General features: G+C 39.4%; 1 long non-coding RNA gene across 1 annotated transcript; it reads right to left on the reverse strand.

Moving 5' to 3' along the window:
- Positions 1-24397: 24397 nt before the first annotated feature.
- On the reverse strand, positions 24398-34872 carry LOC122439438. The gene is made up of 3 exons (XR_006268861.1): positions 34843-34872; positions 30115-30118; positions 24398-24495 (listed from the first exon to the last, which is right to left on the reverse strand). It is a non-coding gene; the product is annotated as an uncharacterized LOC122439438 (long non-coding RNA).
- Between the last annotated feature and the right edge of the window lie 37217 nt (positions 34873-72089).

Consider the following 72089-nt stretch of genomic DNA (forward strand, 5'->3'; position numbering starts at 1 on the left):
CTTTTAAGCATTATTTTGCTAGCGTGTGAGGTAAGTGCAATTGTACAGTAGTTTGAACATTCTTTGGCATTGACCTTCTTTGGGATTGAAATGAAACAGATCTTTTCCAGTCCTGTGGTCACTCAAAAAAATTTTTGAGATTTCCAAATTTGCTGGCATATTGAGTGCAACACTCTACTAGCATCATCTTTTAGGATTTAAAATAGCTCAACAGGATTTCTATCACCTCCACTAGCTTTGTTTGTAGTGATGCCTCCTAAGACCAACTTGACTTCTATTCCAAGATGTCTGGCTCTAGGTGAGTGATCATACCATCGTGGTTATCTGGGTCATGAAGATCTTTTTTGTATAGTTTTTCTATGTATTCTTCCCACCTCTTCTTAGTATCTTCTGCTTCTGTTAGTTCCATACCATTTCTGTTCTTTATTGTGCCCATCTTTGCATGAAATGTTTCCTTGCTATCTCCAATTTTCTTGAAGAGATCTCTAGTCTTTCCCATCCTATTGTTTTCCCCAATTTCTTTGTATTGATCACTGAGGAAGCCTTTCTTATCTCTCCCTGCTATTCTTTGGAACTCTGCATTCAAATGGGTATTTCTTTCCTTTTCCACTTTTGTCTTTGGCTTCTCTTCTTTTCTCAGCTATTTGTAAGGCCTCCTCAGGCAACCATTTTGCCTTTTTGCATTACTTTTTCTTCAGGATGGTCTTGATTAGTCTCCTGTACAATGTCATGAACCTCCATCCATAGTTTTTCAGGCACTCTATCAGATCAAATCCCTTGAATCTGTTTGTCACCTCCACTGTGTAATCATAAGGGATTTGATTTAGGTCATACCTGAATGGTCTAGTGGTTTTCCATACTTTCTTCAATTTAAGTCTGAATTTGGCAATAAGGAGTTCATGATCTGAGCCACAGTCGGTTCCCAGTCTTATTTTTGCTGACTCTATAGAGCTTCTCCATCTTTGGCTGCAAAGAATATAATCAGTCTGATTTTGGTATTGGCCATCTGGTGAGGTCCATATGCAGTCTTTTCTTGTGTTGTTGGAAGAGGGTGTTTACGATGACTAGTGTATTATCTTGGCAAAACCCAGTTAGCCTTTGCACTGCTTCATTTTGTACTCCAAGGCCAAATTTGCCTGTTGTTCCAGGTATCTCTTGACTTTCTACTTTTGCATTCCAGTCCCCTATGATAAAAAGGACATCTTTTATGGGTGTTAGTTCTAGAAGGTCTTGTAGGTCTACATCAGTTCAGTTCAGTCGCTCAGTCATGTCCGACTCTTTGCGACCCCATGAATTGCAGCATGCCAGGCCTCCCTGTCCATCACCAACTCCCAGAGTTTACTCAAACTCATGTCCATCGAGTCGGTGATGCCATCCAGACATCTCATCCTCTGTCGTCCCCTTCTCCTCCTGACCCCAATCCCTCCCAGCATCAGGGTCTTCTCCAATGAGTCAACTCTTCGCATGAGGTGGCCAAAGTATTGGAGTTTCAGCTTCAGCATCAGTCCTTCTAATGAACACCCAGGACTGATCTCCTTTAGGATAGACTGGTTGGATCTCCTTGCAGTCCAAGGGACTCTCAAGAGTCTTCTCCAACACCACAGTTTAAAAGTATCAATTTTTTGGCCCTCAGCTTTCTTCACAGTCCAACTCTCACATCCATACATGACCACTGGAAAAACCATAGCCTTGACTACACGGACCTTTGTTGGCAAAGTAATGTCTCTGCTTTTTAATATGCTATCTAGGTTGGTCATAACTTTCCTTTCAAGGAGTAAGCGTCTTTTAATTTCATGGCTGCAATCACCATCTGCAGTGTTTTTGGAGCCCCCCAAAAATAAAGTCTGACACTGTTTCCACTGTTTACCTGTCTATTTCCCATGAAGTGATGGGACCAGATGCCATGATCTTAGTTTTCTGAATGTTGAGCTTTAAGCCAACTTTTTCACTCTCCTCTTTCACTTTCATCAAGAGGCTTTTTAGTTCCTCTTCACTTTTTGCCATAAGGGTGGTGTTATCTGCATATCTGAGGTTATTGATATTTCTCCTAGCAATCTTGATTCCAGCTTGTGCTTCTTCCAGCCCAGTGTTTCTCATGATGTATTCTGCATATAAGTTAAACAAGCAGGGTGACAATATACAGCCTTGACGTACTCCTTTTCCTATTTGGAACCAGTCTGTTGCTCCATGTCCAGTTCTAACTGTTGCTTCCTGACCTGCATATAAGTTTCTCAAGAGGCAGGTCAGGTGATCTGGTATTCCCATCTCTTTCAGAATTTTCCACAGTTTATTGTGATCCACATAGTCAAAGGCTTTGGCATAGTCAGTAAAGTATAGAACCATTCAATTTCAGCTTCTTCAGCCTTACTGGTTGAGGCACAGACTTGGATTACTATGATATTGAATGGTTTGCCTTGGAAACAAACAGAGATCATTCTGTCATTTTTTGAGATTGCACCCAAGTACTGCATTTTGTATTGTTTTGTTGACTAAGAAGGCTACTCCATTTCTTCTAAGGGATTTTTGCCCACAGTAGTAGACATAATGGTCATCTTAATTAAATTTGCCCATTCCAGTCCATTTTAATTCACTGATTCTTAAAATTTCATTGTTCACTCTTGCCATCTCCAGTGTGACCATTTCTAATTTACCTTGATTATTGGACCTAACATTCCAGGTTCCTATGCATTATTGCTTTTTATAGCATCAGACTTTCTTCCATCAATAGTCACACCCACAACTGGGCATTGTTTTTGCTTTAGCTCCATCTCTTCATTCTTTATGGAGTTATTTCTCCGCTCTTCTCCAGTAGCATATTGGACACCTACTGACCTGTGGAGTCCATCTTTCAGTGTCATGTCTTTTTGCCTTTTCATACTGAGCACAGGCTAACTTGTGGATTTCTGACTTGGGTGTCTTATGTTGAAGTTAACTCAAAGACTAAAGATACAAGTGGAAGAGGAAATAAAATTTAGGATTGATGTTTGCCATGATTATAGAGAATCCTGAAGGAAATAGCAAGAAGGGATAGTAAATGAATAATTTTCTTCCCTTTCTACATTTAGGAAATAAATGATACAGTTAGGCATTTCTAATTGTATATATTATATATATATAATGTATAGCCAGAAATATATGTATAATACATAAACAAACACAAATATATGTATACCTAACATATGTATGTATATATATCCACAAATACACACAAAATAACATGAATATTAAATCATATGATACAAAATGGATATGTAGGTGATAACAAATAGAAATGATGGTTTAGAGTGTAATGTCCCTAATCAAGAGAGATTTTGTAAAAGATGTTTCAGTTTTGAACATATTTGTCTACTTTGTTGAAAGTCTCTCTTTCATTATCACTTTCCTCTTCAATTTAGAGACAAGAATTTTATTGTTTTGTTTTAAAAAGCCAATTTTTTTTGTTTGTCTAGAAGAATAACGTGCATGCATGCTAAGCTGCTTCAATCACTTCTGACTCTGTGCTACCCTATGGACTTTAGCCCGCCAGGCTTCTCTGTCCTTGGAATTCTCCATCCATGGAGTTCTCCAGGCAAGAATACTGGAGTGGGTTGCCATGCCCTCCTCCAGGGGTACTTCTTGACCCAGAAATTGAACCTGCGTCTTCTGTGTCTCACTGCATTGGCAGGTGGATTCTTTACCCACTGAGCCACTTGGGAAGCCTCCAGAAGAATAAAACCTACTCATAGTAGAGAATCTGCAAAATATAGAAGAGAATGAAGGTGCTGTTTCTCATTATATAGACATTTTATTGTGTCTGTTTGAATGAAAACCTCACTTTGTGTCCAGGTTATAAGATTGAAAACAGGTTGAAAGGAGTGAGAGAAACTGTTGACTTTTGTAGAACATTCCAAGTATAGAATAGATGAAATTGTGAGTCTGCAATATGCATGTCCATGTGTTGGAGGTGGTGTTGGTGGCAGTTATATCAAGTTAACAATGACAGATTTTGTGCTGTTAATATGAAAATAGAAAGTGTGAGTGTGTCCCAGATACATGACAGCATATTATTTTTGTTCAATGGAAATAGATGTTACAAAGAAATTGAATCAGAAGTAAACCTGATGGAAACAGTTTCACTATGTTATATACTGTGTAAAGATGCAAATTCTTTTTCTCTTTTTAGCTGTAACTCAACTTCTCTGGGAAAATATAAATGTAATATATGTATATATTTTAAGCAGTAAATAACATATATCAAAGAAAGTAAATTTTAAAGATAAAAATCTGGTGCCCTAGATGCTTCTAGAACAAGTGATCTTATCTAGCCAAATTGTCTCCCTTTCCTTTTATTCAATGCTTGGAATGTAAAAACGAAGGTGGAATCAGAAGTTAAGAGTTAACTAAAGTGACAGTAGAATCTGAAATTATGAAACTGACTGTGTCTTTCCTTCTCTCTGATATCCTTGGTAAAATTTCCAGGGGAGTTGCCATTTTCATTGTTCTCATTTGGAGATATGCAGACTAATGTGAGATCTATCTATACTATTTTCTCACTCATCTTAAAGACACTAATTTTTCAAGTTTTCAAGTCTTAAGCCCCCATGCTTAGGATTTCAATATAGTTCAAATCAATTCAATAACATATCAGTCATGACTCAATCAGAGAAGCAGAACCACTAAGATGAATGTATATATGTATATGGATTTCCTTGATTCCTTCCTGCTTTCCTTCTTCCTTTCTTTTTCCCCTCTCTTTTCCTTCATCCCTTTCTTCCTTTTTCTTTCTCTTCCTTTCTTCCCTTCCTTCTCATGTATTTATCCATCTATATATCTATCATCCTCTACTTTATGTTTGCGGTTTTATTGTTGTTTTCAGATATTCAATTCACTTGCATTGTGTTTTGGTATTATAAGTGGTTGGGGAGAGCGGATCCAGATTTAAAATACCATGTTTTAAAACATTAGGATTCCCATTTCCTCTTTACCCTATTACTAGAGTCAATAGTTTAGAGGGTATCCTGCCCACTGTTTTCTAAATAAGAACTTTTTGGCTCTATCATAGGGGCAGTTCCATCTTTTACTTTTTTATATGAAAAGACTCATGTTGTTTATCTTCTCTTAATGTCTTTTCCTTTTCGCCTTTCTTGGATTAGGTTCCTGGACACAGAGTCTGAGGCAGAGACTTGCCTGCAGAAGGTTCACTGGAGAGAGCCTTCAGGGGCAGTGAGTCAGGAAACATGGGCTGCTTCTGGACGAGACCAGCAGACTCAGTGTAGACTGCCCTTCCCAGCGTGTGTGGCTGTCATCCAGTCCTTTGAGGATCTCAACAGGATAGGAAGACTGAAGGGTTAGCAAATCTCCCCTTTTGCTTCCTGCTTGCCTGCTTGAGCTAGGATCTGTTCTTTTCCTGTCTTTGGACTGGGATTTACATCTTCAGCTCTCATTCTCAGAGCTTTGGATTCAGACTGGAATTACATCACTGGCTTTCCTGTGCTTCCAGTTTGCAGACTGCAGATCTTGGGACTTCTCAACATCATATAATGAGTGAATTCCTCACAATAAATCTCTCCATATACCTATCTATCTATCTATCTATATATATATCTATATGCATTCTATTGGTTCTGTTTCTCTGGAGAACCCCTGACTAGTACATTTAGGCAAAAAAGGATATTTATTGGCTAATGTAACTTGAAAGTCTGTGGATGGCTGGAGTGAGGGATTCAGATGACATCACTCGGTTCTTGTCTCTCTACATCTTTCTGCTTGGCTTTTATCTGAGTCAGCTCTGACTTCAGACAAGCCCTCATGATGACTGGGGGTTCTGCCAACAAACACAGACTTACTTCCTTTTCATGAAAAACCCAAGATATAGGGTTTCTTTTCGCTAACAGCTTTGAGAACACATCTGGGCCTGAATCTCATTGGCTAAAGGATAGGATACAGTGATTAACTGGCTCAGGACCTGTGTTCACCCTTGAAGCATGTGATGTACCTACATAACCCAAGAGTCAGAAAAGCAGGCTTTATCGAGGTAATTTGGGGTATAAGAGGCAAAAAAGAGGAAAAGTATGCTAGGGACATCCAATAAAAAGAAAAAAAGACTTCTAAAAAGAGCCAGGCTATATATTTCTATTTTCAGTTAATTAAAAAAAATTTTTAATTTCCTGCTACATCCTGGGGACCTGTATTAAATGCTGGAATACAGAGGAGAACAAGATAGAGTCCCTGGTTTCAAAGAGCTTGTATTCCAGTGGGGGAGGAAATGAAAAATAAACAGATAAATATGCAACCTGTTGTCCCAATTATCAACTTATTGTCTCTCCAAATCCTCCCTTCTTTGCCTAGGTTTGGAAAGCTAAAGCTGGACACTGTGAGCATTTCTTGTTTTCCAACTTCAAAATGTTAAACTTCACTAATACATGTCACAGGGCAATATGATAAGGCAGGATGCTATTTCCTTTCAGAGTTCCTGTCATCCATTATTATTATTCGATGAGAAAGCCCAGCAGTTCCTACAGATGAGTTCTAGCTGCATCCTTAGGTCAAGCTCTCCCTACCATGGCCACTTCTCACGGGTTCCGGTCTGGCCAATCTCCAGCAATGGAAGGCAGCACAGGCCTGGCCATACCCTCTGACAAGAGCAGACTTCTAAAGACCAGTAGTAGCTCATACCCACTGGTAAATTTTCCTGGCTACAGATAGGCTACGTGTTCCTCTGGTAGCCATGCCCTTTCTGAAAAGGTCTGAATCCCAGCCCTAGGAAGGGGAAAGCCCTCTTAGCCTTTACCTCTGATAGTGTTTCAGCCTAGAGGTAGTCGCTACCTTTTTGTATAGGTTGTATCTAGAATCCTCAGGATCCTCGTCTACCCCTTTTATTAATTAACTGCCTCTTACTAGTTTAAAAATTCTTTATACTAAAATTCTCTTCTTTAAATATATGGTGTTGTTTCTGTCTCTTGACTGGGCAGTGACTAACATACAGGTCACGTAATGATCAACACTAGAAAGAAATGAGTTCTAAAGGAAGAAAAGAATTGTTCTGGATAGGGTCATCAGGGAAGGATTTTGAGGCCTGAATAGAGCAAGGATATGAAAACTGTAGAGCAGAGTGTTTTAGAGAACAACCAGCACATGCAAAGACCCCAAGGTAGAAATGAGCCTGGCATGTTCAAAGAAGAGCAGAATTTTGGTGAACAGCTGGTGAGGGTGTGAGCGGGAGTGGTGGGAAATGAGGTCAGAAAAGCAGTCAGGAGCCAGACTATGGAGGGCTTGTAGCGTCATGGTGAAGAGTTTGGATTCTGTTCTACAAGCAATATGAAGCCACTGGAGGATTTTGAGGAGAGAAGTAACTTGACCTGACTTATGTTCTTAAGAATCCTCTCTGGCTTCTGTGCAAAAGAATCAACTGTGGTAGGTAATGGGCCTATTAAAATAATTCATGTAAAATGATGGAAGTTTAGACTAAGTGAAGACATAAAGGTAGTGGGAAGTGCTTATTTTTTGGACATATTTGAAGGTAAACATAATTCTCCTGGTAGACTGAGAAATGAAGTTGCCCGTAACTGAGATGGGGAATGTGAGAAGGAGCATGTTTTGGATTTTTCTGGGTCAATTATTTAGTTTGGGAGAGTTTTAACATACATTAAGTTTGAGAAGTCTACTAGAATTCTAAATGGAGCTACTGAGTGGGAAATTTGGTATACAGTTGGGAATTCAAAGGAACGTTAGAGACCAGAGAGGTACATTTGGTTATCATTAGCATATAGACAGTAATTTTATATGATGGAATTCCTAATGCAGTGAGGATAAGTAGGTAAGAAAAGTCTGAGAATAGAGCCCTGGATCAATGAATATTAGAAGCTTGGCAATAAGAAGAAAAACCAGCAAAGAAATGGATGGAAGTGCCTGATGAGCAAGGAGGTGAATCAGAAGAAAACATTGTTCTGAATGTGAGGAGAGTATTTCAAGAAGGAAAAAAAGGTAAAAAGACCATATATGCAGGGTTTCTCGACAGAGTAAGATAGAACTTGCGGTTTGATCAGAGGACCTAGCAATATGAGGTCAATGGTGACCTTGACAAAAGCTGTTTTGGTGGACAGGTAGGGACAAAAGTCTGATTGAACTGGGTTCAAGAGGAAAGTAGGAAAGCGAAGTCATTCAGTTGTGTCCAACTCTTTGTGACTCCATGGACTGTAGCCTACAAGGCTCCTCTGTCCAAGGGATTTTCCAGGCAAGAGCACTGGAGTGGATTGCCATTTCCTTCTCCAGGGGATCTTTCCCACCCAGGGATTGAACCCAGGACTCCTGCATTGCAGGCAGATGGTTTACATCTGAGCCACCAGCGAAGCTCAAGAGAGAGGCTTCGAGAGAGGTGAGGAAAGGAAGCGCAGCTATTTCACAGGCACACTGCTGTAGAGGGAAGGAGAAAAGTGAAACAGTTGATGGATAGGTGTGTTTGATCGAGAGAGATTGTGCAAGTATGCATTCACAGCAAAGGTCTACTCAGAGGGAAAACTGAAGATGCAGGAGAGAGAGTAAATGCTGGTTGGACCAATATCCTTGCACAGATGAGAGGGCTAAATCCTACGCATAACCGGTGTGCATGACCCTTGACAGAAGCAGACAGTTTATCTGCAGACATGGCAGATTACAGACATCTGTACTAAATGTTCTTTTGTTAACTTTTATTTCCTTAGAAAAATAAGAGCAAGGCTTTTACTTCAGATTAAGGAGTGGGGAACAGTGGTTTGAGGTTTGTGAAGTGAATATAATGTGAAAAATATTGTCTGGGAAAATGAGAGAATGAATTTCTAGAGAAATATATAGAATTCAGGACAATGAATGTGTGAACAGAAGACAGCACATTTTACTAAGTAAAATCAATTCCAGGAAAGCTGGAAATATCCCTTCCCCTATGCTGCCTATTTCATCCTTGAAATATGCACATCACAAAACCTATCTCAACAGTAAAGGCCCAAACCATAGCCATTCTACCATTTAAAGCTCTGCCTATCATCTACCTATGGGAAGAGAGGACTGGGACCAAGGCAGATAGCTGACACAGGTACGCTAGATGAATTAGAAAGGTAGAGGGACCCAGAAGCTTGTAAAAACTTTTTTCAGAATTTGATGTTTAGGTTTCTTGGGTAAATAGAACAATAGATATTTGAAACTCAGACGGCTTTTGTTCCCAATCCAGAAGAATCTCTGTTTGAGACTGGCTTTTCAGATTTAGCAGTTTGTAAACTTATTCTGAGGAAAAGGCAATGGCAACCCACTCCAGTACTCTTGCCTGGAAAATCCCATGGACGGAGGAGCCTGGTGGGCTGCAGTCCATGGGGTCGCGAAGAGTCAGACACCACTGAGCAACTTCACTTTCACTTTTCACTTTCATGCATTGGAGAAGGAAATGGCAACCCACTCCAGTGTTCTTGCCTGGAGAATCCCAGGGAGGGGGGAGCCTGGTGGGCTGCCGTCTATGGGGTTGCACAGAGTCGGACACGACTGAAGCGACTTAGCAGCAGCAGCAGCAGCAGCAAACTTATTCTGAAGTCTTAAGGATAGGCAGTCTTAAGTCTTGTAAGTGGATGGAACCTAATTTATTCAAGCCATTTCTGTATCCCAAATAGGTTAGTATGTTCCAAGTGGCAGGAGAAAGTAATATTTGTTGAAATAGTTTTTCCCCCCTATGTTGGAACAGGCTTTTTCACAATAAAAATATCAAGTCATCGAATCCTTAAAACAACTTAACCAGTTAGGTATTTGTGGTAGAAATCTTTTGGTTTCTCATCATACTTTTTCTACTGGGAGCTTCACTATCATTTATGATTTTGATTGAACGCTGTCTGCTAGCATAAGTGTGTGATGCAGCTGATTTCTCAGCATTATATTTTCTCCTTGAATGAGCCAATAGAGTCTTCTCTAGGAGTTGATATGTGAGTGGGAACTGGGAGAGACAAGGTTTGTATTTATTCATTAATTAACTCAATAAATATTAATTAGTATTTACTATATTTCAGACACTCTTCTAGGTTTTGGGGACAAGAAAGTGGGCAAATCAGTCTCTCTTCCCAGGAAACTTTCCTTCTTCTGAGATTGAGTACAGAAAGAATCATTATTCAGGAGGTACCACTTACTGTGGGCTTCCCCTATGTCCCAACGGTAAAGAATCTGCCAGCAGTGCAGGAGATGCAGGAGGCCTGGGTTTGATCCCTGGGTCAGGAAGATGCTCTGAAGAAGGGCATGGCTACCTACTCCAATATTCTTGCTTGGAGATTCTTATGGGCAGATGTGCCTGGTGGGCTATAGTCCATGGAGTTGCAAAGAGTCAGACATAACTGAAGCGACTTAACACACACACACACATCACTTGCTATTGTTTGTTTGTTCTGCCGAATCTACCTGAGGGTGCAGCTAGCATAGAGGAAAACTGAACCGAGACTGAAAAACACACAACACTAACATGTCAATCTTGCATCCTTGGTTTCAGCCAGACTTTACATTAAATATAGTCCTCAGCCTTTAGGTTGTTTTTATCTTTTCCATTTATCCTTAAGCCAGTTTGAGTTGAATGTCTACTTATACTGTATACATTTTTTAATAAATTCCTGTGACTAGCCTAAAACCCTACAAGGTGTGGAGAGGGTACAGAGGAGAAGAAAAGACATAAGGTCTTAGCTTTATGGAATCTTTTAATGGGGAAGGCAGTTAATAAATACATGACTAATAACATTTCAGATAGTAATATGCGCTTTGAAAAGATTTAGAAAGGCTAATGGAGTAAAAATTAAATGTGTGCTTGTGGAAGAGGGTGGAGACAACTTTATTCAAAATATCAAAGAAAGTCTCTCTAAGGAATTGCCATTTGAGCTGAGATCTGGATTGTCAGGGAGCCAGCCTTGTGAAAATATGGGGCGTGAGTTTCCCAGTAGGAGAAAATATAAGTACATTGTCTCTGAAATCCAGATACAAATGTTATATCAAGCTTCATAAAGAAGGTCACAATGAACAAGGTAGGTGGGGAAGATCAATTTCATGTAGGCTCTCTTAGAATTTGCTAAAGATTCTGGATTTTATTATAATTGCAATTCAAAACCATTGATAATTTTGTATTAGAAGCATACACTTAGTTGTTTTATGTTCCAAAAGATATTCACCTTGTTACATGAAGAACGAACTATAGTGGGACAAGAGGAAAAGCAGAAGGGAGACCAGTTAAGAGTCTATTAATCCAAGTGAGAGATGTTGCCAGCTTGAACTAGGGTGGTTGCAGTAAAGACAGAGGAGTTGGTGGGATCAGGGTACATTCTTACAGCAAGTAGGATCTCCTGATAGATTGATTAGATATATGAATGGAGAGTGGGAGAGATGAAGAGTGGGAGTAGAAGGTCAAGGAAACAATAAGGCTGCTTCCTAGGATTTTGGCACAACCAACTGGATGAAAAGTTGTGAGACTAACGGAGATGGAGATGATCTGGGGAGGAAAAGTTTAACAGGACTGATAATGGGATGAATGGGTATATGTCACAATTTCAACATGAAGTGTTAAGTGCAAAATTCTTCTTACCTACAATAGAGCTGATGCTGAGTAGACTATTGGATTTGCCAATAGTAGACTATTGGAGTTTAGAAAAGTCATATAGCCTGTAGATCTAAACATGCATTCTATTTGAAACCATAAGATATGATGAGACCTCCCAGCGGAGGAACAAAGATGGAGCTCTTGGTTGATCCAACATTTACAATTCAGGCAGAAAAAGAGGTGTCTCCAGGGATTAAAAAGTAATCTCTATTGAGGTCATAGAAAGTCCAAATGATTATGATATTAAAGAAGTCAAGAAGGAAGTATTAACAAGGAAAGAATGTGTTCAGCCATGCCTATTGGAAACCAGCTACTGAGAGTCCCGTAAGGTGAGCACTGAGAACTGAATACTGGTTGACTAAGCTGATCTTGAAAAAGAGAAGCTTCAGTGAATACTGAGAGACAGGGGCTTCCATGCAGTGCACTGAAGAAGCTGGGGAAACCAGGACCTGGAGGCAGAGTGTGAATGATTCTTTCAGAAGAGCAGAGAAATGAGGCAGTTGTCAGAAAGGAATATGGAGTTAACAAAAGGTCACTTGCAACCGTAAGTCCTGACTAATACTATGTCATCCTCATTAAAACACATGAGAAATCGGGAACTGCTGAGTGTACGTAACCTGCTCAGTGACATGCTGCTAGTAGGTAGCAGTCTTACAGTTTAAAATCATATATTTTTTTGCTGAAACTCATACTTTCTCATAATATATGTCAGGCTTTGCTGTTTACACTGTGTACAGTTATAGTTGTTCAGTCGATAAGTTGCGTCTGACTCTTGGTGACCCCATGGACTGCAGCATGCCAGGCTTACCTGTCCTCCACTATCTCCCAGAGCTTGCTTAAATTTGTGCCCACTGAGTTGGTGATGCTATCTAACCATCTCATCCTCTGCTGTCCTATTCTCCTTTGGCTTTCAGTCTTTCCCAGCATCAGGGTCTTTTCCAGTGAGTTGGCTCTTTGCATCAGGTGGCCAAAGTGTTGGATCTGCAGCCTCAGCAGCAGTCCTTCTAATGAGTATTCATAATTGACTTCCTTTAGGAATGACTGGTTTGATCTCTTTGCTGTCCAAGGGATGCTCAAGAGTCTTCTCCAGCACCACATTTTGAAAGCATCAATTCTTCAGCACTAAGCGTTCTTTATGGATCAATTCTAATATCTGCACACAACTACTGGAAAAACCATAGCTTTAACTATATAGACCTTTGTCAGCAAAGTGATGACTCTGCTTTTTAGTATGCTGTCATAGCTTTCCTTCTAAGGAGCAAATGTGTTTTAATTTCATGCCTGCAGTCATCATCCACAGGGACTTTGGAGCCCAAGAAAATAAAATTTGTCTTTTTCCACTTTTCCCATTTGCAATGAAGTGATGGGGCCTGATGCCATGATCTTAGTTTTTTTAATGTTGAGTTTCAAGCCAGCGTTTTCACTCTCCTCTTTCACCCTCATCAAGAGGCTCTACGGTTCCTCTTCACTTTCTGCTATTAGAGTGGTATCATCTGCATATCTGAGGTTGTTGTTATTTCTCCCAGCAATCTTGTTTCCAGCTTGTGAGTCATGCAGCCCAGTGTTTCTCATGATGTCCTCTGCGAATAAGTTGAATAAGCAGGGTGACCATATACAACCTTGTGATACACCTTTCCCAATTTGAAACCAGTAATTTGTTCCAAGTCTGATTGTAACCGATGCTTCTTGACTTGCATACAGGTTTCTCAGGAGACAGGTAAGGTGGTCTGGTATTCCCATCTCTTTAAGGATTTTCCAGTTTGTTGCGATCCACACAGTCAAAGGCTTTGGCGTAGTCAATGAAGCAGAAGCAGATGTTTTTCTGGAACACCACTGCTTTCCCCATGATCTAACGAATGTTGGCAATTTGATCTCTGGTTCCTCTGCCTTTTCTAAATCTAGCTTGAACATCTGGAAGCTGTCAATTCATGTACTGCTGAAGCCTAGCTTGAAGGATTTTGAGCATAACCTTGCTAGCATGTGAAATGAGTGCAGTTATAGGGCAGTTTGAACATTCTTTGTCATTGCCCTTCTTACGAACCGGAATGAAACCTGATCTTTTCTTGTCCTCTGGCTATTGCTAAGTTTTTCAAACATGCTGACATACTGAGTGCAACACTTTAATAGCATCATCTTTTAGGATTTGAGATAACTCTGCTGGAATTTCATCACCTCTGCTAGCTTTGTTCATAATACTGCTTCCTAAGGCCCACTTGACCTCACATTCCAGGATATCTGGCTCTAGGTGAGTGACCACACCATCATAGTTATCTGGGTGTTTAAGACCTTTTTTTGTATAGTTCTTTTGTATATCCTTGCCACTTCTTAATTTCTTCTGCTTCAGTTAGATCTTTACCATTTCTGCCCTTTATCATGCCCATCCTTGCGTGAAATCCTTGCATCCTTGCCCACCCTTGATATAGCCAATTTTCTTGAGGGGATCTCTAGTCTTTCCCATTCTATTGTTTTCCTATATTTCTTTCCACTATTCATTTACGAAGACATTCTTCTCTCTCCTTGCTATTCTCTGGAACTCTGCATTCAGATGGGTATACCTTTCCTCCTCTCCTTTGTCTTCTGCTTTTCTTCTTTCCTCAGCTATTTGTGAAGTGCCTCAGACAACCACTTTGCCTTCCTGCATTTCTTTTTCTTGGGGATAGTTTTGGTCACCACCTTCTGTACAATGTTATAAAGGTCTGTTCATAGGTCTTCAGGCACTCTGTCTACCAGATCTAATATCTTGAATCTATTTGTCACCTCCACTGTATAATCATAAGGGATTTGGTTTAGGTCATACCTGAACAGCCTAGTGGTTTTTCCTACTTTTTTCTATTTAAGCCTGAATTTTGCAATAAGATGGCCAGGATCTGAGCCACAGTCAGCTCCAGGTATTGTTTTTAATAACTGTATAGAGCATCTCCATCTTTGGCTGCAAAAATATAATCAATCTGATTTCAGTATTGACCATCTATTGATGTCTATATAGAGAGGTGTCTCTTGTGTTGTTGGAAAAGGGTGTTTGCTATGACCAGTGTGTTCTCTTGAAAAAACTCTTTTAGCCTTTGCCCTGCTTCATTTTGTACTCCAAGGCCAAACCTGATATTATTTTGGGGTATCTCTTGCTTCCTACTTTTGCATTTTAATCCCCAATGATGAAAAAGACATCTTTTTTGGTGTTAGTTCTAGAAGGTGTTGTAGGTCTTCATACAACTGGTCAACTTCAGGTTTTTCAGTATCAGTGGTTGGGCCATGGACTTAGAGTACTGTGATGTGGAATGGTTTGCCTTGGAAATGAACTGAGATCATTCTATTTTTGAGGTTGCATCCACGTACTGCCTGTAGGATTTTTTTGTTGACTATCAGGACTACTCCATTTCTTCTAAGGGATTCTTGCCCACAGTAGTAGATATAATATTCATCTGAATTAAATTTGCCCATTCCCGTCCATTTCAGTCCAGTGATTCCTAAGATGTTGATGTTCACTCTTGCCATCTCTTACTTGACCATGCCCAATTAACCTTGATTCATGGATGTAACATTCCAGGTTCCTTTGTGATATTGTTCTTTACAGCATCAGACTTTACTTTCACTACCACACACAATCACAACTGAGTGTCATTTCTGCTTTGGCCCAGTTGCTTCATTCTCTTTGCAGCTATTAGTAATTGCCCTCCACTCTTCTGCATAGTGGAGAAGGCAATGGCATCCCACTCCAGTGTTCTTGCCTGGAGAATCCCAGGGACGGGGGAGTCTGGCGGGCTGCTGTCTATGGGGTTGCACAGAGTCGGACACGACTGGAGTGACTTAGCAGCAGCAGCAGCAGCTTCTGCATAGCAATAGAAACGGACATGGAACAACGGACTGGTTCCAATTTGGGAAAGGAGTATGTGAAGGCTGTATATTGTCACCTTGCTTATTTAACTTATATGCAGAGTACATCACACAAAATGCCAGGCTGGATGAAGCACAAGCTGGAATCGAGATTGCAGGGAGAAATATCAATAATGTCAGGTACGCAGATGACACCACCCTTATGGCAGAAAGTGAAGAGAAACTGAAGAGGCTCCTGATGAAAGTGAAAGAGGAGAGTGAAAAAGCTGGCTAAAAGCTCAATATTCAAAAAAACTAAGATCAGGGCATCTGGTCCCATCACTTCATGTAAAATAGGTGGGGAAACAATGGAAACAGTGACAGACTTTATTATCCTGGGCTCCAAAATCACTGCAGATGGTGACTGCAGCCATGAAATTAAAAGACTCTGTCCTTGGAAGAAAAGCTATGACCAACCTAAACAGCATATTAAAAAGCAGAGACATTACTTTGCTGACAAAGTTTTGTATAGTCAAAGTTGTGGTTTTTCTAGTAGTCATATATGGATGTGAGAGTTGGACCATAAAGAATGCTGAGCACCGAAGAATTGATGCTTTTGAACTGTGGTGTTGGAGAAGACTCTTGAGAGTCCCTTGGACTGCAGGGAGATCCAACCAGTCCATCCTAAAGGAAATCAGTCCTGAATATTCATTGGAAGGACTGATGCTAAAGCTGAAACTCCAATACTTTGGCCGCTTGATGAGAACAGACTCACTGGAAAAGATCCTGATGCTGGGAAAGATTGAAGGCAGGAGGAGAAGGGGATGACAGAGGATGAGATGGTTGGATGGCATCACTGACTTGATGGACATGAGTTTGAGCAAACTCTGGAAGTTGGTGATGGACAGGGAAGTCTGGCGTGCTGCAGTCCATGGGGTCACAAAGAGTTGGACACGACTGAGTGACTGAACTGAACTGAACTTTCCCATAGCATATTGCACACCTTTAGACACCAATAAGCCAGTTTGAAGGGGTACAAACCTTAGTATAACAATATTATGTCTATGACAGTGTATTCATTAGTAATTTTTCTATTATCTGTAGTCTCATCTGGGGCAGAACCCCAGTCTTATTCTTTATCAAATCCAGCAAGCATTGGCTCACATTAGACAGCTAGAAATATTGAAATATAGATACTGTGTAGAGTATCTAGCACTAATAGGCAGAAATATAGTAAATAATATTTTCAATACATAATATATCAGTGTATTATTATTCTGATTTCAAGAGACTAGTACACTTTTACCAAGTGCTCATTATATGTGCCATCCACATAAGGTAGAAATATGACAGCAAATGACCGTTCTCATTAGAGTCTGGAGCATAATGATGTTAATGATTTTGCTGCTGATGAAAAGTTTTAAAACTTAGAATTATTTATATTACTATCTACTCAAGTCACAAAGATCAAAAGTCATCAGTACTCAAATGTTGTATAAAACAAGTGAATTTTTTCCCCCAAGAATGTTCAAAGCTATATGTTTACCTACTCTCTAGAATTTTAGTGTTCTTAATTGCTAGCATTATTCGATGGTACAGATTTACATCCAAGCAAGAATTCATGGGACAGTCCTCTCATGATTCATTGTATAGTCACATGTCATTTGCATTTATATTTTTAAGTTCTTCATTAATGTCTAAACTTTAAATTCAATGCCCAGTGTGCCTGTTTCCTGAGACACATTTTCTCCTTCTTATATCATTAATTTGAATATTTATGACTTTTCTATTGTATCGTTCCTTTACATTATTTGGTTGTAAGCAGGTGACCTTGAATTTGTCAGATACACTTAACTGTCACACAGAGTTTTGACAGAATTACTGTGGTCTAGCTGTTGTTTGCCTAAGCATAACAATGGGTACTAGCAAAGTGAGATCTGATTGCTATCCTGCTGTTGATTCCCTCTATGATCCTGGATAGATCACTAACCTGCCCACCTTCCTTCTATTCTCACAACTGAGTTGGTAATCAGCAATCTTCTCTTCCCAGACTATCAGGTCCTGGCCTTTTTATGCGGTCACATGTTTTAGTGGCTTGTGATGCTCTTATTTCAGGGGAGGAGGAGTACTTACTAATCTTATAAGAGTGCTGTGAAAATTAGTTAGTTATTGTTCACAAAGTACTTTGAAGATTAAAAGCCCAGAATAAATGCTTATTATTGTTTTATGTACTCCAAGGGCATAGCTGGGCAGGCAGGAGAATGTATTTCCCAGAGATGAAAGGATTATGCAACTTAGAAAACTGTGGTGTAGGATTTTAAGGTTGGCAAACAGGTTACTCAGGATTGCATATGTGGGAATTAACTCTCACCAGAACACAAATGTTCCACCCAAAACCTGGAAGAAAGTCATTTGTTAGAACTAGTGTTGACTTCAAAAGTATTCTAGCCAACATGATACTGAGTGAAATGATAAGACTGATGAGTTTCTCAGGGAGAGATGAAAGGAAGCAGAAAGGTAGCTCCAGGGCTCTGAGGAGCTAATGCTAGTGCAGAGCTCTCAGAACCCCGCTTGATGATGAGATGGGAGTCCTGGTTGACTGGAATCATGCTCGATCAAGCTCAGCATACTCAGCAGGGTTCTAGCTGAGGTCAGAGCCATATAGTAGAACCTGCAAATGCATATCTAATCTTGAACACTGTTGGAAGAGTTTAGTTTGGTATAACTTTTCTGGAAGAGAAGGTGATAATAATTATCCAAAGTCTTCAAAGGGTACATATCCTTAAACCTTCAGTTTCCTTCCAAGAATTCACCTTTAGGAATATTAATCTGTTTACTTGGGTACCACTGATACCTGCAAAAATTTGAACAATGCAAATGTTCAATAATAAGGGATTGATAAAGTAATGGTTCAAACATGAAATTAAATGTTATAGTTATTAACAATGAGATTCTAGACTGTTAACAAGAAAACATATCCAGCTGACAAAAAGCCAGCTAAGTAACATAAAAACAATACTATATGTAAGATACATAACTAATAAGGATCTACTGTATAGCATATGGAACTCTTCTCAATATTCTGTAAAGACCTATATGGAAAAAGAATCTAAATGAGTAGATAAATGTATATATATAACCGAATCACTTTGCTGCTCACCAGAAACTAACACAACATTGTAAATCAACTGTACTCCAATAAAAATTAAAAAAGAAAGCCAGCTATAACTACAATATATATCATGATGAAGAAACTTTGAAGCATTTTTATTTTCCTGTCTGCTTATCTTTATTTCCTAATTTCTCTATTCTAAGCATCTAGTACTTTTATAATTTGAAAAATCTTTCTTACAGAAAAAGAAAATATACATTCCGCCTGCACTGCAGGAGACCCTGCTTTGAATCCTGGGTCGGGAAGATCCCATGAAGAAGGGATAGGTTACCCACTCCAGTATACTTGGGCTACCCTTGTGGCTAAGCTGGTAAAGAATCTGCCCACAATGTGGGAGACCTGGGTTTGATCCCTGGGTTGGGGAGATCCCTTGGAGAAGAGAAAGGCTACTCTCTCCAGTATTCTGGCCTGGAGAATTCCTTGGACTGCGTAGTCCATGGGGTTGCAAAGAGTCGGAGAAAACTGAGCGACTTTCACTTTCACATCAGCATTCACATGGAAGGGAATATACAATATAATAAGACTATAATATTGGTACAAAATCTTTGAAAAGATCCAAAACAAATATAAGAGGGAGAAATGAATGATAGGCTAGTGCTGTTTATCTCGTACTTTATCAGTCTTCTTCTTGGCCTCAATTTTCTCTGAAACTTTCTGCAATGTGGTTTGTCTCCATGGGTCTGCGATGAGTCTTTCCCCAGGTCTATATCCAGAATTCATTGGCTCCCCTACTGCCCAAGCTGAGGCTAGAGATACTGGGGATCTACCCTGCATCCACTGGAAGCACAAACTAGCAGTATGGGGAAGTTAGTGCCCTGTGGGCAGAATATTTGACCAATGGAAGACAGGAGCCAGTGGATATAGTCTTCTCTTCTTTCTCTGGATACACTGCCCTAAGGTGGAGTAGCTCATACACTTCTCTGAAGACTAATATAAGGATGAGCCATCAATATCACTCCATACACAGAAGTGGACCGCTCCATAAAACACTCTCTTATTTGACTCTTTCCTCCTGCTCTGGCCCATTTCTGCTTTCCCTCAATTTTGCTTCCCTATATTATACTCCCCAAGAAAGCCCAGGCTTTGCCTTGGGCTCTGTTTTCTGGGAACATCAAACTAAAACACATTATGAGAGACACATAGACAAAGAAGCATTGGATTTCAAAGATACTTTGCCATTTAGTCAATCAAACTTAAAATAATATTGAATTTAATTCTTATAGTAACTTTTATAATTGAACAAACTTTGGACAATTTAAGAACCTTGCCCAAATTCACAGAGCTAGGAACTTGAATTACGAGTATCTGGAGAAGGAAATGGCAACCCACTCCAGTATTCTTGCCTGGAGAATCCCATGGACGGAGGAGCCTGGTAGGCTACAGTCCACGGGGTCGCAAAGAGTCGGACACGACTGAGCGACTTCACTTCATTTCACTTAATACCAAATGTGATATCCCTCATGCAACATGGTATACATGATCTAGAAACACAGCCTATAGAAGAATCTTCAGAGATGTTTCTTATCTCAAGGATTAGAGTCAGGCTAAGTAACCACAACCAGAACATATGAAACATGAAACATAAGGGATGGATTTTTAGTAAAATGTTAAATTACATAACACAGACTATAATGGCTATCAAATTCAGAAATAAAAGAGAAATTCCAGAGGCCAGGAGAAGTCTCTTACAGGGAAGATATTGCACCAAAGCTGAATCTTTAAGAGGGAGCACAATTTAAGATGAAAGAAAGAGGCGAGTGAAGGTAAAGCAATTCATGTTTGAGATGACAGCAAAGGGATTAGGGTGACATGTGGGTGAACTGGGAGAGGGACTTCAGAACAAAAGGAAAATGACTGGTGGTGGGGTTTAGCAGACCTGGTTCCTGAAGAGCCAGGTTATTGCTGCTTGAAAGCAAGTAGAAGAATATATGTTTGTTACACAGGGAAAAGGAGTCATTCATCCCTTCTGAGCAGGAGAAAGGTAAGATCATGCTGTGGGTGGAATGACTTTATAGGAAGAACAATGTAAAGACAAGGAGATTTGCCTATTCTGTTAGAGTCACAAAATATTCTAATATTTTGCTTGGTAGATGTAAGAATTCTGTGTTTATAAATTAAACACATACATGAATCTAGTGCAATTATGGAAGGGCATATCATGAAAATATGGCTTAGAATGCTCTAGAGTCCTCCCTTGTGTAACCTCCTATAACAGAAATTTAATGTTAGCTAATGAACTTAAAAGACGCTTGCTCCTTGGAAGAAAAGCTATGACAAACCCAGACAGCATATTAAAAAGCAGAGACATTACTTTGCTGACAAAGATCTGTCTAGTCAAAGCTATGGTTTTTCCAGTAGTTGTGTATGGATGTGAGAGTTGGACCATAAAGATAACTGAGCACTGAAGAACTGATGCTTTTGAACTGTGATGCTGGAGAAGACTCTTGAGAGTCCCTTGGACTGCAAGGAGATCAAACCAGTCAATCCTAAAGGGAATCAGTTCTGAATATTTATTGGAAGTACGGATGCTGAAGCTGAAACTTCAATACTTTGGCCACCTGATGGGAAGAGCCAACTCATTGGAAAAGACCCTGATGCTGGGAAAGATCGAAGGTGGGAGGAAAAGGGGACAACAGAGGATGAGATGGTTGGATGGCATCATCAACTCGATGGATGTGCATTTGAGCAAGCTCTGGGAGTTGGTGATGGACAGGGATGCCTGGTGTGCTACAGTCCATGGTGTCACAAAGAGTCGGGCACAACTGAGCATCTGAACTGAACTGAAGACCATGAAAATAGAGAACATTTATTTAATAGCTACTATGTCCTGGGCACTGTGCCAAGTTCTTAACATGTCATTAATCCTTAAAACTGTTTTATGATTTCCCATATCCACTTGGGGAACTAATGCTGAGAGAGGTTCAGTAATTTGTCCATATTTAAAGGCTAGCAAATATGATAAGAGTCAGAATTCCAACTTGATTTGTTTAACTCCTTAGTTGAAATTCTCTCTCTCTTTTTGGGAGTTAGCTGCCCAAAGCCCTTCCCCTGGGAAGGTTTGAGTTACCTAAGACACAAAAGGGACACTTGTTCTTCACAAGCATCCATGTAAACTAATTCAAATTTAAGAACTTCTCAGGTTAGGAGGATCTTAGAAGCCTCAGTATCAATCTAGTTGGTTGACAAATTCCTCAGCTAAGTTGATTTGGCATTGAGGAAATTTAATTCAGAGCAATTTCCCATCACTCATAGACTACAGTAAAATTAAATCATGAAATTTGCCAACATACTTATGCTGACATACCTGTTCATGATGGAGAAAAATAAAAGCCCCATGGGAAGAAAGTTCCAGGAAATAGAAAATGGGAAGCAGTGACACACCTTAAGAAAATGGGTCAGTTTTTTCCTATGGAAAGAACCCGTTTTAATAAAAAGGAGTATAAGGAAAACAAATAAACCTTGAAGGTTTTTTTTTTTTTAATCTAGAGTAAGGACTATTAAGGGCTCCAGTGAGCCTGTTTGAGTAGATTTTGTGCTCAGAAAAGCTGGGTGGCTGCCTTCCTGGTACAATTTGAGTGGTTCTGGGAAAGATTTCACAATCTTATAGAATATAGTTGTACATTCATAATCACAGGTGCTTGCAATTTCAGCAATTAGTTATTCCTTTCTGTCTTCAAATAAAGGCTTTGGGGCTTTACAAGTTACTTATTAAAATACAAATACCACTGGGAGGCATAACTCCTTGGATTCTTTTAAAATAATATGTTGAAGAAAATTCAATTTAATTCAGCTCATTTCAGTTTACTTGACTTTGATTCATAAGAGCCCCTACTAAGTGCAAAGCCCTTTTCTGGATTTTAATTGTGGAAGGAAAAGATGAATCAGCTAAGTTTCAGTCTTCTGCAAACTTCTCAAAGGGACAGATAATGAATATTTTTGGCTTTGTGTGCTATATGATCTTTAACCTAATACTCAGTTCTGTCATTTGTAGCTAGAATGCATCATGTAAATCAATATGACTATGTTTCAATAAAACTTTATTTTCTAAACAGTCTGTGAGCTGGATGCTAACTGTTGTTCCAGATGCTTACAATCGGGCAGGGGATTTACTTAATTCCATCCTTTGATGAATAACACCCCGAGAGGAATTCATAGGACATAGGCTTTGGCTGGAAAGATCATTGGAATCACCTGGAAATTTTTTTAAAAATATAAATGCCTGATCCCCCTGCTCAGGTCCAGGAATTCAGATAGAATTGGTCTGGTGGTATTCAAATTCAAATAGAATTGATCTCTGGGCACTGAGATTTTCCAAAGATCATCAAGTTTGAGAAGCACTGGTATAGGTAGGACAACACCTGGAAAACTTCTAATTGCAGAGCTCCAGCAGCAGGCTCTGGCAGGGCTGGGAGAGTGGAGGTTTGCAAAGGTGCCTCAGTTCTTTGGGAAAAGGACATTGATGTGAAGTTTTTCCTAGCACACTGAAGAACTCGAAAGAAATTTAGGAATATTCATTATACTGATAGAAAGATCAGTAACTGGCAGTAAGCTGTTTTATAAAACCAGAACAGCCTGTATCAATCTGGACCTGGAAATCACTGTAACCCAAACCTTGCTATAGGCCCAGATATATAATATCTGTATTCAGATTCTACCTATGTTCATTTCCAAGGACTGCTATAACAAAGTACCACAAACTATGGCTTAAAACAACAGAAGTTCATTCTCTCAATTTCTATTTATTTATTTTCTTTTTGGCAGTGGTGGGTTTCCCCTGCTGTGCACGGGCGGGCTTTCTCTAGTTGCGGTGAGTTGGGGGCTGCTGTCTAGTTGTGGTGTGCAGGCTTCTCTTTGTGGTGGGGCTTCTCTTGTTGTGGAGCACAGACTCTAGGGTGTGCGGGTTTCAGTAGTTGTGGCACGTGAGCTCTAGAGCGCAAGCTCAGTAGTTGAGGTGCATGGGGTTAGTTGCTACTAGGCATGTGGGATCTTCCCGGACAAAGGATTGAACCCATGTCTCCTGCATTGGCAGGCAGATTCTTTATCACCGAGCCACCAGGGAAGCCCCTATTCTCTCAGTTTTGGAGACTTCAAGTCTGAAGTCAAAGTGTCGATAGAGCTATGCTTTCTCTGAAAGCTCTAGAAGAGAAGGTTTTACCTCCCTTTCTCCTAATTTCTCGTGGTATCCACAATTCTGGGTGTTTTTTTGGCTTATAGATATACCACTCTAGTTTCCTGTCATTACCTAGTTCTTCTCTCTGTGCATCTGTCCCTGTGTCTCTTCTCTTCTTAGGAGGACACCAGTCGTATTGTAGGGGCTCACTTTGTAACGGAGCAAGACTGTATAGACCCTTCCCAGGACAGACTCCCCCACCCCCACCTATGTCCTCTGCCTACCCCCTGTCTGCAGAAAAACTTTAACCACCAAGGTCTTCCCCCAAGTTCCAAAGAAAAAATTTAATCAGAGAGGTGAGAAAATACAAAAAGAAAGGAAACGAGTCAAGCAAGACAAAATAATAATTTAGCTATTAAACAAAGTTAATGTACCTCAGTGTTCATTGCAGTGTATTTACAATAACCAAGACATGGAAGTAACCTAAAAGTCCATTGACAGAGGAATGGATAAAGAAGATGTGGAATACCGCTCAGTCATTGAAAAGAATGATATAATGCCATTTGCAGTAACATGGATGGACCTAGAGATTATCAAATGAAGTGAAGCAAGTCAGAGAGAGGAAGAGAAATATCATGTGTCATCACTTATATGTGGAATCAGACAAAAGATACATGTGAACACATTTACAAAACAGATTCACAGACTTAGAGAATGAACTTATGGTTATCAGGCGAAAGTCGAGGGGGTGGGATAGATTGGGGTTTGAGACTGACATATACATACTTCTATATTTAAAATAGATAACCAACAAGAACCTACTGTATAGCACAGGAAACTCTGCTCAATATTATATAATAAATGAAATGGGAGAAGAACTTGAAAAAGAATAGATACACATACATGTATAACTGAATCACTTTGTTGTACACTTGAAATTAACACAACATTATTAATCCACTATATTCCAATATATAAAAATCCAAAAAAGGCATGCAACAGTAAAACTATATATAAACAACAGCAACTCCCCCATCCCAAGCCCCCAAAGTCAAAAACCTTTAGTTTCTCCTCAAGGCCTTTAGATATTATTATGAGCCCTTTGAGCTGTTTTACAGACCCTGAAAGCCCCACCAGGTGGATGAAGTTACTGTATGCTGCCCACAAACACAATACCCCAGGCAAGTGATGCCAGAAGGCTGATGATGTTGACTCCCAATTACCTCACTAAAAACCAAACAGAAGAATGTCCACAAACTGATCATGCATGCCAATCCCCCTCTCTCACCCTATCTTTAAAAACCTTTCCCTGAAAGCCATCTGGGAGTTGAGGTCTTTTGAGAACTAGCTACTTGGACTCCTTGCTTGGTGTCCTGCAATAAACACTGCTTTCCTTTACCACAAGCCAGTGCCAGTAGACTGGCTTTATTGCACGCTGGGGAGTGGACCTAAATTTTGTTTGGTAACAACTCTGCTCCACTATGACCTCATTTTATCTTACGTCTTAATTACACCTGCAAATATCCAATTCCTAAATAAGGTCATATTCACTGGTATCAAGTGTTGGCGGGGGGCACTCTCACTAAACATTTATATTATCCTTGTGTTCGAAGGGCAGAGGTATAGTGAAATATTGGAAGAAATTTAGGACTTGAATCTTAGGGCAGAGTTTGTAGCTTCATTGATAAAATGAGGCTAAGAATCAGGAAAATGATAATTTGGAAATGTGCAGAGCTTTTTCTAATGGAAAAGCTCTATAAAATTCAAAATATGAAATGTAAATGGAAACTAAGCAAAAAAATTAAAAGTGTAACGTGTGTGTGTGTGTATGTGTGTGTGCAGTCTGGAAAGAAGCAAGCTCCAGACACATTTGTGGCCTCTGTAGTAGCGGTGAATCCTCACTCTATAGGTCAAGGTTCTCGCTGCCATTACTTTCTGTTAAATCACAAACCACCAGAGTCTTGGGTGTCCCCTAATCACTCTGGGAGAGAAGTTGTGGTTCGGAAAGGCGTTGTCCCTTTAATTTGTAGAGAGGCATGAAGACAGCCTATTCTTATCTTGCCAGTTTTCTTACAAAGAGGGGTGGCTCCTCTGGATAAATCTCCTGCCTCCTTATTTTCTCAATGTAAATGATACATCAGACACATCACCTCAAGCCTTGAACATGCTCAGTACCAAGCAAGAAAGGGCATGGCACAGTCAAAAATGGGAAGAACTGGTGCCCAAATTGGATAAGACATTGTGTCTCAGTGTCCTCATCTGTAATCTGGGGTAAGAGTACCGATACCTCAGGCTCACTGTGAGTGGTCATTAATACAAGATGTACAGTTCTTAGCACAAAGTCAGTGGTCAATCATGTTGATACAGCATCGGGACAAAAGTTGGCATTTTAATTTCCAGCAGTTCAAAACCAGCATCAGGACAATTTGTGTTAGGGTAATGAAAGGAGCAGAAGACACACTGTAGGATTCCAAAATAGCTCCTTAAAGAGATCAGAATGGACAGAAAAATAATGCTGCCAGGACAGAGGAAATGTCTCTCTGGAGTACCGGGCCCATGAATGCAATAGTGAGGGACAGCTACTGTCCCAGTGGGCGGCTGACCTAGATGGCTAGAGTCCAATTCCCTCTCTCTCCATTGGACAAACACTCACTGATAGGACTGCTTATGAAGGGCAGCAGATGCACCCCCAGCCTAAGGTCTACTTTTAGGGAAGTAAGAAGGGAGGGTGGAAGGTACCATTGCAAGTATGCTGAATGACCTGGAGCTTAATTTGCACTTGAAAGAGGTTCCATTTGGTACAAGAAGTACTCCTTAGTGAGGAATACCATGAAGCTGGAATAGTCTAGGAGAATTGAAAATTAACCCAAGTGTCATGGAAAGCATTCAAAGGCAAGGAACAAAGTCTGTGTTTATTTATTTGCCCTCTGTTTGCTCCCTCTCTCAGCTCCTTTAGAAACCTTTGCTCTCTTTGCCCTTTTCTCAGGTTGCTAGTCCATGCCACCTCCTTCTCCCACTTAGAGACCAGATTCAGGCAGTGATGTGAAGGGGTTATAGGGTTTTCTACACGGGAAAATGAGACCAGATGATATGTTCAAGGAGATGACATCTCATGTGAGAGTGAGAGAGAGAGAGAGAGAGAGAGAGAGTGTTGGGGGTGATGCAGAGAGAGTTTTGAAGTCTGTTATTAGACACAATGAATCAGGAATAAGGACTCTCACCCAGCAACAGAAGATGAGTATCTGGACTATGAATTAGTATCAGACTGGCTTCCCCACTCAGCCTCCTCCCATTCTACCCTTCTTAGTGGGTAAAACCAGGAGTGTATTAATTGTGGGGTAATTAAAATGCTGTGTGTAGAAGGGTCAGATTAAAGGGTGGTAAGTCGAATTAGCAGGTGTCTATTTCAAAATGCAGGTGAGCTGTCAGCCCTGAAGCAATTGGGAACAGAAAGCCAAGCTATTGCCAACCAATGATGCATGTTAATCCTTATTTCCTTTTTCTGTCCTAAAATTTGGAAGCAAACCCAGCCTAATGTACAGCAGGAGGCCATATGGCAAAGGGAACTATTTTGATTTCTTTTGTTATGGAATCCCATAGACAATTGGATTTGGTTGTGCAAATCTGAAAAAATGACAAGTTGTCAGTAAGAAGTAAAGCAAATATACTCATATAGTTGATTCAGATCTTAAGATGATTAGGGGTGATTATTTGCCTTGAGAGCAAATTGTGACCTGGTAAGTATTAGGGGATTATTTCTTCTTAACTGGCTGGGAGAATTTCTTGTTAAAAGTATTACACAACACTTGTAGAAATAAAAAGTCATATTGTGATTCTTCAAATTCTCCTGTACCATGAAAACACAAAATTTCATTACAAGTCAGTTCTGGGAAGGGTGCTTGGCACAGCACTGGAGGAAAGAAAAGCAGCACAAATACATGAACAGCTAAGAGGCCAAGAGTGGTGAGTGGCAGAGCAAGCAGTGTGAGTGAGATTTTTCTTCATCCAGAGAACAGTGAGAATGCTCTCATCTGGAGAACAGGAAAGGCTTTTTAAGAAAATGATATTTGAGTTAGACTTCAATGATGAGAAATGGAGGTTGAGGGGAGACTAGGAATTATAGATGAAGAACAGAGAAATGAAGCATGGACTGTAATTTGTAAATGTTGCACAGTCTTTTGGACAAAATACAGGCAAAGGCAGATTGCTGTGTCAGTCTCTTAATCCCGGTTGTGCATTAAAACCCCTGGGGAGCTTTTAAACACCCAGTGACCAGATCACATTCTAGACCAGCTGAATCAGAAACTCAAGAGGCAGGGCCTAGACATGAGTAATTTTATTTTTTAACACACCCCAGGTAATTCCAATGTGCTGGCAAGGTGAAGAAACTGGGTATAGCTGATAAAGAACTACAAACAAGGCCCCAGATTCTACTCTCAGTACAGCCAGGAGAGAAACTTTTCACTGGAGAAAAGGTGCATGAAAAAAAAAAAGTTGGCTCTTTGACATATTTTGACTAATTCATCTTGAGAAGCCTTATTAAATGATTTCCTTGTTCATCTCAGAAGAGATTATGGGATCAGCAATAGAGAAAACTAGGACTAGAAAAGGAGACTGTGCCCAAATCATGGAAGATCTTAATGCCAGACTATGGAGCATGAGTTTTTCTCTAATTGAAGTATTTAATTGAAGCATGACTAAAAAAAATGAAGTATTTAATTGAAGTATTATAGGAAGGTTATATAGACAGCAACCTAGACAGCATATTAAAAAGCAGAGACATTACTTTGTCAACAAAGATCTGTCTAGTCAAGACTATGGTTTTTCCAGTGGTCATGTATGGATGTGAGAGTTGGACTACAAAGAAAGCTGAGCGCCAAAGAATTGATGCTTTTGAACTGTGGTGTTGGAGAAGACTCTTGAGAGTCCCTTGGACTGCAAGGAGATCCAACCAGTCCATCCTAAAGATCAGTCCTGGGTGTTCATTGGAAGGACTGATGTTGAAGCTGAAGCTCCAATATTTTGACCACCTAACGCGAAGAGCTGACTCATTTGAAAAGACCCTGATGTTGGGAAAGATTGAAGGCAGGAGGAGAAGGGGACGGCAGAGGATGAGATGGTTAGATGGCATCACCAACTCAATAGACATGAGTTTGGATAAACTCCGGGAGTTGGTGATGGACAGGGAGGCCTGGCATGCTGTGGTTGATGGGGTCGCAAAGAGTCGGACACGACTGAGTGACTGAACTGAGCTGAATTTTGTGTAAGTTACAGTGTATAATATTGTATACAGTGTACAATATAGTGATTCATAATTTTTAAAGGTCATACTAAAATTAAAATTATTAGAAAATATTTGTATATTCCCCATTTTGTACAATATATTGTTATAGCTTATTTTATACCTAATAGTTTGTACCTCTTACCTCCTACCCCTATATCATTCCCCCTGCCCACTCCTCACTGGCAACTGCTAGTTTATTCTCCATATCTGTGAGCCAAGAAGCATGGCTTTTATTCAATGGTTAATAGGTAACACTGAAAGATTAAGAATGATTTAACAGTCATAGACACAGTGAAAGATATTTTTATGTTAGGTGTTAGTAGGTTTGAAGCAATAGAGGGAGAGGGCCAATTATGAGATTACAGAAGTATTTGAAGCAGGAGAGGTTGAGGTCACGATTGCACAATAGCTTTGAGAATGGAAAGCAGGTAAATATGAAATATTGGGAAATAGGGCTGACAGAACTCATGTGGTAAAACTTCTTCTCCTTCCCTTCCTCTGACCGAGAGAGAAACCTGAGAGTTAGAAGCGTGTCATATACCTCCTAAAGAAGCCAAAAGTGAGCTGGGGCAAAAGCCACTTTAATCAAGGGATAATGTAACAGGAGTAAGGAGGAAGGCATGGCTTTGGGATGGTGTGAATTTCTCATAGCTGCTGACTGGCTGGGTTTTCTGAGGAATTTCAGTTTGGGGGATGTTTGGCTGTATTTGATTTCAGATTAGTTTGGGGGAAAAAGTAGAGTCATAGCTTGGGGTTACCTACCCACTTCAGTGGGAGTGCCCTTTAACCACTTTTCCTGGAGCAAAAGGAAAGAAATAGTTCCATGGTATAGTATGGTATGAGACTCACTGGAGGGGTTCCAGAAAGCAGGTGTGTTTAGAGCATTAAAGTTTACAAAGAGGTCAAAGTGAGGAGCCCCAGTGACAGAAGGTTGCGGTGTTAATGTGCAAAGACAGGTTAGTACAGCAGGCCTGAGACTGCTATTTTTAGGACCTGCTTGCAAGGTTGGTCTATGCTGGCATTTGGGTTCCTACATTTTAGGAAGGTTCTCCCCATTCCCTCACTGATAGGGGTGGCTGGCTGTGCCTAAAGGGTCTGTGGACTGTGGGTGGCGCTAAACCCTGGCTTTCCTCCTTTGAGTCTGGAACTCTCAAGGCAAAGGATATCCAACTGACCAGCCTCCAATAAAAACAAAACCCTGGACCCAAAGTCTCTAATGAACTTTCCTAGTAGATGACATTTCACACATGTTGTTGGTTTTGCTTTGTGTCCTTCTGCTGTAATGAATCATAGCTCTGACTGCACATCAGATCCCGTGAACCTTCCTAGTGAATCATCAAACCTACAGGCAGTTTTGAGGACCCTTGACATAAAAAGAATGAAGAAAATTTGAGACCAGTTTAATCAGAAAACCCAGGAGATCTTGAACTAGTAAATTTTTAATCGCTGACGTGGGTCTATGCCTTTGAAAATCATCAAGGAGAGAGATTTGAATTGAAATTGTTTATCCAAGCATTCTTATTATGTTGGCAACTAATTTTGTTAAACTTCCTTTGCATGTGTGCTCAGTTGCTTTAGTCATGTCTGACTCTTTTCGACCCCATGGACTGTAGCCTGCCAGGCTCCTCTGTCCACGGGGATTCTCCAGGCAAGAATACTGGAGTAGGTTGCCATGCCCTCCTCCAGAGGATCTTCCCAACCCAGGGATAGAACCCGCATCTCTTGTCTCCTGCATTGACAGGTGGGCTCTTTTACCACTAGCACCACGTGGGAAGCCCCAGTGAAAGGTGAACACAGTGAAAAGAACAAGTCACAAAAATAAAACTTATACCTCAACATAATAAAGGTTGCTTATTACACAGTTGGTGAGAATGTAAACTGGTGCAACCACTATGAAGAACAGTATGGAGTTTCCTTCACAAGCTAAAAATAGAGTTACCATATGATCCTGCAACCCCACTCCAGGCATATATCTGCAAAAACTATAATTCAGAACTATAATTCAAAAAGAAACATGTCCCCCAATGTACATAGCAGCATTATTTACAACTGCCAAGACATGAAAGCAACTTAAATATCCATCAATAAATGAATAGATAAAGAAGATGTGTTTTTTAAATACACATACACACACACACACACAATGGAATACTATTTGGCCATAAAATAGAATGAAATGATGCCATTTGGAGCAGTATAGGTGGACCTAGAGATTATCATAGTAAGTGAAGTAAGTTAGAGGAAGAGAAATATCATGATATCACTTATACGCGGAATCTAAAAAAATGATACAAAGGAACTTATTTACAAAATAGAAATAGTCTCATATACATAGAAAACAAACTTATGGTTACCAAAGGGAAAAGCGGGGTTGAGGGGCTAAATTAAGGATTTGGGATAAACAGGTACACACTACTATACATAAAATAGATGAGCAACAAGGACTACCGTATAGCACAGAAAACTATATTCAATGTTTTGTAATAATCTCTGATGGGGAAGACTCTGAAAAAGAATATACATATGTAACTGGATCGCTTTGCGGTACACCTGCAACATTGTAAACCAATGATACTTCAATTAAAAAAAAAAAATTGAAATAAGCAACTCCAGAGCCATTCTACCTGCATTGTAAAATTGTTTTTAATTTTATTTTTGGTTCCTGCTGCCTCATTATCCTCTCTGATGGTAGTAAGGATCCTGCCCAGGTGACCAGGTGGACTAGCATGATAAGACTGGCCCCTGTTGCACTTTTCCTCTCTGCGCTCCTAGGAAGGTTCAAGTGCCCCAATGCAAATCTCTTTGTGCCTTTTTTGTGTACTGTATCCTGACTTCTAAAAATAGTGCTTGCCCAGGGGTCTCTTGGCTCCCCACCTGCTTGGTTGAGCCTGTTCCCCCATTACTTGTCCCGTAGGCCCCCTCTTGTGCAATGACTCTCTCGGACCAGTATAATGAACTTTGTTTCATGTGTCTCTCTTATGTGTCCTCTTTGTGGCCACACCTAACTGACCACCACATGAAAGAATACAGAATAACACTACTCAGTGACATTCATTTTTCTAGGTCTAATTCCAATATCATAAAAGACATTACAAATACTGAATTAAGTAGAAGGGCTCATAAAGAGGATACACATACTTTATCTATATCAGCTTAGGCTGCCATTGATTGGCTGACTTAAAGAACAGAAATTTATTTTTTCACAGTTTTGAAGGCTGGAAGTCCAAGATCGGAGTGCTGGCAAGTTTAGGTTCTGTTTCTTTTCCTGGCTTACAAACTGCTGTTTTCTCACTGTGTCTTCACATGAGGGAGAAAATGCCATCTTTCTCTTCCTCTTCTTATAAGGGTACCAGTTTTGTTGGATGAGGGATTCATCTTATGACCTCATTTAACTTGAATCACTTCCCTAAAGGTCTGATGTCCAGTAAAGTCATCTGAAAAGTTGAGACTTCAACAAATGAACTTTGTCAGAGTACAATTCAGTCTACAGAATTATCATTCTTTAAATTTTTTTTTTTCTGATGTGGATCATTTCCAAAGTCTTTATTGAATTTGTTACAATATTGTTTCTGGTTTTTATGTTTTGGTTTTTTGGTCTCAGGGCATGTGGGATCCTAGTTCCCTGACCATGAATCAAACACGCACCCCCAGCACTGGAAGGCAAAGTCCTAACCACTGAACTGTCAGGGAAGTCCCAGCATTATCCTTCGTGATGAGTCTTCCCTGGACTTCAGCCACCATCTTTTTTCATAACTAACTTTCTTAAATGCTAAATAATAACTGGATGCAGCATTTCTACACCAGGCATCATGCCTTGAACCTTCTGCAATTCCGTTTTTCCCCACTTACATTCCTGTCCTTGTTTTCCTGGTTTTCACATTCTTTAATTTCTCTGTTGCATCCATGCTACTTTTGCCTGCCTGCTTCTCAAAATCCTCCCTTTCATTGCCTTTCAAACTCCTTATTTATCATGTTTTATTGTTATTCTCCATCCTAGGGTTGTTTTGAGGCAAATCTTAGACTACACATCATTATTTACATAAATATTCCAGAATATATTTCTTAAATATAAAGATTTATAAAATCACAACAACAATAGTTATTATCTCACCTAAAAAGATTAACAGTAATTCCTTAGTATTGTCAAGTATCCAGAAAGTGTTCAAAATTCCCTGATTGTCCCAGGAATATATATATTTTTTCAACCAGGACCCAAATAAAACCAAAACACTGCACGGCTAACGTAGCCTTCCAGTGTCTTTTAATCTTCAGATACCCCTTCCCTCTCTGTTATTTTTTCCTTGGGATTTCTTTGTTGAAAGTTGTTCATTTTCTAGACTTTCTCAGGTTGGAATTTCATTGATTATATTCCATGGTGTCATCTCTGTAAACTGGTGGCAAGATCTAGAGAAGCTTGATCAGATTCAAGTTCCATTTTTATTTGCGAGAATAGTTCAGTTTCAGGTCTCCCCTGGTGACTCAGTGATAATGGGTCAGCCTGCCAATGCAGGGCACACAGGTTCGATCCCTGGCCAGGGAAGATCCCACATGCCGTGGAACAATTGAGCCCGTGTGCCACAGCTACCGGGTCTGAGCTCTAGTGCCTGTGCTCTGCAACGAGAGACACGACTGCAATGAGAGGTCTGAGCACCACCACAAGAGTAGCCCCCACTCGCCACAACTAGAGAAAAGTCTGTGTGGCAACAAAGACCCAGCAAAGCCAAAAATAAATAAATAAAAATAATTAAAAAAAGAGAGTATTTCAGTTTTAGAACGTAATGTTACTTCTTTTCCTTATCAAATATGCTTCAGGCAGTGAGCTGCCATGGTTCCAGTTCTGGGAGGACCTCAATGTGGTGGGTGACATCAGTCACATAAAGAGATTAACATAACCCAGGATGTACAATGATGTACAATTGTACAATGATGCTTTATGAAGGATGCTGGGGGAGCAAGTTGACTGTTTCATTCTCATTAACCTCGACACTCATAAGACCTTTATAGTTCTCCAGGCTTGGGAAAATGTCTCCTCTCTTTCTTCCCTCCATACAGCATGGAATAGCACCTTCAAACACAGTGTTGACAAAATTCTTAGTGAAAATTTACCTACATCTGTGTTTTAGAAACCACACATTCCAGCCCTATGAACTGGTAAACATTCAGCCAGTTCTCTCATCTCGTTTCCCTTCCTTTGTTAGGGAGAAATCTCACAGATACAAACCAGGTGAACTTTATAGTGTGGTTCAATGGGATCAAGTTTAAGAGGAATAATATACCACTGTGGCCACCTGCCAAATATCCCTCTGTGACCATCAAGGCAGGTACTGCCATGGGAGGCCTCTTGCACGTCTGGAGTCAACTTTGTGATGTGTGTGTGTGTTCTATGCAAAGAAAGTTCTAGATTTACAAAAGTTGGAATGATAAATTTTTAATCTCATCAGGAAAAATGACTCATATTTAAGAGGCCCCTTGCTCTATCTGTGAGTAAAATGAAAATTTCACAAATGGTCACTGAAGTTTCTCATTGACTTTTACAACTTCAGCAGTCAAGTCATGGAATGGTATTCTTGAGCTTCCAATAGAAATCACCCTCCAAAGTTAGATCAGGACAAAATCCCCTTACTGGCCAATAGAGCCCAAGTGATTTTCATTTCATGTGTGGAAAGCAATTTATTATGTCAAATCACAGATGTTTATGTCTGGATACAGTGCCAGACAAAAATGTCAAATATTAAAGTGGTAGCCAGTAAAAGCATCTAATTTTATGTCGCATAAAATAAAGCTCCTTCTTTTGACCGAAACTAAAGAATTAAAAATTAGGAGATTGGGATTGACATATATACACTACTATGTATAAAATAGATAACGACTAATAACCTACTGTATAGCGCAGGGGACTCTACTCAATACTCTGTAATAACCTATATGGGAAAAGACTCTAAAAAACAGTGGATATATGGATATGTATAACTGATTCACTTTGTTGTACACCTGAAACTAACAACACTGTAAATCAACTATACTTCAGTAAAAATTAATTAAAAAACAAACAAACTTTTTTCTGTATTAGTATTTCTGTAAGAAATACTAACATTAGTATTTACATAAACTAATATTTACATAAACATTCATGCCTGCAGAATTCACCTGTTCCCAAACTGGACTTCACCTATTCCCAAATTTATAGTGTATACAACTAACTAATTACATACTATGTACCAAGGCTTACATTTATGAATAGAATTGAATCCTAGTGGATTGTATTGAGCAGGGAAATTCTAGGTGGCTGTTTTGGGTCTTGACTGTTGTGGATAGGAGCCTAGCTGTATTTTAAAGCTGATTTAGTTAAAGGATTAGAATTTATTCTACTTTCCAGTGGTGGGAGGGGGTGGGGGGGACAGGATCTCTAATGATACATTCCCTCTTTGTACTGATGTTCTGTGGAAGGAATAGCTAATGATAAATGGAAATGGAAGTTAGTAAAGGTTTACTCATTGTAACAAGTCATTTAGTATCTTTTCTTTCTGGGACTGATACAATTTCACTGGACTCTTTTTGTTTTACCTTTCATATTTGGCACTAGCTACTGTATTTCTTTATCTTAGCCACATACAAATGGCCTGAACCACACTATCACTATTTTTTGTTTTTCTTCTCTTTTTTAAATGGTGTGCATTTTCATTAGATCAACAATAACAACAATAACCATTTTGGGAGTGATCAAGTTTGACATACACTGTCTTCCTATAGCCGAACTTCATAATCACTTTTCAGGGAAAGGAATGGAGGCAGTAATATCCTTGCTTGACATATGAAAACACCAAGACTTAGAGACTCAGTGAATTGCCTAAGGTCTCACCACCTGGACCAAGAATTGCTCAGTCTTAATCCTCAGTCTCAGGTTTCAGATGCTTTTTCCACCATCCCTCATTGCTTTTACCAGGCACCTGACATGTGGACGTGTGGTGTACACAGTTGGTAATGTGTGGAGTAGTCAAGTGAACTTACTTCAAGGCAACAGGGTAATCAGTCAGGACTGACCCAAATAGACATCACTCTCTACCCGCATGAGCAGCAGGTTAGAACATGGGCAGGGAGCCCAGAATGTGTCTCCTCGCAGGCAGACAGACAGGAATCTCTCTGGAGACTGGCCAGGAGCCCAGAAGGTCTCCCAGAGGGTCAAGAGGGCTGCCAGAAGGAATCTGTAATGCTTCCATTTTAGGTTTAAAGGACATTATAGTCACAGCAGGCATATCTTATGCCATACGTGATACTGACACAAATACACATATATCGGCTTCTGTGTAGAGAGATGGTGTCTTGCTGTGAAGACTGAATCTACAGGCACTTTCCTAGTTTTAACTTTCAGTCAAACCAATCAAACATTACAAGTTCACAGCATATGTAGGATGATAGATACTTCCAGATCTTTGCTGATTGCCCTAGCCGGGTAATTAATTTGGGCATAAGTCATGGTTGGGCTGCTCTCCCACTGCATGTTCAGGTTTTTCCCACAGCCAACTGTGGCAGAGGTTGCTAATTGCCTATCCAATATTATTTTCTCCCCTCCTTCAGTCATAGAACTCTGGTTTTATAGAGAACAGCCAGGGTACAATTAAAAGACTATTTTCTACACTTGGCCTTGCAGGTAAGATTGGCTGTATGAATCTGCTTTGGTTAATGAAAGGCTAGCAAAAGTATTCTGTGAGACTTTGGGGACGTTTCCTTAAAGGCAAGTGATTTGACCTGCCTTCTTGCTGCCTGGAATGTGAATGTGATGGCTGGAACTCTAGAAACCATTTTGTAAGCTTTGACAGGGGCAACATTCCAGGAACTGAGGAGTGGAAGACAGTTAGGAAATGGAGCCACTGAAATCTCTGTGGAGTTTCCATAACAGTCCTGGACTGCTGATTTCCAGACTAATTTTATTTATGAGAGACACAAGCTCAGTGGGAACTTAATGCTGAGTGACACATAGATGGGCGCATGACACAGAACAGATCTAAAATGTGGTAAAAATGAAAGGGAAAAAGATTTTAAAAATCTAAGGAAAGAAAAGGAGTTTGAAGTGGTATAATAACAAAACAAGAAAACAGAAGCAAACCATGCACTTGGATAATATTCAATTCTGCTATTTTTTAATTATTTCTATTCCTTCTTGCACCAGTGTCCTAGTTGTAGAAATTATACAGAAAGAATAAAGTGTCAAATTACTGGCTTCAGAGGTTTGTGTAGGCTTTTAAGAGTCTATAGAAGGGCCTATAATATATACTTTTAAATTACTCAGTTTTTTTTACTGTGGAGAAATTAAACTTAAAAGTAGGCAGAGTAGCATAGTAAGCCCCCTATACTCATCACCCCACCTCGATGACCATCAGTCCATGATTAATCTTGTCCCATCCATACTTCCATTCACTTCTCCCTTTTTATTAATTTTGAAGTAAACCTTAAATTTTGGAATAATTTTAGGTTTTTAGAAAAGTTATAAAGATAGCACAGAGAATTTCCACATACAATTTGTTCCACATACCATCCTACTTTGTTCTGTTGTTAATATCTAAAATTACCTGTTATGTTTGTAAGCTATTTAATTGGGGTTTTGGGAATCCTGAGAAGTGATGTCAAAGTCTCAAGAGTGTGTGTGTGTATGTGTGTGTGTGTGTGTGTGTGTGTGTGTAAATCTAGGGGAATCTGGGAGCTGCAGACTTTGTGCTTGCTCACACAGTGTAGACTGTGGAAGCCTTAGTCTCTCATAAGCCACAAGACTGGTCTGGCACTGGGGCAGCTGGTCTTAGCATGACGGCGTTATCACTGACCAACACAGGGAGGCCCAGGGACAGCCCTGTCTAAGTCCTATGGCAGAGTAGTGCAGAAGCGGTGGTGTGAATTCCTGGATTCCTGGATGGGGCCTCGACTTGCTGAGAGAACTAGACTGTGGGCCAAAGGAGGTATTGTGGTTGGATAAGAACAGTAGAGAACACTTCATGTCCAGATGGGAAACCTACAACCAGACAGAGGCTGATGAGACTGAGGTTGGCGTGAGAACCAGACAATGGAAATTAGATACCTATAGCTTAGGGGAGAAAAGGAGAAGAGGCACAGAGAGCCTAGCCCTGAATCTGATCAGCTATTACCCAGAAGACTATTTTCTTTTTCTGTGTACAACTGAAAGAAATTTAGCTTAGGAACTTACATTTTCACTTACATGTGAGCAGAAAACCTTCATCTCCCCAACGCAAGATTACATTCTGGTACAGAATCTGCATGCAATGCAGGAGACCTGGGTTCAATCCCTGGGTTGGAAAGATCCCCTGAAGGAGGGCATGGTAACCCACTCTAGTCTTCTTGCATGGAGAATCCCCATGGACTGAGGAGCCTGGTGGGCTACAATCCATGGGGTTGCAGGGTCTGACACAACTGAGCAACTAAGCATGGCAAACTGATTTCAGTTACATAGACATGAATTAGGTCAGATTACTGCCCATCCAGGACAGTAAATTTAAATCTCTATATAAATATAACTGGCTCAATGTTTGAAAGGGAGGGAGTCAGACAGACTCCTTAAGCTGGTAGCTCTGCTCTCCAGAAAGTAGGAAAAGAATGGGATGGCTACAGTGGGTGGAGATTGGGGTGGAACATGAGGGGCTTCCATTTAGGATTATGACTGCCTCTCCTCTCAGAAGTTTTTGTCAAGCCCATTACAATGTTATGAGGCTATAACTCTGACTGTGAATTGGTACCAGGCTGAAAAGCCCCTAGTCCTCTCTCTGCTCTTCATTAGGTAAAAATGCTCTTAAAAGACATTGTCAGACTTCACCTCCCAAATCAGGCCTCCCCAAATCCTGTGAGTGTATGTTAGGAGGGATGTCAGTTCACTCTACAATATGTGTTGGGAGCAACTGGATTTATTCTTAACTGCTATAGTCTGAATGTCTGTGTCTCCTTAAATTTCATTATGTTGAGGCCTAATCTCCAGTGTGACGGTATTTGGAGATGGGGCCTTTGGTAAGTGATTGGGTTGTAAGGGTGGAGCCCTTGTGAATGGGATTCAGTTCAGTTCAGTCGCTCAGTCGTGTCCGACTCTTCGCGACCCCATGAATCGCAGCATGCCAGGCCTCCCTGTCCATCACCAACTACCGGAGTTTACTCAAACTCATGCCCATCGAGTCGATAATGCCATCCAGCCATCTCATCCTCTATCGTCCCCTTCTCCTCCTGCCCCCAATCCTTCCTAGCATCAGGGTCTTTTCCAATGAGTCAACTCTTTGCATGAGGTGGCCAAAGTATTGGAGTTTCAGCTTCAGCATCAGTCCTTCCAATGAGCACCCAGGGCTGATCTCCTTTAGGATGGACTGGTTGGATCTCCTTGCAGTCCAAGGGACTCCTAAGAGTCTTCTCCATCACCACAGTTCAAAAGCATCAATTTTTTGGTGCTCAGCTTTCTTCACAGTCCAACTCTCACATCCATACATGACCACTGGAAAAACCATAGCCTTGACCAGACGGACCTTTGTTGGCAAAGTAATGTCTCTGCTTTTTAATATGCTATCTAGGTTGGTCATAACTTTCTTTCCAAGGAATAAGCGTCTTTTAATTTCATGGCTGCAATCACCATCTGCAGTGATTTTGGAGCCCAAAAAAATAAAGTCTGACACTGTTCCCACTGTCTCCCCGTCTGTTTCCCATGAGGTGATGGGACCAGATGCCATGATCTTAGTTTTCTGAGTGTTAAGCTTTAAGCCAACTTTTTCACTCTCATCTTTCACTTTCATCAAGAGGCTTTTCAGTTCCTTTTCACTCTCTGCCATAAGGGTGGTGTCATCTGCATATCTGAGATTATTGATATTTCTCCCAGCAATCTTGATTCTAGCTTGTGCTTCTTCCAGCCCAGCGTTTCTCATGATGTACTCTGCATATAAGTTAAATAAGCAGGGTGACAATATACAGCCTTGACATACTCCTTTTCCTATTTGGAACCAGTCTGTTGTTCCATGTCCAGTTCTGACTGTTGCTTGGATTAGTGACCTGATAAAAGAGACTGCAGAGGGCTTCCTTGCCCCTTCTGCTATGTGAGGAGACTGCAAGAAGGAGGCTCTCAGCAGACCTTAAATCTGCCAACATCCTGATTTTGGATATCTCAGCCTCCCTAATAGTGATTAAATAAATGTTTGTTGCTTAAATAAATTGTTGCTACCCAGTCTATGGGATTTTTGTTACAGCAGCTCAAACAAACTAAGATACTATTACTTGCGACGGTCATATGGGTGGATTATCTTTTATTTTTCTAGGATCTATCTTCCTACCTATTAAATGAAGGGAATTTGGACTAAATACTGTACAGGCTGTATCGTGAACACAAAGTCTCAGTTGTTTGCCTCACCTAGAGCTGCCATGTTAGGTAAAGTAGCCCCGGTGTTCTTTCTTACACAGATGCTAGAGCTTATTCCATATGAAATTTAAATAAAAGCAAACCTTTCCCTCAGGTTAGATTAACAGTGAGCTATTGCTTTGTCTGCTTAGCATTCACTTCTTGTTGTTGAGAAACTTCTTTTTCCCTTCACTCTAACCACAGAGGTCTCATTGGACTTTGTACTCCTATTCCTAGACAATCTGGCCATGGGAATGGTCACATGGCTCAGGGCAACCAAGAGGAATATTTCCTTGAGAATTTTTTAATTTGTTTTTCATTCACAACTAGATCAAGTACTTTCTTCTTAGGTGGCAGAGATAGAAAGATGTAAAATATTGGTTGTCAGAGTTTCAAACTCAAGGTAAAACTTGGCATGCAGAGAATCACAGAGAAGAGAAACCTAGAGAATCCTGGGTAACCTTGAGTTCCAGTCCCTGAGCTAGTCCCTCTTAATTCCAGGTCTTAGACAACCACTGTGACTGGGGTATGCCAGACAACAAAGACCTCTGATGGCATCAACTAGACATAACTTATTTTTGTGTATAACCAAACAGCACCAATTAAACTAGTTAGTGGAATTCAAATCAAAGTCAGTCTCACACATAGGCTGAAAATTGGGAGGAATGTGTAGTGGCTTAGCATAAACCCCTGGCTAATAGAAGTGCTCCTTACTGGATGGCAGATTACTGGCCCTGCTTTCATTTGGGAAAAATCCAGTCTAGATTAATGAAAAAGTTGTGTCAGTTGAGTGCAGGTTCTTTACAGAAATATTTTGAATAATTGTTCTTTTTTTTTTTTTTTTTCATGAAGTCCATTGTGTAAGGGATACACACATAGGACTGGGAATCCTAGAAGCTTGGAAAGACTGCAATAGGTGACATTCTTTATGTATCCTTTTAATAATCCCCAAGTCCAAAGATAACCCATGCATATCTCTTCTGGGTACCTATAAATAACCCAAATAATACAATCAAGATCAGTGATTTGTAAGGGTACCATCTAAGTCACCATAAACCATTTTAAAAGACAAAATTTTGCTAAAGGGCAGTCTGAAAACCCCATAGGTAAATACAAAATGCATTGCAATTAAAATTCATTTACTGGATTTTCTTTCAGTTCCCATAATTTTAGGAGATTTGATTAGACGGACATTTGGTATTGGTAAATGGTTAGTGAACTCTGTTAATATACAACTATGCTAAAAGCCTGAAATAAATGGTCAACTTATAAACAGCTATCCACATCTCCAGTTTTACCATGTTAAAATATCTACTGTCTGTTTGGCTTTTTCCTTTAAGAAATAGATGTCATACTTTGAACTTAAAATATTTTTTGGTTATCATGAGACTTAAACATGAAATTTCTTTCTGTTTTCCTATTTCTCTCACACTCTCTCACATCCTTCTGGCTGTAATTTTAGCAGTCCTATATTCCCAACATCAAACAGAGGTTAAGTACCATGTTATTTAAACAAGATGGGTGTATTTGATAATGAATGAGTAAGGAAAGCGGAGGAGGAATAAAGCAGAGAGGAGTGGCAACTCCCAACAGCAGGGCATGAGGAGAAATGTCCCAACAACTCCACAGTCATTGGTTTACTCAGTAAAAATACTGCTCTCATAACATTATAATTCGTCTCCCTAAATTTTTATGTTTCCCACTTTGGAAAACAACTCTGTTTAGTATATAATTTCACTCTTTTATTATGACATTTGAGAAAATAGCCAAGACTGGTTAGGTTTAATTACCTCCATCAAGTTATTTTAGATGTCAGTTTCTACAAGTCATTCACAAATGGGCAGATGGCAGAAACATGTTATTCCAGAATAACTAGGCTTGGGTAGAGCTAAAGAAAAAATGCTGACTCCCTTGTACAATGTTTGTGTTGGTGTGAGTACATATTCTGTATGCTTGTGTTAGTGATAACATTGTATGATTATAAAACCATCATTGGATTTGTTTTCCATTTCCTTAAATAACCTTCAAAAATGTGACTCAATTGATTGGTTTTAATCAGAGATTATAAAATAATGGATTTCTAATTGCATTGAATTTACTATTTGCTATTGTTACTTTTCTCAAGGTATTACCTTGAACTTGAGTTTGAAACGTTAATGGATTCTTATTCCATGTCCTTCTCTGAATGCGACAAATGGAGAGATGGAATTTGCACACCTTGACAATCTTTATTCTGCAGTGTTCTTAGTTTTGGTAATGATATACTCTTGGGCTGTGTATGTGTTTAGAATATGCCACGTTTGGACATCTCCAGTCACTAGCATAAACCTTTAATTACTTTATAAATATAAACAAGTATTTTTCTTTTTTAAAGAAAAATGTAGGCAAAGAATAAAACAAGCTTATGTATTTGTGTCACTTGAGAACAAAACATTGAAAAACTTCCAAAACTAAAAATACCAGTGTTCTTATACTATTAAATCACATTTCAATAAATCAAATTATTGATAATACTAAATAGGATGTGATGATTCTGAGATTTTACCCACTTGCAAGCTAATAATTTATCCTGCCAGTGTCATGGATGTTGGCAGAAAACAAGAGCCTCTTGGGTCAGAGACAAAGAACTATTATTCAGAGCATTAGCAGTAGCCAGAGTATAGTATTTGCCTCAGTCCCCTTTGCGCCAGTTCCCACAGGGGACACAGTGAAGGACAGGTGACGTCTGTACTTAGACTAGGTTGTTACAGCAGGGGACCCTGAGCTTAGGGAACCAAAATCTTTTATAACGGGCCGTGAGCCTGCCTGAATTTTGCCCTGGCGAGACACTATTTTTATTTTACTGAATGATAAACAAACATGGCTTGTTTCCTTCAAAGGGAAACACTCTTTCAAGGCCTTCTACTATGCAAACTTTGAAAATGTAATCTGGAAAAAGGCAGTCTGTGGCTCGATTCCCAAGATGTGTTGAAACAGGGGAGAACCAAGGATCGCTGTCTTACAATGAATGCAGTGTACACAAATGTAGGTTTCTTTAAATCTCTATAATTAAACTAAACTTAGCTTTAGAATCTCCATCTTTTAGGGTGGAAAATTTAAACTTGTCAGTCACTTCTAGCTTAAAATATGTTTCTGTATATTATAAATTTCAGTTCATTGAGAATTCTCATACTATTTTTCTGCATTTCTCTCAGTAGTAACAATAATATAGCAAACTTAAAACTGTACTTACATCAATCACGTAATAGTCTACGCTCTTTATATAAGCTAATTCATGTAAAGGATTAAGTGTTACAGTATCTACTTAATATTTGTGAAAATTGAGACACAGGGAAGTCATGTTGCCCAGTCACATACTAGTAAGTGATACAGCTGGGATTCTGACCACGAGGTCTCTTCTAACCTGTGTTCTGTTATATCTCTGCTTTAGATTCTCTGGGCTCTCTCTATGCCTGGGGACTTATATTTCATCTGTGCATCTCATCCATATTTAGTCCAGTCTTTTCTGGCTCCCACTGGTGTCTTACTTTATGGTAGGTAAGAATCTTCTCAGGTACCTACTGATATCTATACTTTTATCACATTACCTAAGATGATTCTTTTACCACCTACTGATTAAATGCTTATTTAATTTCAGGCTGAAAATGGTAGGTCCTTATGTCATCATACACTTACCCTGTTGTGTGATTTAAGGTATAAACACTATGACAATATTTAAGGTTTTGTTTCTTGATATTAAAACCCAAACTTTTAGAACTGAGAAAAATCTGCCCCTGCTTAGTCTCTTGACTCTTACAAATGAACATTATAGCTTTTTAGACTTCTCCCGCATATATTTATTAAATCTACCTAGCTAACTCAATTCACTTCTTTGTTCTGGGGCTCCTGTCCTCCTTGTGGGGCAATAACTGTCATATTCTTACTTGGCACAGGGCTACTGGCAATAAGTAGGAGTTAGTAAAGAAAAATACCCAGATTGCAGCTCCAAATTCATAACCTAATTTACATAAAATGTTCTAGATCCTTAAGAACTTGGCTGGATGTGAGAGCTGGACCATAAAGAAGGCTGAGTGTCAAAGAATTTTGCTTTTGAACTGTGGTTCTAGAGAAGACTCTTTAGAGTCCCTTGGACTATGAGGAGATCAAACCAGTCAATCCTAAAGGAAATCAACCCCAAATATTCATTGGAAGGACTGATCCTGAAGCTGAAGCTCCAATACTTTGGCCACATGATGCAAAGAGCCGACTCATTGGTAAAGATCCTGATGCTGGGAAAGATTGGGGGCAGGGGGAGAAGGGGATGACAGAGGATGAGATGGTTGGATGGCATCACTGAGTCAATGGACATGAGTTTGAACAAACTCCAGGAGATAGTGAAGGACAGGGGAGCCTGGAGTGCTACAGTCCATGGGATCACAAACAGCTGGACATGACTGAGTGACTGAATGACGACGATGACTTTGGTATGTGTTTTAGAAAGCAGTGAGTATTGGTGACACCAATAATTAAAAAGCTAGTCTTCAAACAAAGTCCTACAGAGAACAATGTTTAACATCTTGTGATAAACCATAATGGAAAAGAATATAAAAAAGAATGTGTATAAATATATATGTTTGTGTGTGTGTGTGTGTGTGTGTAACTGAATCACTTTGCTCCATAGCAGAAATTAACACATTGTCACTCAACTATACTTCAATAAAAAACAAACAAAAACTAGTCTTCAATCCCTATGTTCATTTAAGCTTGCTAAATTTAAGAGAATGACTTATATTATTTACTCCATTTCCTGTTTTGTTTTTCTTTGAAGGCAGGGATAGGATGAGGTTAAGGTGAATGGAGCAGGTTGGCACTTGCCTTGGGTACAAAATTTAGGGGATACCAAAAAATTGAGTAATCAAGATGTTTAAAAAGTCAATGTTAAAAATGTTTAAAAAGTCAAAATAATGCAAAAATTCATAATGAAAGAAGTATAAAAATTTAAAACAAAACACAATTATTATTATTGATTTTTCCCTTTGACCCAGGTTCCTAAATGGTGGGATTATAGCATTATTACTGATCCCACAAGACATTTTCTTCCCTATTGTCAGTCCGTTAAAAGTTCTTAATGTATGTAGTGGCAGAGAAGAACAGTGAGAAAACCTGCAAACACTGATACTTGTGTGCATAAAATCCTTTTTCTTCTAGTTATTTTTGTGGCTTGGCTAGTTTCTATTTGTTGTAACCCTGTTTGAGAAACAAAAATTTGATGGAGTTTTTGCTTGAGTGCATGTCTGCTTCCTTCATCCTGTCTTACAAAATTTAAGCAATTAAAGATGTTTTCTTAGAACCTTTTCTACCTTGTTATTGTTATATAAAAAGTATATTTTTTTCCTCCTTATCTCTGGTAATGGCCTGCCCCTTGGAAAGACAGTGATATTTTCATGGTTTTCTTACCAACCTGGCAAAAAAACCAATTCAACTAACCAAACTATTAACACCATTTTAATACTGGAAGATAGTGAAGCAAATATACTGGTGCCAATAATGCTGACATTGCACTATTTTTTCAAAACTAAAATCAACCTCAGTGTAAATTAGAAAAGTGGTTTAAAACTTGAAAATGCTTCATCATTTCTTTGCCAAACATAGACCATCTACAAGTATTGGTCTGGGCCAGAGTAAGACCAATGAGGCCAGAAACACTGAGGCCAAAAAAAAAAAAAAAAAAAAAGACAAGGAACAGGCAATCAATGGGAAATGACATTTGCCTTCCTATGACTTTGACCCCAAGAGCCAAGCTTGAGGTCATCTGGAGGTGGGCTGGGGGAAGAGGGCAGAAAGAGAACATGTCAGCTGGATGCTGGGATTTTGGTGTGATCTTACAAATCTGAAGGGTCCCTGATATCCAGTCAGATAGACAACTGGGGGAAAAGAGGCTCCTCCTACCTCACAGTTGTCATAACAGCCTTTTTATTCCAGCATCATCAGGGACTGTTTTTTTTTTTTTTTTTAGGGACTGCTTTTAAGAACATTTTGATAGATGGCATTTTCTGCAGTGTTAGTAGTGGGAGGAGGGGGAGGAGAATCTATTTGCTGCACAGGCAGTTTTTGTGATTTGAACAAGATTCCCCCACCCCCTTCAAACTCAGCTCTGTAAGACAGAACACACACGCTTACTTGTTACCACTCGCCTTGTGGCCTCTGGGATTCCTTTCTCTTTAGCTGTGTTTCTCAATCCTTTGCATCTCTCTGAGGCAGAAGTAGCAAAAGCAGCAGGAAATGGCAAAGGCATACAAGTCTGTGCTGTTTCTGGAACACATTGAGCTTGTGTCTACACTCTGGAGGTAGAAATTCTGCCTGAAGAAAAATATTCCACTACAGTGCTCTTTGTCTGCTTGCCAAAGCACACAGAAATGGATCATCTTAAAATGTAGGCACCCAAAAGCCTGACACGTAGATGACCCCGACTAAAATGACTATTTACAGAGTAAGGGTTTGGAGGGGTACCTGTGATGCAAAGAATAGTGCTTTCCGCGCCCCCCCCCCCACCCCCCACCCCAGAGCTTACACAACACATGATGATGCACAGAAGTGTTAGATAAAAATTTATGCTTCTTCTTGGGGTAACTTTTCCCCTTTTCTCCCATTCATTAAAGCATTTTGAAGTTTAAGTAACAGAGACTGAGACTTTTATGAATATACCCATGATTTGGTCAGCATTAAAAAAAATAAATTAGTTGCAAATTTCAATATTTTTACTACTTGTAGAAACAGATTTCTTTTAGCACACCTCATTTCTCATCCTCACCCTTCCACATGTTGAGAGACTCTGTCCTGGGAACCTGACCCAGCATCCACTTCTCTAATATACTCGTTCTTAAACTCAGGTAATAACAGCTCTATTTTTTGATGTGATCTTACAAATCTAACAGGGCATGTTATGTCTATATTTGGGCAACATTTTGAGAGAGCATTGGAAAGCAAGATACAGGCGGTTTGTAAAAATGCATTTTCATCCTTTCTATAAGTTCTTGTAGAAGTAGAAACATCTACCTAATGGAGAGGGGGGATGATTGTACATGTTTTCCTCCAGTTGCTGAGCGTAGATGAAGCTTTTTTATAATGCTACTTGGAATACTCTAATCTAACAGATGGAACCAAGTGCATTTTATTCAAGGCCCTGGTGGATTTTCTCTTTCTGAGACATGTAGCACAAAGAACAATTTCACATTCTTCCAATGAAAATCTGTGTGACCCTTTGCAAATGTTATTACAAAGGAGTTCCAAGAAAATTACAGGAAATTCACTGAGCATTACTAGCCTAATCATGTGATCATCATTTGCTCAGTATTTTCCTTTTTTCAGTAGGAGATTGATATTTGTAGTCTGATGCTTACTAGAGCAATAGGTTGGAAGGAAATCGTTTCCTACATTTTAAGAATGTTCCCTTTTGGCAGTACATAATCTCTTAAAAATGATCTTGCTTTCAGATAGCTACAAATATATCATTTACTGTGTTTTTTTTTTTTTTGTATGAATGTGGGGCTGATAGATTTAGATACAGGGGAGGGATTGCAGGTTTTTCATTACCATAAATCTTGCGTCACATCACCAGCATGATGGAAGCATTTTGATAGATAACATAAAGTCATTAATCACCACTCTCTTAAACTAAGTACAGAGAAAGAACTTTAAATGTTCTACATTCCAACATTTGTGAATGCCTCCTTTTTAAAAAAATGCCATCCTTTATTAGTTCATGCTGTTTAAGATAGCTTGAGTTAACTCCATGAAAAGAGACTGTGTATCAAGGGAAGAAAGGACTGGAAAGGGGGCGGGGAAAAGGGAAGGGAGGCAAGAAGATTAAATTCCGTCTTAAATCCAAACATGGGCTAGATTGCATGCTAGCATTAATGTCTTTGTCCTCTTCCCAGAGAATGTTGGCAGCCTTCCAGTTTATTAAAACAACAATCCAATGCTGATCTTCTCTCTGTATACACAATTCAAGGAAGGATCATTTACTCAAACAGAGCTGTTCACTGAGGTATAAAAGCAAAAATGCATTTTAGGAGATGTTGTTTATGACTATTGCATAAAGCACTATGCCCCTGTGTTTCATATAAGTAATCCTGATCATTACTAAGTGTAGAAAGAAAGCCATGTTGTTATTCTAAAAGCAGTAAGCACAAGTCACATCTAGGCATTTAATGATGCTGCTTAAGCTTTGGCAATGGTGCTAAATACAGTTGAGTGTTCCTCTTACAAAATATCCATACCTGTCAAATAGATGCATCCTAGAATGTGTATCCTCTTATACTTTTTTCACCCTAAAACAATACATCATGGAATTTATTTCACAGATGGGTTTTCCTACTTAACACTTAGAAAGTATCTGTGAATAGTCAACTTTTTTGGCATCTATTTAATGATTAAAATGAAGTTTATCTGTCACACAGTCATTGCTAATATGAGTGTTTATAAAAGAAAAGTGCTGCATGCCCAGGCATGTATATTAGTGCAAAACACTGTTGTGTGTATTTCTTTTGTCACATAAAATTCTGTAATTCACCCAGCAACCTGCAAGCCTACAAGTTCTGCTGGGTACCCAAGGGGCAGTGACAAATGTCAGACAAACAGATGTCCTACTAGAAGGCCCACCTCTGGAAGCAGAGGTGACTTTAGGGATAGCAGCCTTTTAAGTGAGCTTTGTTTCCAGGTAGCATTCTGTAAATCCAAATCTTTGATAATGACACAGTATATTGAATGGTGACCCACTGAATGGATGTTGAACTTTTAAGATATGATTCAACATACCATGGGGAGAACAGAGGACAATGACATTAAACACCAGATGGTATTTCAAAGCCCATCAGATAGATACACAAAGTCCTTTCTTTTTTCAACAAAAGATCGGTAAGGCCTTACAACCAAAAAAAAAAAAAAATTAAAAAACAGAAAGAAAGAAACAAAGAAGGAAAAAAAAGACCATTAAGATAAATGGGATGATTTGGTTTTGTCTTGCTTGACTATTACAGGAAAGCCATCTGAATGGGTCACATTACAAACTAGACTCCAGATCAAAGGATAACTACTACTGCGGTGGGTCACACTGATTTGAGCTATGTCAATCAGATCAGCATGAAATCCTAAACTCTGGGCCAAGAAAACATGTCTCTCTCAAATTGAGACTTGACCACAGCAATTAACAAAAGCATTTGCCTCTGCCTCACAGGAAATCTGAGAGGGTTTTATTGGTTAGACCACTGTATGGACACACACGAGTGACTGGGATACTGTAACATAGCTTAGATGGTTGAGTTCATGAGTAAAATACAGCTGTCCACCAAAAAGTTACCCAAGAGCTGCTGCTCCATCAGTAGCTGTTGGGTGAATAAAGAGGTGAGTGAAACAGCTTGCGCACATGTGACGTTAGTCAAAGAACACTTCATTCACTTGAATGAAATCAAAGCTTGGGTGACTTTGAATGTGCGGATGATGGTAGAGAAGGAAGTGTGATTTTAAGTATCAACTTGACTCAGCCACGGTGTCCAGATATTTAGTCAAACATTAATCTGGGTGTTTCTTTGAGGGTGTCTTTTGGGTGAGGTTAAATTTAAATCAATAGAACTGAGTAAAGCAGAAAGCCCTCCAAATATAGGCCTCCTTCAGTGAGTTGAAGATCTTAATAGAACAAAGACTGACCTCCCTGAATAACAAGGAATTCTGCCAGCACTCAGCCTTTGAATTTAAACTGTAACTCTTCCCTGAGTCTCCAGCCTGTGGGCCTACTCCATCAGATTTTTGGATTTGCCAAGCTCTCACAATCATATGAGACAGTTCCTCGAAATAAATCTCTCTCTCTCTATATATACATCCTGTTTGTTCTGTTTCTCTGGAGACCCCTGACTAATATGGAGAGGTACATAAATACTGAGAGCTCACAACACTTTGGCACTTGAGAAATGGATTAGCTGGACTCAGTGGTCTCAAAGCTCTGCACCAGACCTCAGGTTCTGGGAGAGGTGACTGGCTGGGGTAGGATGTATAGTGGTTACGGGCTCCAGTTCTAGAAGGAGACACATCCGGGCTGGAATCCTGGCCTTGCCACTTACTGGCTCTATCACTTTGCACAAGTTCCTTAGGGTGTTTAGGCCTCAGTTTCCATATTTGTAACACAGTACATTAAAATGCACATCTGGGATTTCAGAAAGGAGGTAGATACAAAAAGAGAGAAGATTTTAAAAATGACAAAAAATGGGCAAAGGAGTGTAAACCACAAATAACATCCCCAAATTTCGTTGTAAGAGGTCTGGTTGTGAATCTCAGGTCATCCAAACACAACAGTTCTCCTAAACTTATAGCCACCTGAAACATACAAAATCTTTTCAATTTAATGGCTCCATTGGACCTGTCTCACCACAATTTCCCCTCACCTACACTAGGGCTTGTTGTGGAAATCTTTGCAAAGAAACCATGGGCTTCTTAGAGAATTTGGGCTAAAAGGGGAAGAGAGTGAAGAACTTGGACAAGATGTTATGGCTTAAGGACCCAGAGTCAAGAGATATTGTGAGAAAATTGGCCTGCTTATGGAGTCCTTTAATACTAAAGAATTCGCCACTGATACTTCATAAGTTGGTTATTTGGGGGGGACTGCCAAATCTCATATTTCTACAGTGAAGATATATCTTTGACATTCAAAGGACTCTTTGAAATGGACTTGTCTGAGGGTACCAAAGAATTGACAGCTTTGATTGGAAGATTTAGTATCTTCAGAGAATAGAGGACTTTGAAGGAGTGGAGGTTTGACTTGGAGGGGAGAACAGAAAGGGGAGGATGAGTGCTTAATACCACTCCAGAGCACAGTGGGCATGAGGGCATGAGGAGAAGGGCCTTGGGTGGTAGATAGGGCTACAGAAAAAATGTGGGAAAGGCCAAAACCATGCTCCATTTCCAAATTCTTCCCAGCACCAGCTCTGTGCTCTCATTTTCCTCCTGGTCACAGATGAGCCCTGCTACCAGGATCCAGGGTGGAGGATGATGCCACCCAGGAGTAGTTCTATAGCTCAGCTGTGGGCCAGACTGGAACACTACAAACGACTTAAAAATACTCCAACAGAAACAAGTTCTGAGTTCCATACTGACTTATATCGTTGAAAAAAAAAATCTCGAAGTGCACTCTATATGAAAATAAGGATTTACATAACAAAAACCAGAAGGCTAGTTACAAAGAAATACTTTCATGCAGGATTGGAATCATCATAAAATCCTTTTAAGAAGCAAATTTCTTAGAGATTCAAAATGTGCCTTTGATTTTCAATTTTCATGATGTTTCCATGTGGTCATATTAATTATACAGAAAGGAACAGAAATTTTACAGAATGGCTTGTTGAGGCCACACATTTTATATTTATTTTTTAATTTTCATAATAGGCATATGAAGTGAACATTTTTAGTTCCATTTTACAGATGAGGAAAGCAAGGTTCAGAGAAGGTAAGTAATTATTGAAGGTAACATAGGCAGAAAGTGGTGGAGTATTTTGGTCTTCAATGCATATATGTTTTTCAGTCTACTATTTTCATTAGAGTAGCTTCTATAATGGGAAACTTGATATTCACAGTAACTACTGGTTCTGATTAATTTTTCCTTTTATTCCTCAGGGCAGGTGGATAGGGTCATCTACACAACTTAAAAATCTAAAACCTGATGATATATAACTCAACAACAAAAAGGCAAACAACCCACTTAAAAAATGGACAGAAGATTAAAATAATTATTTTTCCAAATAAGATATACAAATGGTGTATGAAAAGATGTTCAACACTATTAGTCACCAGGGCAATGCAAACCAAAATCCTGGTGAGGTACCCCTTCACACCCACTAGGATAGGTAACAGAAAAAGAAAAATAGCATGTGTTAGGATATGGGAAAATTGGAACCTACATGCATTGCTGAAAGGAATGTCAAATGAATTAGTGCTATGAAAAAACAGTTTGGAGGTTCTTCAAGATGTTAAACATAGAACTACCCTGTGACCAAGCAATTCCACTCTTCAGTATATACCTCAAGGAACTGTATTTTCAAACAAATGTATGCACACACATAGGTATAGCAGCACTATTCACAGCAGTCTCAGGGTAGAAACAGCACAAATGCCCATTAACAGATGAGTGGATAAACAAATTGTGGTATATCCATATTATGAAACATTATTCAGCCATCAAAAGAAACACTACACGGTGGATGAAACTCAACACCATTATGCAAAATGAAGAGTCACACACAAAAAGTTGTTTGATTCCGTTTCAAAGAAACAACCAGAATATGTAAATCCATAGCTACCAGGGGTTAGGGAGTGGTAGAAATGAGGAATAACTGTTTCATGGGTATGAGATTTTCTTTTAGGGTGATGAAATATTCTGGCACTGTATATGGGTGATGGCTGTATACATTGTGAATGTATTAAATGTCACTGAATGATTTATTTTACATTATGTAAATTTCACCTCAATTAAAAAAAAAAATCTAAGGTTTGGTGAACGTCCTGGTTATAGCAGGCACAGAATTCAAAAAAGAGTTACTCAGATTTTGGGATAGATGATCATGACTACAAAGGGCCATAGCAAATCTGATGAACTCATCATCCAAGTGAACAAAAGCAAGTGTGTCTATATCTACCCATCCTACCAGAACCCTGGTTTCCACATGTTATTTTGTAAAGATCCCTAAATACCTTCCTGGGGTAAAGCAACTTTGAAACATGGAGTAACCACATAACAATGGGCATGCTTTTCCCCCAACACAGCTTATCATGTGAAAATCAGACCAGCTTGTCTGGCTGACCACTCCATTTACCAGTATTCTCTCATCACCAGACTGCTTAATTTGGTTACACTGTGGGCCTGTTTAGAATGCAAGAGATGCCTGTTTTGATTTTAACAGGGTCTACAGGTCAAGGCATAGAAGGTTTTCTATGTAAGCTAGTGGCCTACTTTGAGGTAAATAGTAAGCTTTTAACTTAATGGTCTATCTCTCTTTTCAGCTGCAAACAGTCTCCATTGTTTTTCCCTTCCCAGGGTTGGGCACTGTGAAACGCTACTCTCAGAAGAAAGAGGGTGTCAAAAACCCCAGTGATTTCGAAGGCTTATGGAACACAAGGGATAGGAGCAATTTAGATGACAAAAAGGAGCCCACTTCAGTCCAGATTTACACTGTGTTCTATTCACTGACACACCAGCAAACATTATAAATGCCTTGCCTGAGTAATGAATGGTTTCTGAGTGAGATCCTGGGCTGGCAGCAGGTTTGAAATTCTAGAGAGTCAGGCAAGGGAGAAGGTGACGAGGGTAGAATTACGGGAAAAAGGATTAATGAGGGGGTGCTGGCTGAACATACTGCTTCACTGTTCTCTCAGTCACTAGACTGAGGAGTCACTGATTCTTGCCTCTAGGAATGTACTTTCATAACTTAAAACAAGCCTCTTTAAACAAATCTGCATCAGGCAATGTGTCAACACTTCATTGGTTTCAATAGAATTAGTTTTCTAAATGCTCTTTTTTAGAGCAATTTTTGTACTTGAAAATGCATTACAAGGAACATTTACTATAACTACAGTACAACGATATAGAATATGACAAGTCAGCTTTTAATCAGTGCAAGCTGCAAAGCTGAACACGGTACACATTGATCCTCCCCCTCCCCCTCCCCCTCAGCATCAGCGTTAATAATCTCAGGAACCTGAGGTTATTTTCACTGGTATTTGCTGTAAATAATAGCCAAGACCTTAATTGTATTTGCCCAGAATGAACTAGGCTAACAGCCTTCCGAAGACGTCTAGGCAGGTTGTGATTTAATAGCCTTATGTAACTTCGGCCCTTTCTGCTCCCCATGCCAAATAAAGCACAAGATCGTTCTGCTAGCTGAGAGATAACACATCGGAGCCCGAACAAAGTAGGGAAACAGCACTCTGTTAGACCTGCCCTGGTCAAACTCAACGCACAGCTAGGAGCAGCCAAGTCACTGAACATTCAACATCCCTCATTCTGGCATGTTGTGCAGGACACACTCTCTTGGTAAGATGTCTATAAATACAAGCAGCATGAGGGCCCGCAAAATGGCAAAATATTTCCTTTATGCATTCTTCTCATTAATCTCAGGTGTGGCTTGCTTGCCATTTAAAAAATGTTGTTGTTTTTTTTCTCCAAAAGGGAAACAGGAAAAAAAAAAAAAGGGTCTTTCACATATTCTAATAATAAGAGACTGTGAGTCCTAATACATGAAGCCGCTAACCCCATTCTACTTCAGTTTCACCTTTTTCTAAATGTGGCTGGAATACAGATGAAAGGGCAGTGACCACTGCATCTAACTGTGCAAATGGAGAGCAGTGGCGGCAGGGGACAGAGTCCCACTCTCCTATATGCTAGGATGTTCTAAGTGAGTCCTTCCAGACTTGCTGAAACAGTAAGTAGAGACGACGGCCTCTCTTTCCCTTGTTTCTCCCGAGATGTGTCATCTGCTTATCTTCAAGGAATGCAGAAGGTGTAATCAAAAGTGTAGTCTGGGGTCACACATGCCATGTTCACTAGTTGTGTACACTTAAACGAATTACTTAAATCCTCTGAGCCTCAGTTTTCTCATCTACAAAAGTAGAACAGGGCCTAACTTTTCTGGTTACTAAGAGGGTTACAGATAATGATGCCAGCTATCTAGAATGATAGGTGCTCAACAACTGCTAGCTGTTACTGCTTTTATGAGGAGTCCAAAAAAGATATACATTATCCAGACAACATTTGTTATATCCCCAGTCAGCTGCTGGGGACTATGTGAAGACTGAGATTTGGTTCCTGTCTGAGAGGATCTCACAGTCTTTTTGGGAAAATAGGCAAGTAGGCTTGTGAATCCTGTCAAAAGATGTGCATTCCAAAATCAAGAGAGACACAGCATCCTTGCAGTGAACTTGGCCTGTTCTACATCAGATTCCTGTAATGGAAAACAGGAGTTTTCAGCTTGAGGAGGGCAAACTTGCAGGGCTTCTTCAAATCTATAGTCTTAAAAAGGACCTTTCCCCACAAATTAAATTTTAGCATATTCAGAGGATTGAGTGAGTCAAAATTTCTTCATGCCTTTAATTAATTGTTTTATTTTATCAGGATTTTACTTTTTAAAGCAGTTAAGGGTTCACAAAATTGAGAGGAAAGTAGAGCAATTTCCCAACCCCCCACATATGTATAATCTCCTCTATTATCAAATTCCCCCACCAGATCAGTCCATTTGTTATGATCGATAAACCTACTTCGATAGGTCATTACCACTCAGGGTCCATAGTTTACCTTTGGGTTCACACTTCACGGACATGTAGTGTAAAGGTACATTAAAAAAGAATCTCCTAATTTTGACATGACTGAGTGACTGAATTACAACTCTGACCCTCATTTTCAGTTTATATTCACACTGTTGCTGTTCAGTTGCTAAGGTGTTTCTGACTCTTTGTGACCCCGTGAACTGCAGCACACCAGGCTTCCCTGTCCTTCACTATCTCCTAGAGTTTGCTCAAACTCATGTCCATTAAGTTGGTGATGCCATCCAACCATCTCATTGTCTGTTGCACCCTTCTCCTCTTGTCCTCAATCTTTCCCAGCATCAGGGTCTTTTCCAATGAGTTGGCTATTTGTATCAGGTGGCCAAAGGATTAAAGCTTCAGCTTCAGCATCAGTTCTTCCGATGAACATTCAGGGTTGATTTCCTTTATGATTGACTGGTTTGATATCTTTGCAGTCCAAGGGACTCTCAAGAGTCTTCTCCAGCACCACAATTTGAAAACATCAATTCTTCAGTGTTCAGCCTTCTTTATGGTCCCACTCTCACATCCATATATGACTACCAGAAAAACCACAGCTTTGACTCTACAGACTTTTGTTGGCAAAGTGAAGTCTCTGCTTTTTAAAATGCTGCCTAGGTTTGTCATAGCTTTTCCTCCAAGGAGAAAGCATCTATTAATTTCACGGCTGCAGTCATTGTCCACAGTGATTTGGGAGCCTAAGAAAATGAAATCTGTCACTGCTTTCACTTTTCCCCCTTTTATTTGGCCATGAAGTGATGGGGCCAAATGCCATGATCTTAGTTTTTTAAATGTTGAGTTTTAAGCCAGCTTTTTCATTCTGGTCTTTCACCCTTATCAAGAGGCTCCTTTAGTTCCTCTTCAATTTCTGCCATTACAGTGGTATCAGCTGCATTATCAGGTTGTTGATATTTCTTCCAGCAATCTTGATTCCAGCTTGTGACTCATCCAGCCTGACATTTCCCATGATGTACTCTGCATATAAGTTAAATAAACAGGGTGGCAACATACAGCCTTGAATACTCCTTTCCAAACTTGGAACCAGTCCGTTGTCCCATGTCCGGGTCTAACAGTTGCTATGGGGAAGAGCCGATAGAATTATCAAATGACAGAAGAAAATTTACTGCAGTGGAGAGAAGAGAAGAGTTGCCATTTTAAATGAATTCAAGTGTGGTCAAATGATCTAGACATCGCTCTGTGAAATTTTAGTAAAGCAAAGATAATGATAAGACTCTAAAAGCTTCCAGAGAGGACAAGAGTCCTGTGAAATTTGATACCAAACAGATTGGTGTCAAATTGAACTTTAATGAGTCTAAAAGACAATATCTTTAAAATTCCAAGAGAAACATTTTTTAAATCTAGAACTATATCTCTAACAATATTTTGATTTAGTATGAGGTATAAATGAAGACATTTCAGGCAAGGCAATGGAAAATTTCTTCTTACATGGCCAACCTGGAAAAATATACTTGACAGTATGCTCTAGAGAAATGGGGAAGAAACAAATAATAAGATATGAAATAAAAGAAATGATGGAATTAATCAAAGAGTACAAGGAAACGAAATGACAGAATGCTAGCTGGGAAGCATTGAACGCAGTAAGTCCTAATTTTATAAATAGAGCATGTAGTGGATGCCAAAAATGGCATTAGGATAAATGGACTGAAGGCCCTCAAATGCTGTACAAAACTAAAAGATCATATTGAAAAAATGAGGAAGATATATGTGAGGAAAATACTGATATGGGAAAAAGTTGTAAAGGAAAGACATTGCCAAATGTGAAGCAAAGGGAGACAAAGCTTGGTTTTGATATACTGATGGAATCTTAAAAAGAGAGAAACCATTTAACCTTATCACAGAAACATGTTCCTTCAGGTCTCCTAAGATTTATCATATCAGATCAATAGAAGAGGAAATGTAATCCTACCACACAACATAGCTTTTCTGGAGAAAAAAATGCTTACATCGTCATAATACTAGTTATGTTTTCAAATATCAGTATCAACCTACAGATAGAGCATCAGGGAATTACTAAGACATGGAGCACAGTGTAAATGTAATTATGTTCTACTCTCCTAAAACAAAGGCAGAACTGACAAAAGATAAAAAAAAAATGGGTGGGAGTGTAGAGTGGGGTGGAGTCACAGAATCTTTATATTATTCTTTGAGATTAAGAGAAGCCATTGAAAGTTGATGGAAGAAGAAAGTTTTAGGCATCTCATTTATATTCTCAACAGATAGAATCCCCTCACTCACTATAAGACACAATTAGAGGAAAGGACTGCAAATAGAGGAGGTGAGAGTGAGTTAACTCTCATCTGGTTGTTGTAGAACATTCAAGAATATGTTCAAAATTGATACGTAAAGAAACAGAGGTGCCTTTGTTATTTACTGCTGCATAACATATTCCTCCATGACTGTACAGCTTAAACCAGTAAATGTTTGTTAACTCTGTGTGGCAGCTTCCCTAGTGGCTTAGTGGTAAAAAATCTGTCTGCCAATGTAAGAGACACAGGTTTGACCCCTGGGTCATGAAGATCCCCTCGAGAGGGAAACGGCAACCCACTCCAGTATTTTTGCCTGGGAAATCCCATGGACAGAGGAGCCTGGCGGGCTACAGTCCATGGGGTTGCAAAAGAGTTGGACATGGCAGAGCAACTGAACAACAACAGCTCTGTACCAGGAATTTGGAGTGACTTGTCCCGGTAGTTCTGGCTCAGTTTCTCCTGAGGTTGCAGTCACCCTCAGTCTTGCTTCAGGCTGTAACATTCACTCCTGATATGGCAACCTTCCCTGCAGGTGACTGGAGGCTTCAGTTTCTCTTCGAAAGGCTGCTTTAATGCCCTCATGACATGAGAGCTGCTTCCTCCGGAGTGATCCAAGAAGCCAATTGTTACCTAGCCCCAGAGGCCACATGCTGTCACCTCTGCAATATCCTATTGGTCATATAGGTTCTTTTTTCTAGAAGAGCACTTCATAAGAATGTGAGTAAGGAAGTGAGGCTCATTGGAGGTCATCTTGGGAGATGGATGCCATAAGAGGTATGAGACCAATATTTAGAGCTGAGGAATGAGTATCAAATGAACAAAATGCACAACTGCTTATAAAAGACATTTTTATACTCTGATTTTTTTCTGTATGTACATATTAATTAAAAGTATTTCTAGGAGTTTTAGAAAACATAGAAAACAGAAAGCAATAAGTATTACCAATAACTGTTTAACCCGGATACTGTTTACATTTTGTTTCTTTTCAATATTTATTATCTGTTCATATTAAGGTATGTATATGATTTTATGAAAATATAATTATGCTATATACACTATTCAGTGTTTGCTTCTTCCATTAAAAATTATCTTGATTATTCATTCCATTGTATATTCTATAAAGATGATTTAAGAATATTGCTTTTATATGAAATACATATTTGTTTTGAAATGTTTAGAAAATCACTCACAACCCTGTCATTTCACTTAGCCCTTTTAATTATCAAGAGACTATCTCATACGCTTTCTCTCTCAATCTAGATACATGTCTTAGTTAAAAGTGGGAGCATTCTGGGAAACCTGATTGTAGTGACTGCACTTTATTCCATTGTAAAGGTTTATCATAATTTAACTATCTTCCTGTTATGAGACATTGTTTCCAATTTTTGTAACAAGTGCTTTATAGCAATCACTGTGTACATCTCTGATTTCTTTCAGGTAAATTCTTAAAAGTAGAAACACACAGATGAAATTTATGAACATGGTTGAGGCCCTTGAAAAAGCACAGGAAACTCTCTCCTGCAGTTTATATCGACAACTGTGTTGCAGTGTGTGAGAACACCTGTCCTGCTGAGTCTTTGCTGCCCTTTGTGCTCTTATGGATCCACACTGATTGGAAAAAGGGATGACTCCCTAGGGACAACTTGGACCAGAGAAAGGAATTAGGTTCCAGCTCTGAGATTCAGTTTAAAGAGGGAAAAACAAGCAAAGCAACAGAGAGCAAAACTTACTTTCTTGGGCTGCTGCAGTGGAAGTACACAGAGGGAGCATCTATTTGAAGACTTCTGTGTCATTATTTCACAATTTCTCCTTTGCACACTGGACTGTTTCCATTTCCCCTACTACCATACTCATAAACTCTTAAATTACATTTACCTTTACTGGGATATAAAGGTCAGATGTAATTTACCTAATAGAACCAATTGATGGAAATCTATACAGTGAAAGAGATATTAGGCTTGAAAAGCTAAGAACATTTTGTCCCTGCCTCTGTGCTGCTCTCAGCATGTTTTAAATACGACCCAGCATTTGTTAACGGATACCACATGTCACCATCTTTAAATGACCTTATCCATCTTATCACCGCAATTTCAAACTAAAGGGAAAAAACCCCAACCACCAAATGATCCTGAATGATGCTGCCTGTCATGTTAGCCGTCAGCAGCCTTGACATGGTCAGTAATTCTTGTAGATATTGTATCATTTACCAGATTACACTGAATATAAAAATATCCTGAAAAACATCTCTCTCAAAGTTTGTCTTCTTGGCTCAAAATATAATGGTAGTGAAAAGAAAAAAAATATTTGATAAATTTGAGCCTTCTAGATAAGCAAATCCAATCATTCACATCTGGGAATGGATCAGGAGGCCTGTGTTCACTTTCCCAGCTCTACTCATGAGCTTCTTCCCTTTCAGAGGGACCCGAGTTCTTCCTTCTTACTCTCAATTTGTCAAATGTGGCAGATGACACTTTTCTTAAGTTAAGTCTCCAAGTTTCTTTAAGGATCAAAAATACTGAAAAACTCTCATCTTTTTTATAAGTATTATGTGGGTATTAGAAGCTACGAGTACAGTTTTGGCTTCAGTTTGAAATTCTTAATTATTTTTTTCAATCTTGGATTAGGTTAGTTATCTTGAATTACTAGTAACAGGCCAATAGGACTAAAGCCAATTTTCCTAATCCCATTAACTTCTGTAGTTTTTAAATCTATTTCTTTTGTTATTAAGAAGAAAGTTAATATAAAATAACTGCTGCTTTGACTAAGAGCAAAAATGCTAAAATTTATAGTATTTTACAAATGATAAATTTTGTTTTTTCTAGTTTTGCTCCCCTCCTCCCTCAATTTATTTTTATCTACATTTGAATGATTAATAACTTTTTAACCAGTTTGACTAAAAAGACTGACAAGTTTTTTAAATGATTCTAACAATTAGTATTTATCAAATCTCAGCCTTTTACCCAGAATAGTTAATTTTCCCTCTAATTACAAATCAATACCAACCAATTAAACATAAAATTATATTCAGATGTTCATACCCAACACGAAGTCCATCATTTCCTTTCTTTCAAGGACAGGTTCCAGCAACTCAATCAATTAATATGATTGTGCAAGGAGAATATTGCTGATTTTTCTGTGTGACAACACTGACAACATCATTGCTTTTAGTACCTTTCCAAATGCCTTTAAGAAAGCCAAAATGTTTCAAAAACATTGGATACCTATGTCGAATTTAGTAGAGATTCTGTAGGGTAGATCGCATGAAATTAAACCACATACCCACAGTAATAAATGAACCTCCTTAAAAGGCAATTTTGCTACCTAACTTTGTTTCTAGAGCTGCCAATGTCAATACTGCCTGCTCAGTGGCCCTATCATATTCTTATTTCCAACAACTTACAGGGCTTCCCCTGAAGGGAGTCCTTCTGTTGAGTTTCAGTTACCCTGTGAGTAATGGGGAACTTGGGTAGAGAGGATGATGTTGTGCTAGTCCTGTGTGGCAAGGTGACACGAGGACCTGCCAGACCTTTTGGTTCTAAGTCTCCACACTCTGTATCCTTCTCCTGACCCTGCTTGGAAGTCAAAACTGAGCAGAGCCTCTCTTTTACATATCTGCTGTAATAATGCTAATCCTGTCAGAGGGCCTCCAAGATCTAATGCCTGATGATCTAAGGTGGAGCTGATGTAATAATAATAATAATAATGGAAATAAACTGCACAATAAATGTAATGCTATACACTTGAAGCATCCCCAAACCATTACCACCCCGACAGCCAGTCTGTGGAAAAGTCTTCCACAAAACCAGTCCCCGATGCCAAAAAGACTGGGGACCACTGTTCTCTGTGACTGAAGATGTTTCTGCCCAAATAGGTAAATATACTGATGTATGAAAATGAAAACAGAGAATATATTTTAAGAAACATTATTATCATCATGCTGGGATAGGAGGAGTCTTAACCTCACTGGGCAGAAGGTTAAGGAGCCAGCTCTAGCGTAGAAGAAATAAGGAGGAGGGCTTCCCTGATGGCTCAGTGGTAAAGAACACACCTGTCAAGGCAGAAGACATGGGTTTGGTCCCTGGACTGGGAAGATTCCACATGTGGTGGAGCAACTAAGCCTGTGTGCCGCAACTATTGAGCCTGTGCCCTAGAACCTGGGAGTCACAACTCTGAGCCCACATGTTATAACTACTGAAGCCCATGCCGTAGAGCCCGTGCCCCAAAACAACAGAAGCCACCACAATAAGAAGCCCGTGCACTGCCATTATAGAGAGTAGAAAAAAGCCCATGCAGCAGCGAAGACCCAGCAACAGTCCAAAATAAATAAATAAAATTATATTAAAAAAAGAAGAAATAAAGGGGGGGGGGGTCACATTTCAAAACTTGTCTTTCCACCCTAGGCACTGGCATTCGATACGCCCTGTGGTCTGAATCCCACTGGGGGCAAACATTAAGTGTTTTTAGCTCAATCTTACAAAGCTTGATCTTGCCTCCTAAAAGGGTTAAATGGCAAAGTGGTGTGAACTAAATGTGGGGAGCTGACAGAATGGCCAGGAAAGGCATGGATCAGTCCAAGCTCCAGGGAACGTGGAGATTGCAGTGAGGCTGCAGAGCAACAAAGAGAAGAGTTATATTGGAAAGAAGGGGCCAGGAGCAAGATGGAGACAGAAACATACAGACCTCAAGAAATGACCTGATATAGGAAAGGGGCCCAAAGAGGAAGAAGGTCCAAAGTTATTCCTAGGTTTTGAATCTGTATACTGATGAGAGATGTATACTGATAAAAAGAACCTGATGCTGGGAAAGATTGAAGGCAGGAGAAGAAGGGGACGGATACGATGAGATGGTTGGATGGCATCACCGACTCAATGGACATGAGTTTGAGTAAACTCTGGGAGTTGGTGATGGACAGGGAGGCCTGGCGTGCTGCAGTCCATGGGGTTGCAAAGAATCAGACACGACTGAGCGACTGAACTGAACTGAACTGATGAGAGCAACAGTGAAACCTGGCAAGTCATATGGAACAGGACTGTGGGAAAGGCAAGGCTACGGGTTCAGACACATTGAATTTGATGTGTCAGTAGGCTGTCAAATATATGCAGTCTAGAAGTCTCAGAAATAATTAACCCATTATTTATATTTAGATTTCAGCTTTCTGCATTCAGATAGCTCACCACTGCATGCTAGAGATGCTCTGGTTTTTATTTTCTTTTGTGCTCTTTCCTCTGCTTATCAGGTTTTCTTGCCAAAATGAAGCATCTGCAACTTAAGGATGCAAGTTGCTCATCCAAAGTAATGTCAGACTTAGGAATGTATGATTTCCAGAATTGGAATACTAACATCACCCAGATGTTTTAAAGCTGTGGTGTTAAATCCACCCAGATGTCTCTGATTGCATTTTGCTAGTCTTAAATTCTTTGCTCATCCTGTGTGTTCTGTTCATTTAATCTGCTATAAATCAGTACAGCTTTGAATTTTTTAAGAAGGAAGTTTGAGTGGATTCGATGATATGAATGTGGAGAGAGGAGACTTCATAAAGATATTCTTAGATCTTAAAATAAATCAGTGAATATCAGAGAACCATAGAACTCTGGGACTGGAAGGATCCTTAGGGATAATCTAGTCCAGTTCTTTCACTTTAGAGATGATAATACTTATGGGATTTGGGAGACTTCATGAAGAAACGGTATAAAGGCAGTGGGAGTGCTAGGGTTAGACACCAGGGATACTTGGTTTAATATTATCTAAGTGGATTTTGAAAGGTGTGCTCTTTGTTTTTGCTTTTTGTGTTTTAGTATGAACCAAAAGTACGGAAAAAAGAATGCTCTATCTCCCCTCACTCTTCTGTTATCATCCATTTTTCCCTTCCACAGGCCACTTTTATCAGCTTTCCAATATACTCTTGTTTAATAAGAGATAAGATAGTAGAGTAGAAGGCCCCTAAGCTTACCTCCTGTGACAAGCATACCAAAATCACAACTAACTATTGAACAACCACCAGTAAAAAAGACTGGGACCCACCAAAATAGATATTCTACATCCAAAGACATAAAGAAGAAACCCAATGAGAATATATGAGGGGCACACTTGCAATATAATAAAATATACTCTTATTTGTTCCTGTAAAAAGAAAAATCTTCACTTGACCCCACATAACGTCTTCCTTTAGCTACAGTTATACTTTTGTTCCCCTTCACAGCAAATCTCTTGTGTTTAGAAGAGTTTCCTATACTCACTCTCTGTGACTTCTATCCACCCATTTTCTCTTTTAAAAAATTAATGCAAAATTCATGTAACATAAAATTAGCAACTTTAAAGTGAACAATTCTGTGGTATTTGATACATACAGAATGTGTTCAATTGCTTATATCTAGTTCCAAAAACATTTTCATCATCCCTGAAAAATCCCTGGGCCCATTAAGAAGTTGCTCCCCATTTCCCTCTGCCTGACAGTCCCTGATATTCTGTCTCTATACATTTATTTATTCTGGATACTTAATATAAGTGGCATCATAAAATATGTGATCTTTTTGTGTCTATCTCCTTTCACTCAGCATAATTTTTTCAACAAAGCTCATCCACACTGTTGCAAGAATCAGTACTTCATTCCTTTTCATGGCTGAAAAATATTCCATCATCCTATTATTTTCTTAAACTCACTCCAAACACCTCATCATTTTCAAAAGTTCTCCTGTCAAGGTCACTAGTGTTCACTAAGCTGCTAATCCAATGTTGAAATTTCAGCCACATTTGACATAGTTGGCACTCTTCTCCTTGTACTGTATTCTTTGTTTGGATTCCAGAAGAACACTTTCCTGGTTCCCTTCTTGGTCACTAGGCATTCCTGTGAATCTTTTGCTGACTGCTTCTTATCTCTTAAACATCAACATTGAATGCTTAAGGGTTAGTTGGTGGGCCTCTTTTCTTTTTAAATTTTTATGTATTTAATTTATTTGTCACACTGCATGGCTTAAGGGGTATTAGTTCCCCAACCAGGGGTTGAACCCAGGCCCAGGGCAGTGAAACTGTGGAGTCCTAACCATGAGACTGCCAGGAAATTCCTGACCTCCTTTCTTCTTGATTTATTCTGTTGGTTATTTCATTTAATATCAAGTTTAATTTTTAAAAAAGTAAAATCATGACTTCCATGGAAATATATAATGAAAACATGTCTAATATTTTATTATACTTATTAATTAATGAGAGAGCCAATAAGAGATTACACTAGTTCAAAGAACATTTGAGGAGCTATGTAGTCATTATCAATTTAATAAAGAAATATGTTATATAATAATAAAGAATTTGTCTGGTCTTTGTCTTACTGTTCGGAGAGGGAGCTTTTAACCCTTGGAATCTCCCAAGTAATAACAACGTCTTTGTTATTCATGGTGAGACCCTGTGGAGCACACCAGAGTTTATACTAATATGAAGTGATTCTTGGTGGGCTCCTAGATAGTTCCAGAATGGGGCTGGCCATTCTAGAATGTTGGGGCATTGAGCCAGAATGAAAACAGCCTGACCGTCAAGGAGAGAAAGGGAACTGGAGCTTGGGTTCATGGTCAATGATCTCATTAATCATGTCTATGTAATAAAAAGTCTGGGAACCAAAACTGGGGTGAGCTTCCTTGGTTAGTCATACACATTGACATGCTGGGAGGGTGACATATCCTGGGGACATGAAGGTTTTGCTTTGGGGAACACCCTATGTGTTTCTTCATTTGGCTGGTCCTGATCTGTATCTTTTATAAGCAAACTATAATTTTAAGCATAGCACTACCATGAGTTTTATGAGTTGCCCTAGTGAATCATCAGACATGAGGGGGCAATGGAAACCTTTAAATTTGTAGCCTGTTTGCGATAGGTGTGTGGGTGGCCTGGAACCTGGAGCTTGCAGTGGTGTCTGAAGCAAGTGGAGTCTTAATAGGGGACAGAGTCACTGTGAAGTCTTGGATAACTCAGGGAGTTAGTATCAGAATTGCACTGCAAAATGTTAATTCAAGGTTTCAGGGTTAGATACAAAACAGGTGTTAATATCTTACAGGATTTTAAAAAATCCATAATTTGCCACTGGACAGATAAAATTCTGTAAATTAGCAGGTAACTTCTGGGACCTTATGTCAAAACAGTAGCACTCTCTCCAAAATCATGACTCCCAACCTTTTATTTCTAGTTTTTTTTCTCAGCACTGGTCTTTAGACTCATACAACATGACCATCTGGGCTTCCCTGGTGACTAAACTGTAAAGAATCTGGCTGTCAATGCAGGAGATGCAAGTTCAATCCCTCGGTCAGGAAGATTCCTTAGAGAAGGAAATAGCAACCCCTTCCACTATTCTTGCCTGGGAAATCCCATGGACAGAGGAGCCTGGTGGGCTACAGTTCATGGGGATGTAAGGAATTGGGCATGACTTAATGACTAAACAACAACAGCTTGACTGTTTCATACGCGTGGAAACATAACGAGAATTGTAATCCCAAACATGCTTGATCTGTACTTTTATTTGTATATAATTCTGCGACCCCATATCACATTCAATGTGGCAGCAAATTCTGCTGGGTTCTACCTTCTAGTTTCCCCCTGAATTTGACCAGTTCTCATCATCCTCCCTGCTAGCAGGTTGGCCCAATGCACTATCACATCTTCCTTGAATTAATGCACTACACTGCCAGTGGGTTTCCTGGATTTTTATCTTTCATATCTTTTAGTCTATTTTCAACACAGGAACCATAATGATATTATTAAAATATAAATCAGATCATGTCAAATCTGCAAATGCTTCCTCATCAGTGTAAAAGCCAAAATTCCTACCGTGGTTTGTAAGGGCTTATGTGACCCAAGGTTTCTATCCTTTTTTCCTACTACTCCTCTGCCTTGCCCTTTTGACACTAGCCACTTGGCCTTCCTGCCATTCCAAATATGCCACGTGTTCACTCCTACTGATCTCTTCCTAAAACATTCCTCCTTCATGTATTTCCATCTCTTTAAGCCTTTGATCAAATGTATCCTTGGTGACACATCCTCTGCCCACCATATTTAGAACTCCATTTCTTATCTCCACTCTTCCTACTCTGCTCCTCCCTCTGAATTATTTATAGCACTTATGACAATGCAACATGACATATAATTTACTTATTTTGTTTATTGTGTGTTTTCACATAAGGTTCATGTGGGCAAGCATTTCTTTTTTTTTTGCTTGTTTTATTCACCAAAGTATCCTAGTGCCGAGAACAGCTCCTGGCACAAAGGAATTCAACAATATTTGTTTAATAATGAATTATGACATATTGATATTTTTGAAAAGTAAAGAAGTACATCACAAGCAATTTTATATGCAAATAAAAGCTGTCGATCATAGTTTTGGGTAGCTTTATAGTTATTTCAATGGTTTGGAATTGATTTAAGAGCCAGCTTGCAAGTCATTAATAACGTCAATTTAATTACTCTATAGTTACAGCTCATTTTGGATTCCAAACTGAATTACCCATCTTGAACACCACCTTATTCATCAGACTTGGCTCTGGTAATGACATGGTGATAACAGCCATTTGTTATTTTCAATAATCTTTTCCTTAGTTAATAATTTTTCATTTACAAGTAGCATATATATACTTAAACTATCAAGGTGATAGAATCTGTTCATATATTAACTTATATTACTGTTTTCTTTACATTTTTCCCTTGCCAATTCTAAAAATGGTAGTTGGACTTTTGCCTTCTTCTGCTTTAGCATGGCTGAGTTGCCAGGTCAAAGCAGAAATAGCTTGAAGTCAATTCTCTTCTTGGATTTTTGGCTTAAAAAGCCTAAACTCTTGAGTATAAACTCTTATGTAAGGATTATCTAGGGCAGGAATGGTGAAATTGGTGCCATTGAGGAGAAAGTGAAGACAGAAGAGATGAGAGAGGGGCAGAAATTTTTCTCTGAAGACTAAAGAAGAGACTGTGCTTGGGGTTCCCTGAGCACATCATTTTGATGTATAAATCATCTTTTGAACTCTTGTTTGAAACAGAAAAAGGCATTCAACTGGGTTATATGGTATTATTTGACACTTTGGCAGGCTGAGAACACACATTATGATTTTAAACAAAGGGAGAAAACTTTTCAAACCAGAGCCTACTTCTGGCTCCTACCCTGTCTCTTCATGCCTTCATCAATTTCTGCTAGGGCTCCTATAGCAAATGCATGTGTTCCAACTAGATGAATTATAATGACTCTAATAATGAGCTGGAATCAAGATTGCTGGGAGAAATATCAATAACCTCAGATTTGCAGATGACACCACCCTCATGGCAGAAAGTGAAGAAGAACTAAAGAGCCTCTTGATGAAAGTGAAAGAGGAGAGTGAAAAAGTTGGCTTAAAGCTCAACATTCAGAAAACTAAGATCATGGCATCTAGTCCAATCACTTCATGGCAAATAGATGGGGAAACAGTGGAAACAGTGGCTGACCTTATTTTTTTGGGCTCCAAAATCACTGCAGATGGTGGTTGCAGCCATGAAATTAAAAGACTCTTACTCCTTGGAAGGAAAGTTATGACCAACCTAGATAGCATATTAAAAAGCAGAGACATTACTTTGCCAACAAAGGTCCGTGTAGTCAAGGCTATGGTTTTTCCAATAGTCGTGTATGGATGTGAGAGTTGGACTATAAAGAAAGTTGAGCGCCAAAGAATTGGTACTTTTGAACTGTGGTGTTGGAGAAGACTCTTGAGAGTCCCTTGGACTGCAAGGAGATTCAACCAGTCCATCCTAAAGGAGATCAGTCTTGAGTGTTCATTGGAAGGACTGATGTTGAAGCTGAAACTCCAATACTTCGGCCACCTGATGCAAAGAGTGGACTCATTTGAGAAGACCCTGATGCTGGGAAAGATTGAGGGCAGGAGGAAAAGGGGACAACAGAGGATGAGATGGTTGGATGGCATCACCGACTCAATGGACATGGGTTTGGGTAGACTCTGGCAGTTGGTAATGGATAGGGAGGCCTGGTGTGCTGCGGTTCATGGGGTCACAAAGAGTCAGGCACGACTGAGCAACTGAACTGAACTGAACTGAATTATGTTTCTGTGTTTCTTCAAAATACTAGATTAAATGAAATTTTATCCTCCCTCTGCAAAAAGATTTTATAGTTCTAAGCTATGGTTTTTCCAGTAATCATGTTTGGATGTGAGATTTGGACCATAAAGAAGACTGAGTGCTGAAGAATTGATGCTTTTGAACTGTGGTGTTGGAGAAGACTCTTGAGAGTCCCTTGGACTGCAAGGAGATCCAATCAGTCCATCCTAAAGGAAATCAATCCTGAATATTCATTGGAAGGACTGATGCTGAAGCTGAATCTCCAATAATTTGACCACCAGATGTGAACTGCTGACTCATTAGAAAAGACCCTGATACTGGGAAAGATTGAAGGCACGAGGAGAAGGGGACGACAGAGGATGAGATGGTTAGATGGCATCACCAATTCAATGCACATGAGTTTGAGCAAGCTCCGGGAGTTGGTGAAGGACAGGGAAGCCTGGTGTGCTTCTGTCCATAGGGTCACAAAGAGTTGGACGTGACTGAGCAACTGAACAACAACAGCCTCAATATCCTTTGAATACACAGTCATCACAAATACATTTTCCTGACCATTGTCTCAATTTATTTCAGGGAAAGTAATGGTCTCCCTTTGACTTTTATTCTCCTATGCACTTGGATGTGCAAGTCAACATAAAGGTACATTGGCAGGTGTGGTAAGCCTCTATTAGACTGCTCCTTTGTTCAGAGAACCCACTGGAAACTAGTGAGTGATCCTACAGGAAGTCTGCTATTTGCCAGAGCTTCTAAGCTATTATTTTGTTTAAAAGCTCTGTGGAATAGTTAAAATTCTCTTCATTTTTAGTAGGAGAAAACTGGCTCAGAATATGCACAACTGGGCCAAGAGTGGGTTTGTGTCTGTATACAACCCAATCTAAGGTCTTAAAATGAATACTAAAAGATCAGAGTGGAAGAAAACATTTTGCATTTATTTTGAGTAAATGAAGCTTGAGGCATTTGTCTCCCAATGCATATCTATGCAGTATATCTAAGCAAAAAACATGTCAGATTTGTTTTGTTTTGTTTACATCTAAACTTTGCTTCAGACGATGTAAGAAAATACATATATATATGAATATGAACTATATATATATATTTATATATATATACACACACACACACACACACACACACACACACACATACACTCATGAGCTAAAGCCTATGTCTATGCATTTTAACCATTTTGGGGGAGAAATTATTCTATGCATAATAGTTTATCATGATTTGGGTGCTTTACTGAGGCTTAAGAAATTGTTAGTGCCAATTTCAATTTGCTTAGTTCATTTACTTTGCACCTAACTTGTAAATTAATCATTGCTGGTAACATCAATTTAGTTGTAATTAATCATAGAGGGAGGAGTAAATCAGTCACATTGGTGCCAGCCATATTAACTTCCTTATCTGATTGCTCTTGTGTAATTTTCTAGCACTTTGATGAATATACAAGGCAAGGAATATTTTGGGGGCTTTCAAGAATATTCATAATATATTTGGGAATAGACTTAAAAGCACTATAAATAGTTGATTGCTGCTTTACCCGAAGATGTTTTTGTGACTATTAGACATATAACTTTTAGATAACACACACACACACACACACACACACTTTGCCTTTGCTTTGCCTAAATGACATGCTGATGCTTTCAGAGTAGTTGAATCTAAAAATGAAGATTTTGTTAGAGTCTTGGCTGTGTATTCAAGGTCAGAGAGAAGTGGATCCCAACAAATAGCAAGTATCAATGTTTCCTATGCAGTTTCCATGTGTGAAATAAATATTTAGGGACATACATAATTATCATTTGCAAATATGCAGTATTTTTTAGCTCTTGACCAAAAAATTGATTTTTATAACATCACGGTCCAAATACATCCATATATTTACTTATGCCTGACAGAAATTTAGGTGATTTACAACAAACGAACATTACACTGATGTATGAGGAATAATATATTAAACTAGCACATTTTACAATCACCATAAACTGTATCTGTGACTTCCTATTCATTGTATCAAGCTATTCATTACTTTCAGTTCAGTTCAGTTGCTCAGTCATGTCCAGTTCTTTGCAGCCCCATGGACTGTAGCACACCAGGCCTCCCTGTCTATCACCAACTCCTGGATTTACTCAACATGAGTTTACTCAAACTCATGTCCACTGAGTCGGTGATGCCATCCAACCATCTCATCTTCTGTTGTCCCCTTCTCCCACCTTCAATCTTTCCCAGCATCAGGGTCTTTTCAAATGAGTCAGTTCTTTGCATCAGGTGGCCAAAGTGTTAGAGTTTCAGCATCAGCATCAGTCCTTCCAATGAATATTCAGAACTGATTTCCTGTAGGATGGACTGGTTTGATTTTCTTGCAGTCCAAGGGACTTTCAAGAGTGTTCTCCAACACCACAGCTCAAAAGCATCAATTCTTCAGTGCTCACCTTTCTTTATAGTCCAACTCTCCACATCCATACATGACTACTGGAAAAATCATAGCTTTGACTAGACTGACCTTTGTTGGCAGAATAATGTCTCTGATTTTTAATATGCTGTCTAGGTTAGTCATAACTTTTCTTTCAAGGAGCAAGTATCTTTTAATTTCATGGCTGCAGTTAATTTCATTACTTCAGGGTGAAGACAAATCCCACCTACAAAATAGAAGTCATAGTTTAGCATGGGCATCAAAATATATTTTTCAGTCCACAGCAAAATAATAGTTTTAAAAGCCTGACTTTGCAAATGTTCTCATGAAAGCAGGAGGAAGGTCTGTGTTACAAACTTCTTTTGGTTCCTCAGCGATCTCCATAGCGTAGTGGTTGGTCAGTGGATATCCCCGTAGGTGACCAATCCTGCTGGTCCCTTTGGCAGGACACTGGCGTCTGCTTCTGAGTTCATGATCCCTGCCATTGAGTCTTGTCATAGATTCCTGTATCCTTTTTGGTAGTACCTCAATTCTCTTCAGGTTCACAGGTTTACTCTGCACTTTTCTGTCCTCCCATCAGAGCAGGTTGGAACATGAGGATCCTGAACACGCCATGAACAGGACAGGCGGTACTGGAGTTGCTACATTAAGTCTACCTGTTTAGATACATCTCTATTGTTCAGGTACTCTGGAGAACATGGTATCTCTCCAAGA

Source organism: Cervus canadensis, chromosome 4, assembly GCF_019320065.1.
Source record: "Cervus canadensis isolate Bull #8, Minnesota chromosome 4, ASM1932006v1, whole genome shotgun sequence".
Taxonomy (NCBI): domain Eukaryota; kingdom Metazoa; phylum Chordata; class Mammalia; order Artiodactyla; family Cervidae; genus Cervus; species Cervus canadensis.